The sequence below is a fragment of the Castor canadensis genome, chromosome 7, assembly GCF_047511655.1.
Source record: "Castor canadensis chromosome 7, mCasCan1.hap1v2, whole genome shotgun sequence".
In the NCBI taxonomy this organism is placed as follows: Eukaryota; Metazoa; Chordata; class Mammalia; order Rodentia; family Castoridae; genus Castor; species Castor canadensis.
In genome coordinates this window covers 8,586,155-8,658,019 of record NC_133392.1, presented here as the reverse complement: position 1 = coordinate 8,658,019, position 71,865 = coordinate 8,586,155, and the positions used below count along the sequence as shown (strand labels likewise).

The following is a 71,865-nucleotide window of genomic DNA, read 5'->3' as shown; positions in this document are numbered from 1 at the left end:
TTCCGGATGGGAAACATGTTATCTATTCCTGCAGAAATGTGTAGCCTGGGCTATCTTGGGACACCCTAGGGAGGATTGTAATCTGGCTAAACAAGCTACGAGTACTCTAAAATTAATTTAACTACAGAAATGTGTAGACTAGTCTATCAAGCATTGGGCAAAAAAATCCAAACAAACAAAAAATCCTTTTCTTCTGGAATTCCAGAAACAACTGACCAGTGTACTTGTGGCCACTTAGTTAATTCTTGCATGTTCTTGAGCTCTTAAATTTATGCATGCTTATATAGATAACTTAAAGGAATTTCAGCTTCTGTTCTCTTTCTACTCCCCTCATTCTGCTACTACTGTTTTAGTGAAACCAGTTTTTTGAGCATTTATGTCAACCAGGCCTAACTAAAATACAGGCACTATTTTATGGAGAGTAACCTTGATCTGTTTCATTTCTATAGGTTTTCTAGAATTAAAATCAGTGCCATTTAATTAAGAAGTGGACATTGGTCACTCCTAAAGTACATCTGTAATAAAAAAACATATTGGTGTAGTTTCTTTAAAAATTCATTTACTCTAAAGGCAAAATTAAAAGGGGAGGGGCTTATTCTATTAGTAAGATGTATATAACACTAAAATAGCAGTTTTAAAAATATACTTAAGAGATAAAAAGAGCTTAATGCTACTAACTAATGCTGTACATAGTTATTATACTAAAATGTTATATGCAATGAAAATTGTTTTGTCAATTGCTAAACATTTAAAGACATTCTAACTGACTGCTCTAAGTGTTTTGTTATCTATAGTTTGGATCCTTCTCTAAGGCACTTGTAATCAAGTTCCCAGAAAACATCTCTAGCAAGTATGTACTTCTCAAACAGTTGTCTATTTAAGTATTTCCTATCATTGGTTTTGCTTTGCATTTTCCTTGTAAAGCTTTAAGTGTTCTCTGTTGCTATTTTACAGAAGTGCAACATAAAAAAATGCCCTGTTACCTACAGAGCAAGAAAAATTAAGCTTACTTAAAAATGGGTGCCTTACAAGCCCAGCCTAAGGGATACTTCTTCTAAACCTCTCAATTTGCTTAAATTGGCCACTAAAAGGGTTTTATTGGCACTGACTCTCAATCTATCTGACATTTGTCCCCAGTGTGGGAGCATAGATCACATCAGACTATCTGGGGGACCCTGTCTATGAGGGACAGTTAAAGCCAGGCCAGAGTGACCGGTCAGTGGGTACCTTCAGGAGGAAACTGGTAAGAATCAAGGGGAAAGTTGTCAGAATAAAGACATTCTGGGCACGGTGGCACATGCCTGTAATCCCAGTGATTGGGAGGCTAAAACAGGAGGATCCTGAGTTAAGACTAGCCTGGGCGATATAGAGTTTCAGGACAACTTAAACAGAGACGCTGTATCTAAACTAAAAGCAAAATGGAGTCACTCCTGCCAGTCCTTCCAAAGTAAAATAAAGAGGTTAAAAAGAATGGGTCCTTACGTGTGGGTATTTTAAATAGGCAATTTAATTAGAGGACATAATCTGGCATATGGAGACCATGACTAAATATACTCCCAAAACATTAAATAATGCAGCACAGGGGATAGCTCTTCTCAACTCTGAAGTCAAAATGATGAGATGAGCTATTTGTGCAGTAATTAAAACAAAATGCTGTGTACATACTCCAGACAACTCAGCAAATGTATCAGAAGTCCTCAAGGACCTCCACACCCAAACAGATGCTGTGTCTGATCCTAAGATAAACTTTGCAGACCAACTTTCCTCTTGGGTTACAGGATTTACCTGATGGAAAAAGCATCAATGCTCATCACCATCAAAATAATGACAACGTGGACATTAGATCAAGGGCAAACACAACAAGGGGATTGGACTTTGAGCACATGATAAAAGCGAGAGCACACAAGGGAGGGATGAGGATAGGTAAGACACCTAAAGAATTAGCTAGCATTTGTTGCCCTTAACGCAGAGAAACTAAAGCAGATACCTTAAAGCAACTGAGGCCAATAGGAAAAGGGGACCAGGAACTAGAGAAAAGGTTAGATCAAAAAGAATTAACCTAGAAGGTAACACACACACACAGGAAATAAATGTGAGTCAACTCCCTGTATAGCTATCCTTATCTCAACCAGCAAAAACCCTTGTTCCTTCCTATTATTGCTTATACTCTCTCTTCAACAAAATTAGAGATAAGGGCAAAATAGTTTCTGCTGGGTATTGAGGGGGTGGGGGGAGAGGGAGGGGGCAGGGTGGGTGGTAAGGGAGGGGGTGGGGGCAGGGGGGAGAAATGACCCAAGCCTTGTATGCACATATGAATAATAATAATAAAAAATAATGACAAGCATCTCACTCTGCTGTTGGCTGTTTGCTGAGCTAACCTAATTCCTGTTGTGGAACTCTGTGTCTTCGCAGGCTGCCACCCCATCCTGATGGGTGATTCTCACTGGTTACTGTGCCCTGCGACAGCAGCTCCCTTATCTCAGACCGCTGTGCAGACCTGAATGCTGAAAGGCTACTTGTCTTCCTCCATGGCCGCCAACAGACAGCAAGGATCAGAGACTCCTGACTTATGACCACATCCCGTGCCAGCAGGAAGCAGCTAATGACAGATTACAACTCCCCCTTTCCCTGAAAGATTTCAGGGTCTCTGGTCCTTGAGTGGGGAATGATAGGTAGCAGTTAGACGTAAGCAGTGGCCATAAGAGGAGAACAGGGAAATTATGATTATTTTAATAAATATTTGAAGGGCCAAACCAACAAGGAGAGCCCCCGTCATCCCTTAGATGCTAAAGTTACAGGAACAGGGAGACAAAGAGGAGCTACCTACTTCTGCTTTCCTCTTTGAGATGTCAAGGAGCTGCAAGACCTTTGGATGGGTGGAGACATAATCCTGTCTAGGAGAGGAACGTTCTAAAGCATCCTGGTGGCTCTCTGACTTGGGCGGGTTGTGGGTGTGACTTGGTGGGTTCTGGGTGTGACTTGGTGGGTTCTGGGTGTGACTTGGGCGGGTTGTGGGTGTGACTTGGGCAGGTTGTGGGTGTGACTTGGGCGGGTTTGTGACTAGGGCGGGTTCTGGGTGTGACTTGGCAGGTTGTGGGTGTGACTTGGGCGGGTTTGTGACTAGGGCGGGTTCTGGGTGTGACTTGGCGGGTTGTGGGTGTGACTAGGGCGGGTTCTGGGTGTGACTTGGGCGGGTTGTGGGTGTGACTTGGTGGGTTGTGGGTGTGACTTGGGCGGGTTGTGGGTGTGACTAGGGCGGGTTCTGGGTGTGACTTGGTGGGTTCTGGGTGTGACTTGGTGGGTTGTGGGTGTGACTTAGTGGGTTGTGGGTGTGACTTGGGCGGGTTGTGGGTGTGACTTGGTGGGTTGTGGGTGTGACTTGGCGGGTTGTGGGTGTGACTTGGTGGGTTCTGGGTGTGACTTGGCGGGTTGTGGGTGTGACTTGGGTGGGTTGTGGGTGTGGCTTAGGCGGGTTGTGGGTGTGACTTGGGCGGGTTCTGGGTGTGACTTGGTGGGTTCTGGATGTGACTTGGGCGGGTTGTGGGTGTGACTTGGGCGGGTTGTGGGATTTGAGCTGCATATTTTCCCCAGCTCTCCAGTATAAAACCAGGAGTTGGAGACCAAAATTTTGAGTCTTTGCTCCCATTTCCTGCTGGGGGACAGGAAATGCTTTTATCTCACTCTTCTCCTCTCTGTTCCTCTCCTAGTAAACTTTACTATTACTTTTACTAAAAAAAAAAAAGTTAGAAAAGTAGAAAAGATACTTTGGTTAGAGGCACTTATTTGTAGTTTATATTTTTTTATTTCTGTGTTCTACAATAGAACATGTGTCCATAGAAATTAAGCCTTGTTTTCATACCTTTATTCCTTACTGGGTGCTGTTCTGGGATCATCTAAATTTTAGAGCGGTTGATGTTTTAAAGCCTGCTTTCCTGAGTGTGGAGAATTACTTTGGGGAAAGTATTGTGAAACCACACTGCTAATAAGAAAAGGAAAGTAGAAGGGCTTTTCCTTCACATCGCTGAGTTGCTGTGACTGAATGGAATGATTTAATGGGATTTCTGGAAGTTTTATTTAAAAAAAACTATTAAGAGTCTTCAGTGGGAAATAAAACATATTACCCAAAAAGTGAAAGAAATAGGATAGGGGAAAAGATATACCAGAAAATACTCATAAACAGAAGACTGCAGTAGCTCTATCAGTTTTAAACAAACTCACTTCAAGCCAAATAAAAGCATCAGGGATAAAGATGATCAATACATAATGGTAAAGAAAAGTTTCCCTGAGAAGAAATAATAATTCTTAATTGGTACCTAAACTGTCAAAAAGACTCAATATGTATACTAAAATAAAAACTGAACGAATAAGAAACCATCCATCAGTTTGGCAAAAGCTTTTATATATATATCTGGGGTATGATTGAAGGTAGTGTAAGTAGCAGTAACTCTGGAAAATGATTTGGTGTCAGAGAGAACAAACCCTTCGCCTTGAATTCCCACCCCTGGAGTCACTGCTGAGATCTTGCCTTCCTCTGAATAGGGCAAGGTCAAGGGTGTTCATTCATTGAAAACTTGTTTGAAGGTGAGAAAAATGGAAAAGCCTAAGTGCACCTTGGTGGAAGACCAGATAAGGTATAGGACATTCATGTGGCTGGATAACACAGAGCAGCTAAAATGCAGCATTGGGGCAAATCTCAAAAACACTATGTTGAACAAAACCAAATATCTGTAATTGTTTATTGCCTTAATATCCTAGATGATGTTTTCTCTGAGCAACAGCACAAAGATGCCGGGCTTCTTGGAGGTGTGACTCAAGGCACAGGTCTGATATAACTGGTATGTCCTTTGAAGACAGACATGGTCCTACCCAGCAGTGTGCCCACTGCCTTTGGAGTGAATTGAACTTGACAGCTTGGGAGAAACAGGCACTTTGGATGGAGAAATCCAAACAAGTTCATGGAAAAATTTCCTTTAAGAAACTTATGGAGAATCCTCTGCAAGAGGAATTTAAGTCATCTGATGTTGCCATGCAGGTGGAGAAATGAAGGCTTGGAGAGAAGAGTCTCCCTGGAGCCAAGAAGGGCATCAAGTCTGTGTGTCACCAGGCTTGTGAGTGCATGTGTGGATTCTCATTTCTGCATCTTGCAAAGAAGAGATGCTCCTTACTGTCTTTCCTTGAAAAAAAATCCTTACTATAACAAAGCAGAGCCATTATTGTGACAGTTGCCTTTACAAAGTAAGGAGAGGAGTGAGGTCCCCCCACTTCAGAGCTAGGGCATTCAGTCAAGAATACAAAAGACAGATCAGCTTGAGCTGAGAAAGTTATCTGGTGAAGATGGCGGAGGAAGGAGAGAAGGGAGCAGTGTGGCAGGTGGACAGAATTGAATGAACATGGCCCAGAGGCATGGACCTGTCTGCCATTGATCTAGTCACGAATGGGGTGTGAAGAGCCTGACACAGAAGATCAGTGAGTGAGGACCTCACCATCCCAGCACTGTCCCCCGGTCTGAGTAACAGCCAGTAGAGAGAATCCTGGGGTGTCTGCTTCCCTTATAGATCAGAGAAGGTGGGGAGTCTGATCCCTGACTGTCATTGGGACAGAGACATGTGTGACCTGGTGGCTTTCCATCACCCATTCTTTCTTTGATCCCAGGCCTGAGACCTTGACAAAATGGTGAAGGAGTTCAGCTGGGTGGGGCTGGGTCAGGCAAGCAAGCCAGAGGCAAGCCCAAGGCCAAGATTCTGTCACCAACTTCTGGTTAAGGGGGGGTTTCAACTCAGCTGAGCTGCAGCAGCTCCTTGAGTGGTCTTAGAGAGACACTAAGGCAGGGGACACCTGAAGAGGTATTGTTCTCATTTGTTGGTAGCATCTGAAAAAAGATGTCTGAGGACAGTCCCAGAGGAAGAAGGAGATATCCTGTGTGGTCTTCAAAGTGCCAGTTATTTCTCTTTAGGAATTCTGTGGGCCACTGACCATAAGGCTGGGACACAGCCCTCAGCTCAGCCATGATGACATTTCAGTGGACTCCACTCACGAAACTTGCCTGCCTGTTACCATCAGGCCTGGGTGCACGTGTGGCCTCACAGTGCACTGTCCGCCCTCCCACCAGGAGACTGCTTAGCTGGTCCCCACTGCTAATATTAACTGAGTCTTGGTGAGTTGATGGTTCTGATCTACCAAATCAACTAGGGTTTCCAAGAATAGGTATGTAACCATTGGGGCTTGTTGTTCATCTCCAGACCTTTGAGCAGCTCAGACCTGACAGCTCAGTCTGATGCTTCCCAAGTCGTGATGGCATTCCATAGTTTCTTCCTCAATCCATGGGTCTCAACTTGCAGTCTACCACTGGGTCCACCAGAACTCTCTCCAGTTAGGACACTAATGCCAGAGGCTCACAGTGATAGCCCCCTTTAAGAAGGAGATGGGAATGGAGAATAGGGGATATTGGAAAGTTGGGAGGGGAACACCCAGTAGGTAATCACTGCCCTAAAGTCCCACAAGTAACCTTACTTTTGGAAGTGAAGGTACTACAGAATGGAAACTTATTGTTCTTCAATTCTGGCTTTCTTTGTGTATCCTCTTTGAGACGAGACAACTATCTCCATTCTACAGGTGAATACACTGAAGTCCACAGAGGTGGTATGACTTGGCAAAGCTACACAGTAAGTGTATGATGGGGCTGCTTTCACATCTTGGATTGGGGTTCAGAGCCCTTTCTACCACAATGGCAGTGCCCACGTACAAAATGGATGTTGCATAAATCCAGGGATAAATGCAAGGACATGCAAGACCCCATCTCTCTTCAAGGAGTTTGCAACACAAAAGAAAGAGAAAGAGGTGGTAGTAAGTGCAGGTCACCATCTAACCAGGAGTCCACACTTAAGGCCAAGTGAATGAATATTAGACATCATGCCAACCTCAGAATATAGGAAGGGAAAGATAGCATTTGGGGAAGTTAGGCACTTCTCTTGTACCTGTCATACTAAGCTGGGACTCCCTTCAGGACAGAGACCAGGTCCTAGGTGTATCTGTGCTTTTGGCACCCATTGTATTGCCTGGCATAGAGTAAGTGCTTGAGGAATATGAGGTGAAATAAGGAAATGTCTTGGAGAAGGGGCACTCTTCTGTTTGGTTCACATAGGTGGCCTTTGCTGCAATTATTTGTGCCTTTGCAAAGTGAAAATAAAAACGCCAGTTCCCTGATCTTTGTGAGTCTCAAATGAGAGAAAAAAAAAAAAGGACAAAGTGCATGGTCACTGCTGAGGTTCTTTAGAAGAAAGACTCACCAGGCACAGCTGCTGGCCCAAAGGCCTTTGTAAGCAGCACAGTCCCCACAAAAGGAGACTCTAAATGTGGCACCAACACCTGCCAGGCAAATGGACTGGGCCGAGCATCACACATTTGCAGAGTTCCTCCACATTGGCTGAAATTATTCAAAAGGTATGCATGGCAGGGACCAGTCTTAGAAGAGACCAGCACCAGCTAAGTGCTGCTATCTTGTCTTCCCAACCAGACTTCTTGAAAGAAACAGCTATGTCCTGCTCCCTTGGTCTATTTGGACCAAGTTGCACCTACCATGGGTGTTGGTCATGAGTGGTATTCAATGACCTTGGCCTGGTGGCTTCATGCAGACACACACTCACTGACTCCATTTTCATTCATTCACTTATTCACCATTCAGGTACTGTACACTGATAACTGCTCTGTGCTAGGCACTGAGAACATAAAAATAAGCAAGGCATGGCAACCCTCGAGAAGCACATCTCAGAGGAGGATGTGGAATGCACACAACACCTCAGCGCAAGGGCAGGTGCTCCTAGAGCAGGATGCTCAGTGTGGTGTGGCCCAAAGAAGGGCCCAGGAAGGACAGCCCAGGGCTAAGCTCAAAGGGGTGAGAGCAGCATTAAAGAAAAGTAACATTTGAGTTGGATCTTGAAAGATCCCAGCGCAGGAAGGATTACACTTGTGGAATGGCAGGGAGGTAAGAATACTATATAGTGAGCCAGTGATTTCATGGGAGAGAACACGTGGGATGGTAGGGGCATGCTGGGTCTTTGGGTTGAAGACCAGTTGAAGTCACAGATACCATGAAGCAATTTGGGCTCCATGGTATGGACAACAGGAAGGTGTAGAGATTTACGGTGATGGAAGAGGAGGATTCAATCCAATGGTGGTGTGGGTAGTGGCCAGGAATAGGAGGCCCAGGGTCGGGGGAGGGAATCAGGAGACTACTGCACAGGCCCAAGAAGACAAAGTTCTGAACCAGGGCAGTGACAGCAAGCTGGAGAAGGAAACAGTGCTCCAGCCAGCTGTGGCCAGAAGAGGCACATTGAAGAACTGGTTCCTCAGATTTCCACCCTCTTCAGACTCAGGTGGCCATCTTGACTCCAAATGGTATTAACTGAAATGATCGAAACTACAATTCTTGATTTAGATGGATAAGTAGCTTTGGAAATGCACAAACGTAAACTGTGGGCAGGTTGGGTCCACGATGGGTAACTAATTTGGTAAGTTACTCATTGCTGGAAGTCATGGAGCAGTACTTGAGGGCCAGACAGTTGAGAGGGCTTGAGACCTTTCTACTTAGGTGATGTCCAGAAGATGGCTAAAGAAAAACCCTGCTTTCAGTGGGCTCCTGCTCCAAAGACTTTAGCTTATAGCTGTAGGGAAGAGTTGAGCTTCTGAATGCAATTTGGTGTCCATAACATGACTACATGCACAAGGCTGCCAAGGCTGCTACTGGTGATTCATCTTAGGGGAGATGGCTAAGCTGCAGGAATTCAAGAGTGAGATCCTCCGTCATGTCCCAGAAGGAGAAAGCACAGTGTCAGCTCTCTCTGTGCCACTTTTGACAGTCTTGCCCTGCATCAACTTCTCTCATGATTCATCCTCTTCTAAAATGAGGAAGAAAGTTCCAGTGGGGCCTGAGGAGCCTGGAATGTCACCAACTCCAAGTGGGTCAGGGCTGTTCCCCTAGATAAATTAGGCGATGCCTCTACCCATAGGAAAGGGGCTTGGGGTCATTTGAGGAGACTCACCTGGAAACCAGTGTCATCATTCCCTCCTCACTGGAGGCCATGCTGGCTTGAGGTTCCACGTTTTCTGGACCCCATAATCTATCCACAGATAGAGCAGAAATGTCATGATTTGTTCAAGTAATTATCAAAACTCACTTGTCGTCTCCTTAGTCCCCATCTGGAGGGTCAATGTGAATACAACTATCCCCCAATTTCTGGAAGTCCTGAGGCAGCTTGGTGTTTGTCCTGCCCTCAGTTGATGTTGACAGCCAGTGCCTCCTGACAGAGGCAGAGCAGGGCAGGGTTGCTGGACACCTGATCACACTCTCTAACTTGCCCTGCGTCCCTCCTGTTGTTATTTTAATAGGGGCTCAGCTTCCACCAAAGTGCAACACTTGCTCTCCCTTCACCCCAACCCTCCCAGCCTCAGACCTTTGATCCTCTGGCATCTCAGTTTCCCGGTGGCTCATTGAATAATTTCCCAGTTCAGTAATACAGTTACTTGGAAAAATCACCTTTCCCCTAACACACCCAGAACTTCATACTTAGATCTTCCCTTATTCTAGGCCCTGGTATTGCCCCTATTTCATGCCCTTCAACTCTTGGTCTTTCATTGAAGCCTGTATGAATGCCACCCCTCCATGAAGACTTTCCTTATCCTTAATTGGAATTAAGTTTTCTTCAGGGCTCTTATAACATGTCATGTCTATAATCATGTGTGAGAGCTCTCCGCCTACATGGTCATCCAGAGAAATGTCTCACTGTCCCACATCAATGCTACCAGCTCCTTGAGATCATGAACAGAATCTTAATCAACTTGATATCTGTAGCTCCAGGAAGAATGCCTAGTGTATAGAGGTGTATAGGGTGTAGCAGGTGTATAGGGTGCAGCAGGTGTGTAGGGTGTAGTAGGTTTATAGGTTATATATTATAGCAGGTGCTTCACTGAGGAATATGGAAATAGGTATTATCATATATGAACTCCCCACCAATAGGCACACCTCAGATCCCCCTAGACACTGGAACATGTGGCCAGCTCCCTCCAAAGCTACAGTGGGTTTCCCAATATGGTCACGTACACACTGCATGATTTATGTATAGGCATGGACCTTCAAATTCCTTTTAAAATACTATCAAGATAAGTATCTGTTCAATTTATTAAAAAATTCATTTTTGCATTTATGTTATGAAAATTCCACTTAAAGACCATAAACACTCAATGGAGAGAAAGAGAACACAAGGGTTACCTGACCATCTTTGGGAAGGAATATAAAAACTGCGTAATTTTCAGTCTACATGCTCCGACATTTCACCTCTAATGACAAAAACAAATGTTTCAATGAAAATGGAACCCATCTGTCAATTGTCCTCATGTTGATAATTTGTGTGTTTGAAAATATGATCGGCTAAATTTTTATAGGTCTAACCAAATATTTTCTGCCTTAAGTGCAATGGCATTATTGGGCACAGTTAAACATTTGAGGGGACCACAGTGCACAAAGTTGACATTTTCCCCGGTATTAAAATGGGTATTGATTAACAATCAGAAAAGAAGTATGTGACTGCATTTGGGCAAAGAATAAAACCAAGCAGCAGTCAGTCACAGAAAAAAAATGGAAGGTGAAGGATATTTGAAATAGCTTCCTGGACATCTCAGCCTTCAAATCCAATTGCTCCCCTTGCCTCAATCTTCTTTGCTTCTTCTCAGACCCAAATCTGGGTGCCTCCCAGAAGTCATAAGGGGCACCCACATGGGCATCTTCCCTGGCTGCAGGCAGGTACCTGGCACATGTGGTCAGCTTCCTGGTGCTGCTTGACTTACAGAAGGTCAGAATCCCAGATCTCACAGCTGTTCAAGGAGACTGGAGTTGGATATTGTCCTCAGCCCTGCAGAGGCTAGTGTCCTTGCATTTGCCTTTGTCATCAGGCTTTGCACCATCAGTAGGGCTTTGCCTGTCATTAGAGAGGAAGAGAGTGACATTTTCAGAATTCAAGGCAGTCCCTTTTCATTACCCCTGGCAGGCAGAAGTGAATGCCAAGCTACCATTCTCCTGGAAGACAGCTGGCCCACGCAGAACTCAGGGAGCAAGCCATTGGAGTTTTTTCCTCTAATGAGACAAGTTTTAGCTGCTTCAACAGCCAATTTCTACCAACATAATTGGGCTCACCATGTAGACCATCCAACTCATGTCCTCAAATTGCTAAGCATACATGGGCCCATGATAAACATTTCTGATGTGAGACTCTGCACCTGACTCTCTTTGAATAGGCCAGATACAGCATGTGTTTCTGCCATAGTCATGCAACTAGACACACAGAAAGCCCAAGGCTTGGAAGTGGGGACATTGAAAAGACCCTATACCCCTAGATCTTGTTAGAAAATCCCCTTTTTTCATTCTTTTTTAATTTAATGCTTTATTAGCATAAATTAATTGTACAAGGGAGGTCATTGTGTTGCCAGTGATTGAAGAAATCCTCTTCTTTCAAAAGAGCAGGACACAGAGAGTGTCTGATAAGCCCTCGTGATCTAGCCTGGCCTCCTTGACTCACTTAAGGCAAACTTGTAAATAATGTAGATGAACTAACAGAGCTCATTGCTAGGTAGAACAGCAAGACAAAGGGGAGACAGAATCCCAGTTGCAGAGTGACATGGGCAGTGGTTTCATCTCTCAGCCTTTGTTTCCTCACTGTGCTGTGGGGAGGATGAAGTGCACAGCACATGGAGTTCAGGAGCAGCTCACATAAGGTAAGTTTCTGCTCTTCCCTGGCAGATCTGGGTCAGAAATGGGGCCAGTTCTGTGGGGAATGGAATGTGCGTTCCCTACATAGCTAGAGACATAGGGACGGGCCAAGATATCATCTGAGTGTGGTGACATCTCCTCCAGAGGGCTCAGGCCATGGCTGAAATTAGGATATGCTTATCTATTCACTCAACTCTTATTTAGTGAGCACCTTTTATGTGTCAACTAGAGTGTGGTCAAGGAATGCAGATGGCAGCCAACCTCATGCAGTTTACAGGTTAGGGCACAGTTTGGACAATAAAGGAATACTAGACAGGGTGTGATGGCTCATACTTGTAATCCCAGCTATTTGGAAGGCAGAGATTGGGAGGACAAAGGTTCGAGGCAACCCAGGCAAAAAAGTATTTGTGATACTCCCTCTCAGTTAATAAGCTGGGCATAGTAGAGTGTATCTGTCATCCCAGCTATGCAGGAGACTGGAGGTAGGAGGTCTGAAGTCTGTCCCAGGCAGAAACTCAAGACTTTATCTGAAAAATAACTTAAAAAAAAAAAAAGAAAGAAAGTAAGAAGGGCTCAGAGTGTTGTTCAAGAGGTAGAGTGCATATCTAGCAAGTGTGAGGCCCTCAGTTCAAATTATAGTACCATTGCAAAAAAAAAAAGGCTACCTCTTAAAGCCATGATTTAAGTTATTATTATAATGTCATTTATTTATATTCAAATATTAAACTGTGATTAAATTCACAATCTGCAAGTAGCTTTTATACAACTATAGAAATAAAGCAAATTCACAGATAAAATATAAATAAAACTGTAAAATCAATAATATTTAAATTATTTTATTAGTTTGATGTAATGAAGATGCTGTTTTGTTGAAACTAAATGTCTAATTTGAGATTTAAAAGTAGAACAGAGTTGCCTAATGTCAAGTTACATATTTAACATAAATTTTCACTTTAATAAAATGAATTTACTCACTGAATGGGAGAAAATATTTACAAATTAAATATCCAGTAAAGAATTTGTATCCCAAATACATAAAGAACTTTCATTAAGTCAATAATAAAGTCCCAAATTTTTAGAAATGGGCAAAGAATTTAAATGGCTATTTCTCCAGGTAAGATGCATAAGTAGCTAAGGAGCACATGAAAAAACACCCAACACTCTTAGTCATCAAAGAAATACACGCGAAAACCACAATGATGCCACTTCCCACATACTGGGATGGCTGTGTCAACCTAAATAACAGGTGGAGAGACATTCTCCAGAGGCAATGCATTTATCTGGGAATGAACGCTGCAGTGGGAATGCATGTGGGCGTATCCAAGGGGTCACATCAACTTATAACAATTACCTCTAACTTCAAGGATCAATGACAAAGATGGCATCAGTCCAAGGCTGGTCAGGTAGTTATAGACAGTTGTCCTTGAAGAAGTGTGTTTGTGTGTGTGTGTGTGTGTGTGGTGTAAGGGTATAGTGGCCTTTGTGCAATGCTGTGTGTTCTGCCAGTCATTTGTGATAGTTCTTATTAAGCATGCATGCATGAGATGCCCCCTCATGCTCTTCTGGCTGTCTTTCTCTTTCCCTCCTTCCTTCCCTCCTTCCTTCCTTCCTTCCTTCCTTCCTTTCTTCTTCCCTCCTTCCCTTTCTTCCTCTACCCCTCTCCTTCTCTTCCTTCCTTCCCTTCTTCCCTCTCTTCCTTATTTGTTTCCCTTCTTTGCTTCCTTCCTTCCTTCCTTTCTCTCTCCCTCTGTCCTCTTCCTTCCTTCCCTTCTTCCCTACCTTCCTTTCCTTCTTTTCTTCCCTTCTTTCCTTACTTCCTCTTTCCATCCTTCCCTTCCTCTCTTCTTCTTTCCCTCCCTCCCTTCCTTCCTCCCTCCCTTTCTCTCGCTCTTCTTTCCTTCTTCTTCCTTTCTTTCTTATTGACCCCATTTTGATTCTGACAACTTTCACATTTATCATTTTTAAAATTCAGATAATACCAAGTGTTGACAAAAATGTGGAGAAATGGGAACCCTTGTACACTGCTGATGAGAATGTAAAGTGTTGCAGTCACTTTGGAAAACTGTTTGACATTTCCTAAGACATTAAACACAGTGATACCACATGAAACAGTATGGACCCAGCAATTCCACTCTTAGTGATGCGTACAGCATACATGTTCCCAGCAGCACATTCATAACAGCCAAAGTGGAAATGCCAAGCAGTTGAATGGGTGAGCAATACATAGTCCACTTTTACAATGGAATATTATTTGGTGATCAAAAAGAAAGAAGATGGTGATACCTGATATGAAGTAGATAAACCTTGAAAACTTTATTTTAAGGGGAAAAAGTCACAAACGATGGCATTTGGTCTGATTCCATTTGCATGATGTGTCCAGAATAGACAAATCCATACAGACAGGATTAGGCTGGGGGCGTCAGAGAGCTGGACAGGGATGAGAGCAACAGTTAATGAAAATGGAGTGTCTTAACTGTGGCGGGAGAAACACAAAGTTTGTAAAATCAGATGTTTGTACAGTTCAAACTACATTACAAAACATTGAACTGTATATTTTTAATGGGAAAACTGTACGACATGTTAATTTTATCTCAATAAAACTGTTAAAAAAAGAATAACATGTATGCCCAGAATACTTGGAAAAAAATCAGCCATGTGCCCTGGGTATTAGTTCTGCCACTTCTGCCAAGGCACTGTTTACAAACTCTGGTTATCCAGAGACTGCACGAATGGAAACTTTTCATGAACGATCTACAAATGCCAATTTGTAATGAGGTGTCCTGTCCCTCAAAAACTTACAGCATCGTAATCCACCTTACAACATGGATGATTGTTAGCCTTGGGGAATTACTTAAGTCTCAGTTAAATAGACATGCCTTTTGATTATTGCTAGAATTAGGAATGGGACATTTTTGCATGGTTTGTTTACTGGGGTAGTTGTAAGCTGGTGTGCATAGAGATGTATCCAGAGATGCATGTGGTTGACGGGCAAGATCCTCCCAAACCAGAGCTGGAAAAAGCCCATGTCTCAGCTAGTACCTTTCCTGAGTGCCATGCAATCCCAACTTTTTTCCTATCCACAAAGCCTTCTGTACAGCACACACTGACATCCTTCAGTATTCACTTGGACCAAATGTAAATGCATGTGCTAACATTGAAATTGTAGAATAGAAATAGGTTGTTCAGCAGGTGCTGGTGGCTCATGCCTGTAATCCTAGCTACTCAGGAGGCAGAGATCAGGAGGATCATGGTTCGAAGCCAGAAGGGCTGGTGGAGTAGCTCAAGGTGTAGGCCCTGAGTTCAAGCCCCAGTATTACAAAAAAAAAAAGAATTAGGTTGTTCAATGATCTTTCTAGAAATTGTGTGTGTGTTTGTTATGCACATACACATGTACAGTTATTGTAAAGAACTCGCAGATCTGAATTGAGGAACACAAACCAAGGAACTACAGAGCCAGGGCTTTGGAAAGGTTGCTATGAAAAGAAGCCAGGCATAGGAGAGAATGGGTCTGTTTGCTGGATGGAGGGCTGGGGTTGGCACAGAGCCCTGGATGATGAAAATAGCATTTGGATCTCGATGGGCCAGGGTGAGGCACCACAGGTGGGAAAGGTCAAAACTACTTGAAAAGGAGACTGGAAAAATAAAGGAGATGAACTAGTTTGAGTTATAATACATGTATACGTGGAAATGTCACAAGGAAACTCTTTGTGTGGTCATCTTTGACAAGCAAAATGTCGTTTTTTAAAATAAAAATGGAGAACAGGAGGGCAGAACAGGTCCTCTCTGGGGAGTTTGTACCAGTGGGAGGAGGGGGTGTGGGGAAAGTGTGTAGAAGGGTGAATATGGTGCAAATATTGTGTACACATGTATGTAAATGGAAGAATGAGACCTGCTGAAACTATCTCAGGAATGGTAGGAGGAGGGATAAAGGAGAATAATGGAGGGGGCGAATTCAAGTATGATGCATATAATATATTGTAAGAATGTTTGTAAATAATATAATCTACCCCCACCCACTAAAACAATAAAACAAAAAATATCGAGTGTCCCTTCTATTACTAGTAACTCTCACTTTACAGACCGTAGAGACAGCTCCAAGCCTTTTACTCTTCTACACAGGGATTTCCAAGTAAAAAGAAGAAAAACACAGGTACAAAGACCCTTTGGATAGTGCAGCCCATAGCTGGGCAGCTGAGTCATTCCCGAGCAGCCAGAAATAATTGGGATTTTGAGGGAAGGGAAATTCACTCAAATAACTGACCCCAGATTGCGGACGAGCGTTCTGGATAAGTAAGGACTGAGAAATCACTCCTTCTCCTACATACCCTAAATGAGTGGGTGGTGCTGGCATGTTTCCAGCTTTGTGTGGCCATGTTCCAACTCATAGACCCCTCTTGGCCTCCTGCCTTCCAGTATAGACACAAATCCTCCTTGCTGAGTACAAATCTCCCTTTCAGCAACCTGGGAAGCCTCACCCCTCTGCTGTAGTTGTTACATGTTAGGATCATGTTTTGCTAACTGCAGGCACAAGAGGGACAGGAGCCGAGGGTGAGTTTTCCCTGGGGCTTGGTGGGTAAGGACAGTTCCACACCAGCAAGACAATATTCTCTGCCTCAGCCTCTCGCTCAGCACCCAGCTCACAGTGGGGCCAGTGCAGAGGGCTGGCAATCCTGAGTGAAACAGAGACCCCTGTGCCAAACACCGTCTGTAGAGGCCCTCAGGGGGGACAACTCCTCAGGATGATGGTGTTCAGACACTGTCATTCTTCAACCTGCAAACAGGTGCTGAGCTCCACTGTGGATGCACAGGGAAGAGACATCCTGCACACACCAACTCTAGGTCACATCTGCTAGGTAGTAGCTGCATGACCTGGGGCAAGTTACTCCCTTAAAGCAGATAATAATATAATAATAACTAATAATGGGATGATGACAGCCAATAATGAGGTGCTAAGTGGCAATGAATAGACCCTTCCATCCTTATGCACACCCTCTCACCTTGTCCTGCTCAGGTTAAAATTCTCTTTTGACTTCATGGCAAGTGCGTGCATTTGCATACGTATTACCTCATTGGTCTTTTCCCATATTGGAGGCAGGTGGTTTATTATTTCTGCTCAGCTAATAAGGAAACTAAGATGTGGAGCTGTCCAGCCACTTGGCACAGGTGACAGAAAGAGCTGGGTCCCATAGTACTGGGACTTGATTCCAAGTCAGGTGTCCCACCCCCTGCTTCCCCCTGGTGGAAGTGGGAGGTGGAGGCACCAACTTGCATTGCACCCCCATCCCTCTCTTATCCCCTGTGGCCAAAGTGCTGAAAGCCCACCATTCCCTTCTCTCTTTTTTTCTTTTTCTTTTCATTTTTCTTTTATTATTCATATGTGCATACAAGGCTTGGTTCATTTCTCCCACCCCCTCCCTTACCACCCACTCCCCCCCCCCCTCTCCCCCCCCTCAATACCCAGCAGAAACTATTTTGCCCTTATCACCATTCCCTTCTCAATGGATGCCTTCAGCCTCGTGCATGAACTGTGCCTCACAGAGGTGACATCAGCAGGCTTGCTATAAAAGAAGCAAAGGACAGTATGTAGAGTAGGACAGAAAAGGCCATGCCAGCCCCAGCCCATGTCTTCCCCCAACTGTTGCTGCCTGGGAAGGTTTGGGGCCAGCCTCCAGCCCCTTTTAAGCAGTTATATGCACAGTCACACACATACATGTTTTAATGAATGCTGCCATATGATACATACCATTCTGAAAGTCGGTGTTAACAATGTGTGTTAAGGAGCCTTCCAAATCAACTATCTCATTTGTAAGACCTTCAGAGTGATCTGGTGTAAGGGTGAGCTCTATTTTACCAGAACCCCAGCAATGGATTTTTTAATTTTTTTTGTATTTTGAGCAGTGTCACAATGACCACCTGTAAACATCCATCTCCGTGCACATGTGTAAAGGTTTCTGCATTACACCCATTTTATGGATGAAGAAAATGAGGCAAGGTAAGGTGCAGGGATTTGCCAAAGATCACCTACTGACCTACATGGCCCAGGAATATGAGTGTCCAGAATCTTCCACCGAGGCTCAGTTCTTTGGAGCACAAATGAGGAATTCTAGTCATCCCCCGTATGCAGCCAGAGTGAGCTCCTGAGACACAGCTTTGACTATGCCATTCCTGGATTTAACCTGCTCGTGGTCCTACTGTCCTCAGTGTAGAGTCCATGCCTCCCAGCTATGTCTAGAGGCTTGTGTGGCCTGCCCGTGGCTCCTCCACCATGCTTCCCTGACCCTTGTCTATTCAGAAGTAGTCATACTATATTCTTCAACTTCCCCTCAGCTCTTTCCCTGCCCCTGCACACCCAAACTTCCTTTCTTGTGCCACTGCTTATCTGGACAACCCCACTCAGTTCAGGTCACCTCTGACTCATCACTCCATCCAGTAACCCTCCTGGGGTCCTCACTCTGGGGCTACTTTCACAGTTTTCCACCCAAGACTATGGTTTCCTGCGTACCTGCCTCTTTTTCTCCAGGCTGTGAGCCCCACATGTGTGAGGCTGCATCTGCTGAATTCACTAGGACACCACAGATGTTTCAGCCTGATAAAGACTGGGGACATGCAGAATGAATGAATGAGTGAATGAATGAATGAATGAATGCATGAATAAAGTAGCACCCTGCTCCACCCTTGGTGCTCTCTAATGCTGGAGATGCAGCAAACGCCACCCAGACCCCACCAGGGAGTGAAGAGAGCAGCACAAGGAACTGAGATGATGTAGTGGTCACATGAGGACCATCTTTCCTATAGTCTGGGTACTCGAGGTCCAGCTTCCTGGAGAGCTCACCACCTCATGTCACAGTCTCATCCCTCTTGCTGCTGGGCAGGTCTGCAAATACCAGCCCAGGCAAAACCATCCAAGGGGCTCTGCAAATACCAGCGCAGGCAGAATCATCAGAGAGGCTGCTGCTCGGGTGCTTGAAGCATCAGCAGCCTCCACATCACTACTCAGTAATGTATTCCTGCATGGAGTTATTATTATCCCCACTGCACATCTGAACAATGGAAATTGGGACTTGGAGATATAAGAATGCGTCCACAGGCCCAGAGTCACAGCCTGGCCGCTCTGTCTCCAGTGCTCTAGCCCTGCCTCCTGGGCACTGCCACTGGGTCTTCAAGGTACAGGAGTACAACCAGAGCCACACACAGAACCTAATTTTTCTTTCCCTCAGTTCTCATTGGCTTTCTCTGTCCTTTTCTGCTGTATTTTAGGCCAAGCTTCTTCTTCTGGAATAGACCCTATAACTTATAACTCCTAGGAACACACAGTCCCCAGGAAGAGACCCCGGTGGTCTTGCAGAAGGGTCTGCACAGCTAAAGCAGATTGAACACTTGGGGACTGGGATATTTTTGATTTTGAGGCAGGTGGCCAAGGCAGAGTAACCCTTAAAATAGAAGAATGTGTAAAATGCACACTTCAGATTCTCTTAGGAGGAAGACTTCCCAACCAAGGCTGGTCACCTCTCAGCCCCCAGCTTTCAGCCTGAGCTCAGCATCTCACTAGGGAATTTGCAGTGTGTTTCAGGACAGGAAAAGGCTCATGCCTCATGGGAAGCTTGAATGTTAGAGTCAAGAAAGGCTCCTCCAAATCCCAGAGAGGACCAAATGACAGCATCCAACTCATGTAGGAAGGAAACAGAAGATGCAGAGTAAGGCTGGTACAGCCCACAGGGGGAGACCTTTCAAGCCCAAAAGTAAGGGATGAAATCAGAGGAGACATCAGTGCATGCCTGCTGGTTAAAGGAAAAAAAAAAATTGGTTGCAGAAAATCCAGGGGTGAAATTAATGGCATCCCAAGGAGGCAGCTGGATAACTTCAGCTAGTGAGTGTACTGCAGGAAGACTGTCCTGCTCCCTTTAACAACTCTGTGACATTTAATTGGAACTTTACTGAGCTCAAAGGGACCTGGTATCATAATGCCATGATCCCAGTGGTCCTGCAGAGAGCACTGCTTTGGACAAATCAGCTCTGGAGGTTGTTGTTTGGCTAATCAAGGAAATTAGAGAGAGGTCTGGGTGTTAGGTAGCATTAAGATGTTCCAATCTGACAGGAAAGTGGAGATTGTTTACTGAAAAAAATCAGATTATAAAACATTATGTGCAGAATGATCTCATTTGGGTGAAGTAAAAAAGGAATGAGATGTACTAAGGTGTTAAAAGTGGAAATCTCTGGGTGGTAGGAATATGGTAATTTCTTTTTTTAATTGTTGCTTGACTGTATCTTCCATTTTCCCAGTGCACACTCAGAGCTTCTGGAACAATGAAAGATATTTAAAAACTAAAAACCCATCAATTTGGGCAATGTCAGTAAATGAGCATGGTGGAAAAGGGTTGTTAACCCAAGGAAAGCATTCCCATAGGCTAATAAGAAAGTGCCCAGGAAGAAATAGATCCTTGGGCATAGGGGGAAAGCAGAACACTCACAAACAAAGAAATGTAAATGACTAGAATATTCGGAAACATTCACCCTCATTAGTAACCAAGGAAATGCAAACTAGAACAAAGGAACAAATTTCTACCCATCAAATTAGCAAGCACTGAAAACAGAAGACCCAGAGCTGAAGTGTGTGTGAAAGTGATGGTGGGCATACCCACTGCTCACCATTGTGGGAGCAGTGAACAGCAAAACCCTGCAAGATGTCCACACTCCTCAATTCTGCTCTGGAATTCTTTCAAACAATAGCAACAACTACAGTTGGGGATGTAGCTCAGTGACAGAGCACTTGCTTAAGATGTGTGAGGTCCTGGTTTCAATACCCAGCACCACATAAAACAAACAACAACAAACTCTGTAATATGAAATATGTGGCACTCATTGCAACATCATTTATAATCCTGAAAAATTGTAACTCCTCCAACCATCCATCATGTAGAGGATGGTCACGTGCATCCTTGGACTGGTGCTCCAAGGAAGTTGAGGTGCGTGAAGATTGGTCTTGTTAGAACATTATGATCCCATCTGAGGAGAACAAACAGGCAAAAGGAAGCATGAGAAAAAGGCAATAAAGAAACACTGGAACGTTAGTACTTCTCCACCACCACTAAGGAGGTGGGACCATGTTAGCTCAGTCCACTTCACTTCTGTATTTCCAAACGTTGATGAATGTCTATTAACTTTGTAGTGAGGAGCTATGGGGAAAAAATCAGACTAGTCACAGTGGCCTTTGGGGTTTGGGAAAGTTGTAAAAGCCCTAGGTGAGTAGGAAGATCAACCACGCCAAGGACATGAACGGTAACCACCAATGTGCTAGTCATTCTCACTGAAGCTTGGGAGCCCAGTAGGAGCTCTTGTCTCCAGAAAAGGGCACAGAAGGCACCCAGGGAAGGAGACCATGCAGAGGAAAAACCTGGGCTGGAAGGTGGACTGTAGCTGAGGCATAGGGAGTAGTCTCAGGGAGGTAAAGATAATTCCCAATGGGCTGGCAGTCAGTCCAGGCCAGAAGCAAAGCCACCTGGGTGTAGGAGTGCCAAGGGGCTTCCAGAGAAGCTTCCAGGGCATCCCAGAACACAGAGCTGAATCACAAGGCTGTGCTCCCTCTTGCCTGCTCCAGACCCAAAGTCCCTACTCCTGTTTCCCTGACGTGCTCCACCTCTGCCACTTTTTGGGTGTATGGCTTCAGGCAAGGGGTTTCCACCTCTTGCTATTAATGTTTCTGTAGGAGACTGTGTTCATTTCCCAGAGCTATTGTTACAAATTACCACAACTGGGGGGATTAGAACATCAGAAATTTATGATCTCCTAACTCTGCAGGCTAGAAATTCAAATTCAAGGTATTGGCAGGCCATGCTTCCTCTGAAAGTTCTAGGGGAGAATCATTCCTTGCCTCTTCTGGTTTCTGGGGTTTGCTGGCAATCCTTGGTGTCCCTTGGCTTGTGGCAGCATCAGTCCACTACCTCTGTTTTGATATGACCTTCTTCCCTCTATGCCTCTTTATGGCAAAATTTCCCTTTCCATATAATGACACCAGGAACTGGATTAATCCAGAATGACCTCATCTTAACTGCATCTGCAAAGGCCCTATTTCCAAATATGATCATATTCTGAGGTTTCAGGGGAACAATTTGTGGGGGTGCAGACACTATTCAAACCAAGAATAGTTGAGGACAACAATCACACCTACCTTTCACAGTCTTTTGAGCATTAAATGAACTGTTTTATACAACACACTGAGAACCACTCTCTGTATATAGAAAGTGCCATCTAAGTGATGATGGTGATTTTTCTTCAGCTGCAGGCTGAAGCTCCTAGGAGCTTCCCCACTCATAGGTAGGTCTCCAAAGATGCAGACTACAGAGTCCACACATAGAATTACCAATTTCACTGTCAGTCAGTCTTCTAGGGCAGCTTCCATTCCTTTTTGGCTGACTTCTTATGCTCCATTATTTCTCACACCTCTTCTTAGCAGGAAATGAAAGGAAGGATGAGAGTGAATGAGGGAGTGATGGCCACCAGGGTGCCTCCTTGGTCCTCTGACTTGCATCTGACCACTCTTTCCTTTATGGGCCACCCTCTCTGCTTCTTAAATTACTATTGCTTCACATTGGCACCTGCTTCCTGCCAGCAGAGGTGTCTCCAGTCTTTGAGAAGCCCAACTTCACCCGGTACCCACAATAAATCAGAGTCATGAAGGTCCTGCACTCCAGAGAGGTGAACTTGGCTGCTTTCTCCCCTGCCATTGATATGCCCTGGGGCCTAGAGGGGATTTGATTTTAAAAATCACCCTTGACCTAACTGTTTCTAACTGAATTTTGGGCAAATATACCTTATACTCTGGATTTCCTTTCGATCCCTTAGGGGCTCACATTTACTATTTTTTCCACCATATATGCATACAGCACAAAGACAATAAACTAAGACAGATTTTTGAATTACACCTAATTTTTTTTCTTTAATAGCCATTCTGACATAAAGTGTAGTGTCCAGTGACTCAGGCAGGAACACTTGGCCCCAGCTCAGCCAGTGTCACAGCCTTCTCTGGAATTTGTTAATGTCGTTAATGTCTAATTAACAAAAGAATGTCTAATTTGTTAATGGAAGAAACCAGACCCCATTTGGAGGTAAACTGATAAGATGTTCACAAGTCTGTGGCTACCACATTATCTACCAGGCTGATGGCACAAACATGAGGAGAAAGGTGGCACTGCACGAAAAGTAGAATGGGCAGCAGGGAAAGAAGAAGTAAAGAGAGTGCCAAGTCCCAGATATCAGCAGGGAACATGAGCTTCCCAGCTCAAGGATACATGTAATACCCTAGTCTGCTTCTAAAAAATCTCTTTTGCTTGAACTAGTTAAAATTGAGTTTCTGTCTATTGCAAACACAAATGCCCCTTATTAAAATAACTAGCTGTATGTTAGTATAGTCCTTCAGTATATCCCTGACCTCTTGAACTACAGATTTTTAAGGCAAAGGAGAAAATTGAACAAATAACTGTAAATGTGACCAGAGTTACAAAAGAAGAGATTGGGCTGATGGGTTTTAATTTGCTTTCTTGGTCCTTGAGGGAAGACAACAATGGTGTGTGTGTGTGTGTGTGTGTGTGTGTGCGTGAAAAACAGCCAAACAATCTTCAAAACAAACAGCTGTGTGCTCAGGCATCCAGGTGTACTGCTCACGTGTTGGTTGATCTCAAGTGCTCTCTGTATCCAGCTCTCTGAGCAAGCCTTCAGTGCGCTTCACAGGGAAAAAGACTGGATGAAGGGCAGATGAGGGTGTTGCTTTCAGACTACAGATGGGTTTGTGCCTGTGGGGCACTGACACGTGACATGTTGCCCACACGGTTGCACATTGACCTGACGCGTGGTCTCCATTCCCACAGAGTAGACAGCGTCTATGGTGCATTCATTTGCAGATAGTGGTATCTATCACCTTGCAGGCACCTTTCAAAAATCTTCCTGGGGCTATTTCTTGCTCACACCCAAATGTGAAGCAAGGCTAATGAGTAAGAAAAAAACCTTCAGGTGTTCTCAATTTGCATAAAACCATTCCATCTCCAGATTCTCGTGTCCTTATAGGCCAAGTTCAGGTCTTCCATCAGACGTTCCCTCTTCCTGGTCAACCAGCATGTCTTTAGCAAGCATCCCTATGGAGAGAATGAATGGATGTTCCATAGCACCACGAATGTAGCTGTTTTATGACTTCTTAGAATTAGCTTGCATGTACAAAATTGAAGTTCTAAATCTTCAGTGAAACTACATTATGAGTTTCTCAGTGAAAATAACACACACACTTGAGAGGGCAAGCTTTCCCCCAGGCTTTCCTCCTTTCTTCTTGGTTATCCCCCAAACCTCACACCCTGAGGATCCCCACCTCAGCCTACATGGGCTTCCGGTAGGAGCTCCGCTCCTCCCACAAGCAAGAGAACATTGATTCCCACTTAGAATTTTACAGCAGCCTTACAAAGACACTATCCCAGTCCAGGGTAACCAAGGTGCTGGTCACGATTCAAGCACAGCTGTGGCTCAACACTAGGGATTTAGCCCTTTTGGGTTCTTGTAGCCAGAGTAGCAGAATGGGTGGGACCAATACAGAGAGTTTATGGGATCAGGTCGAGGTTTGCTGGTCCTTTGTCTGCTCTTGTGTTGTTGTGCTCTGCCCTCAAATCCTGAGGAACGGATGTCTGCAGAACAATTGTCAGGCAGTTTTGTCAACTTCCTTCAAGTCCACTTGGACACAACTGATCAGAACCTGGTATGAGGGAGCAGCCTTGCAAAAAGCCTGCACTCCCAAACTCCACATGTTATCAATTTCCATCCCCTTCTTGAACTGACATAAAGAAGGGCCAGCTCAAAAGTCACTTGGGATGATAAAAGGTGTGGGATTGGAACTAACTGACCCTGATCCAACTGGGCCTACCTTGTCCTCGTGTAGAAAACAGGCCAGTTGCTTGATTTCTCTGAAATTCCTCTCTAAAATGGGGTTGTCAGTGTGCCAGCCAAACAGGGCTCCTGTGACATGGAGTGATGAGCAATGCAGAGAACATCCTGTGTTGGCTGGCACAGAGTGGGACTCAGTAGATGGAAGCCCCCATCCTCCCCTTTTCTGCTTTCATGTTCTTATGGAGGAGAAATTGAGTGTGCTCTCCTGAGAGGACTCTGACTTCCTGAGCAAAGCTGGGAGATGGTTATCTGACTGCTGGGTCTCACAAAGACTTGACGGAGATGAGGACCTCATGAGGCCAGAAGACTGTCTGGGCAAGTCCACCCAGCTGCAGTGCAGGGAGCTCCTCCCCCAGTTGACAGCTTTTCTTCCTGGGTTCATCTAGGGGATCCATTGTGGAGACAGGCCCATCTGGCTTGCCTCTGTAGGTCATCCTGTAATGAATCCTTCACTGTGTCCCAGAGACCCTGAGGTGAACCTACCTGGGAGCAGGAGGTCTCAAAAGGCAGAGAACCTTGGTCACAACCCTGCCTACCTCACTGCTCCCTTGAATGATCAGTGTCAGCAGGAAAGCATCACTTACGGGACTTCTGGTTGACATCTGTGTACACACACATCTTGCTGGCTCAGCACCACTGAGGACTTCCTCTTCAAGAGCTAGACATTGCACCATCCATGTGGAAATGCAGCTCCTTTCCCACACAGCCCAAGGACCACAGGCTGGGGAGGGGATATTGATGTCCTCCACGTGTTATCTTTTCTTTTATATAGAATGAAGTAAGGAAAGATAGATCACTAGCTGGGAACCTGGAAGTGGGGGGTCTGGATTCAAGGTCTCAGGGCTGTGCGACCTTCCTCAGCCCTTAACCCCTACACTTTGGGGTTCTGATTGTCTATCTGTAAAACGTGCGTGCTACAATAGATTCTTCTTAGGGCTCTTTAAGCCTTCTATGACCATGACCCTGATACTATGGGCTTGACTCATTCATGGATTACAGTGGGGGATTGGAGGGGAGAAGGCTGAAGACATCTTGGAGACACTCAAAATCCAGCCTTGAGCCATCCCAGCAACTTTCATATGAAATTAAAGACATCATGTGTTCAAGAAAGGACAGAGTCGCCAACAATAGCCAAAAAGCTCTTGCTACATACAACCCCAACAAAGATGTTTTATGAAAGAAAGGAAAGATGGAAGGAAGAAGGGTGGAAGGAAGGAAGGAAAAAAGGAAAGAAAGAAAGAAAGAAAGAAAGAAAGAAGAAAGAGAGAAGGAAGGAAGGAAGGAAGAAAGGAAGAAAGAAAGAAAGAAAGAAAGAAAGATGTTATTGACAAAATAAACATCTCCCCAATGTTGGGGCTTTGTGCCGACTTGACCAATACCCAGTGTTGGCAAGAATGTAGTCGTCTGCCCTCAAAGCCTGTGATAGCTTTGGCAAAGACCTGGTTGTCTCTCCATCTGACTGCCCCATCTCATCCTCTCCCCAAACTTGGCAGTTGAACCTGCATTTCCCTACATCAAGTGCTGCGGCTCATACCTTGGACCAAACTCTCAGGAGGTGATGATGGGAAGAGCAGATGAGAGTTTAAATCCCAGCTCTGCCTGCAGAGCTGCTGTACCTGCAACACTTAGCCTCTCTGTTAGTTTCTTTATTCATAAAATAGGTGTCATAATATCAAACTGGCTACTTTTGCTGAGCAACTGAGGTAATAGCAATACTTGCAGTGGTCATAGTAATACTTAAAATATCTCATCTTATTGAAGGAATGCAAGACTGGAAGTCAGTATTTTAAATCTTCTGAGTGTTATGCTCTGCATGTGTGGCCTGCCTACTTCTTCATCCAGAAGGTATCCTCTGTCTCAAGTCACTCTTGGTGTCCAGGTGCTGCTCAGCAATAAAAAGTCTGGATTCTCCCAGCTGGGCTGCTGTGTTGGCCCTGAACTCTTCTTCTATACTGTCATTGTGTTCTCACTGGTCATATCAGCCCTTCAGCCAAACTCAACTCAGCTCCCCCACACTGTGGCCTCAGCACAGGGGACAGACATTAGCTCTATCATTTTCATAACAGCTTGGCCAAGAGAACAGTTTGTGTGCTAAGATACACAACCTTTCCACAAGTTCTAAAGACTTCAACCTTGCTGTCCCCCTGCCCTACACAGCCCCGCCCCGTCCCAGATGCCTCTCTCTCAACTCCCCCCCAGAGCACTTGGAGATCATGAAATGATGTATACAAGGCACCAAGGCACCTGAGTGATCTTGTGGCTGCTGAATAAATTCAATCAAAAGTTAAAACCTTCCAGCGAAGAAAAACTCCAGATATTGTCCTCTGTGAATTCTCCATACAATTAAAAATAAATCAGAAGGAGGAGGAACACTTCCCAACTGGTTTTCTCTTTTCTTTTTCTTTTTCTCAAGACAAGTTCTCACTGTGTGGCCCATGCAATCCTCCTGGACTGAAAGACTCAATATTGTTAAGACGACAAGGTTTCCCAAATTAACCTATGAATTCAGTGCCACCTAGTCAAATCCCAGCATGTTTTTTTAAAAAAATTATAACTTAGCAAGCCAACTTAAAATTTGTAGGAAAAATCACTCAGCCTCCCAGGTACTGGGATTACAGGCTGTGCCATCATGGCCAGCTTCTAACTGGTTTTCTGAGGCCAGCATTGTTACTAAAACCAGCTGCATATATTCCAAGGGGAAGTATAGATTACTATCCTGCATGAAGATAGATGCAAAAAGCCCCCTACAAAACATGAGAAAATAAAATATAGCAATGCATGTACAGGACAATATATGAAGACGAAGTGGAGTTTTTTTTCCAGGAAAACAAGGCTGGTTTGACACACAGATCTCCATGAAATTCATCATGTTAAGGTTGAAGAAGAAAATTCTGCATCTCCATAGATGCAGCTGTAAGATTTGACAAAATCATCATCCATTCAGGATGCAAACCACTGGTAAAGGAAAAATAAAAGGAACCTCCGTGGCCTCATACAAGATAGGTCTTGTACAAATCACCTGTAATGAGAAATTGTAATTAATGGTGAAAGACTAAGCATTTTCATCCAAGGCTGGGAATAGGGCAAGGATACCCACTGTCAGCATTCCTCTTATACTATGAGTCCAACCTATGAAATGGGACAACAAAAATGGATCAAAGGCATACATGACTGCTGACATAGAAAATTCCATGTAATCTACAGAAAAGTTCCTGGAAACAGCAAAGAAGTTTAGTAAGTTCTCAGAGTCAAGATCAATAGCAAAATCAATTATATATATATGACACAGATTGTGACAAAAATCAAGTGAACAATAATAGAATTACCCTTTCTTAATGTTATAAAAAGACATTTATGAAAAATCTATAACTAATACTGTAACAAATGCAGAACAACAGAATGCCTTTCCCTTAAAAAATGAGAACAAAGTATCTCTCTCCACCTTTGTTTGATATGGTACAAGAAGTCCTGGCCAGTGTAATGGACGAGAAACGTAAATCATGTAAGTTAGAAAGGTAGAAGTAAAATTGTTATACTCAAGACCAATATGATTATGTGTTCACAAAATCCAAGAAATCTGTGATAACATCCTAAACTCACATATAAAAATAGTAAGTCAATATCCAAATATCAACTGTATTCCTTATGTTGACAGTGAAAGAAGACAGTAAAGTTTACCAAATCATAGTGTATATGATAGCATCAAGAAGCATATTTAGACACAAAACAAAGAGATGGAAGACTAAAAATGGCAAATGTTGCTGAGAAGAATTAAAGAAGATCTCCCCAAACAGAAATATGTACCATGTTCATGGACTGAAAGATTCAATATAGTTAAGATGACAAGGTTTCCCAAGTGAATCTATGAATTCAACACTATTCTGTCAAACTTCCAGCACATTCTTAAAAAATTAGAAATTGGCAAGCCAATCATAAAATTTATAGAAAAAAATCAAAAGAGCTAGAATAATGAAAAAATTTTGAAAAAGAAGAATAAAATTGAGGAACTCATACGAGCTTATTTTGGTACTAGAGGTCTCACTAGGAGTTGTCATACTGCTGTTTATTTTAAAATTTACTATTAAGGGAAAGTAGTCAAGACAAAATAGACTGGTGTCAAGATATACAAAGAGTAAGAGTGTAATAAAGAGTACAGAAATAGAATCACCATAATATAGCCACTGGTTTTGACAAAGCCCTCAAAGTAATTTAATGTAGAAAGCAAATCATGCTCAACAAAGATGCTTAAACAACTATACCGAAGAAAAAAATAAACAAAAGCCATACCTCACACCACACATGAGAATTAATTTGAATGAATGCTTTGTCTAAATATAAAAGTTAAAGACACAAAACTTCTAGAAGAAAAGAAATCTTTGTTAACTTAACTAGGGATAGCAAAATATTTCTTAGCAGAACTCATAAAGTATTAATCACAAACAGGATAGGTTAGATTTTGTGGATATTAAGAAGTTCTGCTTATCAAAAATACTATTAAGAAAAAGAATAGACAAGTCACAGTTTAGAAGAGTATTTGAAACACACAGATCTAATAAATGTCTTGTATCCAAAATTTAACTAAAAACTCATATTACTCAATAAGAAAAATCTGCCTTACTTTAATGCTAGTTACATGGTAAAATTGTACAGATATTTTGGAAAATTGTCATTTTCTTGTAGAGTTAAATATATGTGTAGGAATTAACTGAAGAGAACTAAAATATATGTATATTTAAAAATTAGTACAAGAATGTCCATTGCAGCTTTATTCAGAATATTCCCAAATTGGATCTAACACAGATGTCTATCAACAGAGAATGGAAAAAAAAAAAAAACCACCACCAACAAAAACCCGTGGTCTACTCATACAATCAGTTTCTACTCAATAACAGAAAAAAATTACTGAAATACATGGCAGCATGGGTAAATCCAAAATACATTATGCTAATTGAAAAAAGCTTGATGTAACAGAGCACAGGATGTATATTCCATTCAAATGAAGTTCTAGAACTTGCAAAATTAATCTCTCATGATTAGAAAACAGAACAGTCAGTAGCTGGGGAAAGGGTGGGCATGGATTGACTGGAAAGAGCATGAAAGAACTTACTGGGGTTAAGAATGATGTCTTACTAAATGTGTGGATTACATGGATGGTGTGTTTATCAAATACCTACGACTTTCACATTTCATTATGCAAATCAAAACTTGGTAAGAGAAACTTCTTATAATAAAAAGAGAAAATTGAATCTGCACTGGGAAAGATGCTTCTATTATCAGAGCCACAGCACATGGAACAGAATGACTCAGGTGATCTGATGGCTACTGAAATGCCTCGCCAATGGAGGACGAGGCTGCCAGGAGCAGAGGGGACTGGCTGCAGGGCAAGGATCCCATTCCCATCTGGCTGAGCCACGTCATAATGGCACCCTTTGGTGGGGCCTCCAAGTGCCAAAACCACAGCATCTGGATGGGAGAGTGAGTGACCTGTGCTGACAAGAGGGGTTTGAGCATGTGGACAGGCCAGGATTAGAGAGGCAGTAGATGAGGTCAGCCCTCTTTCTCTTCCTTCCTTCCTTCCTTCCTTCCTTTCTTTTTATTTCAACAGGATCACACTATGTAGCCCAAGCTGGCCTTGGACTTGCTATCCTCCTGCCTTAACTTCCCAAGTAGCTGGAACTACAGGCACACACCACTATGGCCAGCTGTATTCTCCTTTCTGTAATAACTCCCCTTACCTCTGTGCCATAGGTAAATAGTTTAGTTTTTCAAATTATTTTGATTTTAAAGTGCCCCTTAGTACTCATGCAAAATAAAGAAATATTTTTTCCTGCTTTCTAAATCTTACCCTCAGTTTCCCTATGCTCCCAAACCAATTCTACAAGAAAGCATAATTTTCATATCATTAACTAGTTTGACTTTCTCCCCCTTCCCTACACACACACATACACACACAGCCTCTGTCCCAGCAGACCCGTAGGCAGGCTCTCTCCTGAATGCATATGTGGAGCAAGGCATAAAATGCACAAGCCCCTTAGATGTGAGGAGGACCATGAGCTGAGCTCAGGGATTGTTCCTACCAGCGCAGTCAGAGGAGCATGAATGCTCCCCCCCAACACACACCCCCACACAGGCCTTGAAAGCTAAAGTGGTGCATGGGCTCCAGCTGCCACTGCAGTAAAAGGGACTTAATTCCAACCATATGGGGAAAGAAGGCCTTAGGATGCCGGTTTCTGTTCCATTTTCCTGCTCCCCTTACCCAAGTCCCTTGTGCGGCATCCTCAAGCAACCTAAAGTCCCAAGTGAGATCACCTCATCCACCCGCATCATTGCATAGACTGGGGATCTGAGTGTTGAGAAGGGAAGGAATTGCCCAAGGTCATAAGGACAGATAGGGTCAGAAGCTAGACCAGAGCCTCGAACTCATGGCTTCCAGACTAAGGTTCTGTCTGTATCATGGTGCTGCCAGCCCAAGGTCTCATTCCCATTAAAAGTGGAACTCAGGTTAGGGGCTCTTCCAATGACCTGCTGCCCTTATCCTGGGATGGGGCACAACCAGGGTGACTTCAGAATCACCAGTAAAAGGAGGGGTTCTTGCCTTCTGTTGTTCACTAGAAGCATCCTGGGAACAGCTCCCAGGAAGCCCAGTGCAGTCAGATAAAGTCAGGCCCACTGGGAGCAGCCTGCCAGGTGCTCTGATATGCAGATTACAGGAGCTGCGGGATAGACAGAGGAAGTGGGAGGTGTAATTAAAATATTCCATTTTTCATAAAGATAGGGCAGTACAGTTCAGTGATTCAAAGCATGGGCTTTGGGATCCAGCAGACCTAGATGTGTGGTCATGAGCCACAGTTTCTGAACCTGCTATATGGGGGGCTAAGTTAGCCATGAGTCGGTTCAATATATGGTAATTGAGTCTGGCTGTTTGTGAAAATTTAATTTTAGAAGACAATACGCACAATATCCAGAGGACAGTTATGTTTCTGGTTCTGCATCCCTGTGCCTTGAAGGGATTAGAGGGCAGAAGGATGAGAAGGAGGCAGGAGCTGTCCACTGTCTTGGTGCTGATCTCCCTCAAGGGCACAGGTTTCCAAGACTCAGGCTACCTGGCAACTTCCAAGCAGTTATTGTAGGTGAGTGGGGAGGGAAGTAGGACAAGGACAAGCAATAAATGGCTATTCCTAAAAGCTCTAGTCCTGGAGGTACAAGGCAAGTTCCACTGCCCCATGCCAGCTCACAGGCAGGACATGAATAAGGCTAGACATCTTTAAGCCAGAGAAAACCACTGCTTGTGGATGGGTTCCATGTCTCCCACTCTCACACTCATGAAGATCAATCACACACTTCCCTGTTCGGTAGCTTGTTCCAGTTGTAAGTAAAGAAAGAAGTTTCTCTGCCACTGGCAGGTTTAATGAAGTTCTAAGACAAGGTGAAACCTCACTGGCTGGGTGCCTACATATGAGTTCAGTGGACAGAATAGCTCCCTACCTCCACTAAGCAGACCCTAGTAACTCTCCCTCCAATTAACTGTGGGGCAATTGTGGTGTAGGAAATAGAGCCCTAGCCTGGGGGAGGATCTGCATTCTCATCTCACATCTTCCCTAGGCCATTTGAGACCTTGGTCAAGATGCTTCTCTCAAACCTTGACACCAATCCATAAGTGGAGTGATAACTCCCATTCTAGGAAACATAAGTGGAAAATGAACCAATTTGCCTAGCAGAAGGCTGGCCCACAGTGAACTCTCAGACACTGTATTCCTATACTACCCAGCAGCTGGCATCCAGCCCAAGCATCTATTTGGGCAGAGTGGTAGAAGAGGGAAAAGCAGGAGTGGCTGTTAATTGGGCATCATTAGGGGAGCCTGGGGGGACCAAATATGACATCAGAACAGAGTTAGAAAAATTATACATGTAGACCAGGACCACCTCACTTCCTAATCAGCTCTGGGGCCTAGGAACTCTGATTCACTTCTTTGAACCCGTTTCCACATCTGTATGGTGGGGCAAATTCAGTATCTCTTGTATAGAACTGAGTGAGGTAAAGCAGGCAGTGTGTCTGTATCAGAGCAAGCCGTGGATAAGTTTTGTCTCACATTCTGAGTCCGTCAGACAGTGAGGCCTCAGCTTTTCTCAAGAGGTTGCCATCTGAGACCATCTGGCAATATAGTTCCTCTTTCCTCTGACTGGCCCATTACCTTCCATAGATGACCTGTGGGGCCTGGGGCAGCCATGGTCAGGAGTAGCAAATGAGCTGAACAGCAAGCCAATTCTTCTCTCTGATAAAGGGCAAGTGAGCTAGAGGCCTATGACCTATTGGAAGGACTGTTCTGTTAATTCTGCTTACCCAGCATGAGGGATGGGCAGGGTGTCATAAACTGCCTGCCTAGGGAAGGACCACCAGTCTGACCTGATAATGAGAGCAGAGAGAACACTAGACAGCAAGTCAGGTCCTGGTCAACATTCCAGGTCCTAGTTTGTGGCTCCCAGCCAATGTCCTTGGGCAAAGAATGAAAGAATGTCTCCAATGGGGTCTTAGTGTCCTTATCTATACCATGAAAGCATCTGTGGTTTGCTTCTGGAATTCCCAAGTTCTATAAGATCACATGAAGTAGCAGTTGTGTAAATGCTTTGAAAATGGAAACCAGCTGGTGGGCCCAGGTGGAGAAGCTGGCAGTTGTACCCTCAGAATGACTGGCTCCAGGTCATGGAAGCCATCATCTCAATGGGCCTGGCTTTCTGTGTTTCAGTCTGGCACTGGGCTGGCATCCAGGATTTGTGGCCACCCCTTCCCTCCTGCCTTGCTTCAGTTCCACCTGCTCCAGAACCACAACCATGTGGAGTTGCCAAGTCCAAAGGCATTTGCTCAGACACTTTTCCTCATGGAATATTAGGTTCTTGGTCCTCTTCCCTCATCTTGCTCAGATAAAACTCATTTGATTCCCCCAGAGTATGTGTTCTCTGTATCCACAGCACTTGACAGGGCCCATTGAGTTTATATCTGTGTTTCATCTCTCTCTAAAGACAGTGATGGAAGGCCCACTGCAGTTACCAACCTGTCATTGGGAGTGTGTGTGTGTGTGTGTGTGTGTGCACGCGTGCTCAAGAATGTACATAGTAAAGATAGTAGCTTAGTGGAAAGAATGTGGGATTTGTGTCCAAGAGATGTGAATTTATAGCCAATACACTTTATCCTATCTATTGATGCCCACTTGAAAGAACCTTGAACAAACTATTGACCTTTCTGGACCTCTGCTCCTCCACTTAGCAGCACAGACTCATGGTATCCATGCTGAAGAGCTCCTGCAAAGGCTGGAATGACGTGTGCATCCGGCTGCCTCTGTGCAGTCCTGCTGCTGAGCCTCCCTAGGGGCCCAGTTACAGCATTTAATGACTCATGTTAATGCTGTCATCTGCATTCCATCGCTGCTGACTTTTCTCTGGCAGGAAGAAGCTGCTGTGCGACAGTGTGGCTCCCTGGCAGGCACATTTTAGGTCTTGCTGCCCCTGGCCAAGTGGGCTGAATGCTTCTCATGAAGGATCAGGGAAATCTATGTCATCGCCTGGACAGGGCTACCAATGCCTCTCCATTACCCAACGACTGTGACCTCACTGACAAGGTCTAAGTCCATGTTGGACCCGTGTTCAGGGAGGACTGGCCTGGCAGAAGCCAAGGAAGCTGGGGACCTGGTCACTTTAGAGACCAGCCCTCCAACAACCGCACTAAGAGCAGGAAATTTTGTTCAAAGCCAGAAGAAAATGAGCTTCAGTTCCTTAGCAAACTGAGTTGAAATGTTCTGAGTGTTCTGGCATTTTAACCTTTCAATGTTATCTTTAGGAATTCAGAAAGAAATTATCTTCAAAATGATTGTGTGTGTGTGTGTTCACTGTTTTTTTTCTGTTAGACCTTGTTATCTGGTTACCTACATCATTTTGAAGTTACAAAATTGAGGTTCTTTCCAGTTATAGACCAAGGAACCCTCTTGAGAAGGTGACGGAGCACCTTTGGAGTGTGCAGAAGGAGCCAATGTGTGAAGCTGAGTGTCTTGGCTCCATCTTTTACCAACTCTGTCACTGAACCACTTTGGGCTTCAGTGTCTTCATCTCTAAAATATGGACACCACTTAGCTCTTCTTCCTACCGTTCTTACAAGGGTTAAATAAAGGTGCGATCAGACATGTTCTGAAAACCCTAAAGTGCTATAAGTATATTCACTGACATTTGGCATTCTGCTTTTCCTACAAACGCTGGCAGTCCTTCAGTAAGGGTCTCCAGGCCAGAACACCAGCCCAGTGTTAAGAGGATGTGCCTAGGTGACACTTAGGATTCAGCTGCCTCTCTTGACCATTTCCCATCCTAATCACTTGTGGAGCTAATGAAAAAATCAGAATCCCAATCCTTCTGACTTGGAAACCTTAGGTGAGGAGCCCAGGAATTCAAACCTCTAACCAGTATCTAAGGTATATCAGATGTCTCTGATAAACACCAAAATGTGAAAGTTATGGATGCAACTGTTTGAGAAGTATACCAAAAATACAAAACACTATTGTGAATTTCAGAAGTGATGCTTGAGCACCTCATTCCAGGGGCTATTGGTGGGGGCACAGTCTTTGGGAGCAAGAGAAACATATAGGTGAGTATCTCACTGATGTCACATACCAAGAGTCTAATGGAGACACATAGCCAATGCTGAACTCTGTAGGCCATATTGAGGGAACCAAGCAATGAGGAGATTGCTGACATTCTGCTGTCCCCTTCTCTGGGAAGGAAAGCTACAAACACATTATCTTGACTCTTGCTCACCACAGCTCTGAAAGGTAGACAAGGAAACTGAGGCTCGGGGAGATAAGGTAACCCATCCTGGTGACATCACCACTCTGTGATGTCAGTGAGTGGTATACCAATAAATGTCAAACCACAGGCTTAGAGGGTGGGGAGCCCCAAGTTATGGCATTTGCTGGTTTCTATGGTGTAAACACCCCCAGCATAGCCGATTCCAACTACCAGTGTGCTGTGTCTGAAGGTAGGCTGGAGAGAGATACTCACAAGGCACCCCTGGGAACTGCTACGAGCTCTGCTCTATACACTTGTCATTCACTAGAATAGCTGTTAATGGGTTTCACATGTAGAAGTGCAGTGGCCAGAGGACATCTTTTCTCCTGCCCTCCTGCTGCCTCATTGCAAGAGCATTTACAGTGTGCACGGTGCTCTGTAAGGGGAGATAATTAAGAGTGACGAGGAAAACTCAACAGTTTCCTTAGAAAAAATGCCCTTGCTTGGTTTATTTTACCCTGTGAGTTGAACCTTGGCCATGTCAAGTCACCACTGGCCACACCATGGGGCTCCAGGTTAGGATTGTCTGTGCTCAGGACAGGGGCCTTGGGTTGTGCTCATTAGAGGAGGTGGCATCTCACAGAGGGAAAGGAGACTGCAGAAGTTCTGAGAATTGCCACTGGTCTGTCTACCACACACCTCCCTAGAGTGAGGACAAGAAGGCCACAGTACTCTGTACAATTTCCCAAGGGGAGGCTGAGACTCTACGTATCCAGAGTTCCCATGGCCTGGACCAAGTCACGCCAGCCACTGTCCTTCCCCATTTTCTAAAGAGTTCATTAAGTCATTCATGTCCCCTCATAAATTTGAACTTGCTGCCTCACCAGACCCAGAGCAAACAAGTATGAGCACTTTAGGACTAACAGAAGGCAGCTGAGGGAACTTGGTGCAGGCCAGGGCTGCTGCTGGGGCTGGCTGTGGACAGACAGGCCTGCCCAGCAGGGAGAACTCAGATACAGGTCAGATACAGATCTCTCCTGGCTAAGGGCATGTCCAGCGGTGTCCCAGAGAGCCTTGGTGTCCCTCCAGCAGGTCTGAGGATGCTGCTGCAGCTCTGGGTGCAGGGTGATGAGAAGAGGCACTAAGGACTGAGTGCCCAGCAGTGCAGCAGCTGCTGTGGAGACAAACGGGAGAGGACTTGGGAGATATACAGGCTGGTGGCCGTGCAAGACAGAGATGTGGGCTCTTTCCACTCTTAGCAAAAGAAGCCTCCCTGAGCTCCCCAGCTCAGCAAAGAGAGGGAGCAGCAGCCACCCCGGAAGTATGGTTGTGGGACAAGTAGCCTGGGACTCCCCTGGTCAAGATCTAGCCAGACTGGCATTCAGACTGGTGACTGGTGCAGGTGGCACAGAGGTGTGAAGGTACCCAGGCATTCCTCTCTTTTCCCAGACTTTCTTGATTCAGCCTGTCTTTGGCACACACAGGGGACGATGGGAGGATGGAAGGCGGAGAGGGGGAGGGGAGCCACAGGGAGCCAATCGCCCTGCATGGGCAGCCTGCAGGGCTCCTTTCCTCCAAGTGTGTCAGTGTTAGTGTGTGCGCATCAGTGGGGATTTCCATAACAGAAGCAGGCAGATGAGAGAGAGAGAGAGAGAGAGAGAGAGAGAGAGAGAGAGAGAGAGAGAGAGAGAGAGAGAGAGAGAGAGAAGGGAAGGGAAGGAAAGAGCGCATTGGGAAGAACAAGAGGAGAGCAGAAAATTGGGGGCAGGAGAAACAGACGGAGAGCACCGGAGACAGGGAGAAAGGGAGGGGGGGAGAGGCGGAGAAGGGGGAGGGGGGAGCGCTGAAAGGGAGAGCAAGGGAGAACGAATGAGCAGAGAGGGAGGCAGAGAGCAGGAGGGTGTGCGGAGCAGAGACAGAGCTTAGAGGGGTCTGGTGAGGCGGGAACCAGCAGAGACAGAGCTGGTACCACAAGCGCCTGCAATCAAGGATCCCAGGACACTAAAGGCTCGGAGTTCAGCGGCGCACCTGGGCGTTTGGCCGAGAGGTGGTGCGGGGGCCCGGGAATCGGTTGCTTGCCCAGGTGTTCACCCGGGAGGTGGCACGGGCTCCGGGGTGGCTGCGTGTCCAGGTTCCTGCTCCAGGGTGGCTGCACGCCGGGACGCCTGCCCGGGAGGTGGCGCGGGGTTCTGGGGTGGCTGCACGCCCTCCAGGGAGCCATGGTGATAGGGGCTGGGGGTCGCGGGGCGGCGGCGCCGCGGAAGAGCTGAGCCGGTGGCCGTGGGCTGCGCCATGGCGGCGCGGGGTTGCTGGCCCTGAGCGCCGGTGGCGGGCGCGCACCATGAACTCTTGGGACGCGGGCCTGGCGGGGCTGCTGGTGGGCACGATGGGCGTCTCGCTGCTGTCCAACGCGCTGGTGCTGCTCTGCCTCCTGCACAGCGCCGACATCCGCCGCCAGGCGCCGGCGCTCTTCACCCTCAACCTCACGTGCGGCAACCTGCTGTGCACCGTGGTCAACATGCCCCTCACGCTGGCCGGCGTCGTGGCGCAGCGGCAGCCCGCGGGTGACCGCCTGTGCCGCCTGGCAGCGTTCCTCGACACCTTCCTGGCTGCCAACTCCATGCTCAGCATGGCCGCGCTCAGCATCGACCGCTGGGTGGCCGTGGTCTTTCCGCTGAGCTACCGTGCCAAGATGCGCCTCCGCGACGCCGCGCTCATGGTGGCCTACACGTGGCTGCACGCGCTCACCTTCCCCGCCACGGCGCTCGCCCTGTCCTGGCTGGGCTTCCACCAGCTCTACGCGTCCTGCACGCTGTGCAGCCGGCGACCCGACGAGCGCCTGCGCTTCGCGGTCTTCACTGGCGCCTTCCACGCGCTCAGCTTCCTGCTCTCCTTCGTCGTGCTCTGCTTCACGTACCTCAAGGTGCTCAAGGTGGCCCGCTTCCACTGCAAGCGCATCGACGTGATCACCATGCAGACGCTTGTGCTGCTGGTGGACATCCACCCCAGGTGAGAAGCCAAAGTCAGGGTCCCCGGGGAACAGGGCAGGGAGTCGGTGGGAGTAGGAGGTCCCAGCGGCCAAGGTGGGGCAGTAGGAGAACCCCCTTTCCACTGAGTTGCATTTCCTCCTCGGGACAAGGATGAGCCAGATCTTAAGCAGGTGCTTAGACTCTCAGCAAAGCAAGGCCACGGGAAATGTGGGAGAGGTGACCATAAGTCACTTTAAGAAGCACCAGGGCAGAAATCAGTCAGAACTTCCCTGCCTTCCTTCCTTATGCTCATCACCTTTAGCTTTCCCTTGAAATGATGCATGCATGGGAAGACAGCGGCTTTGTTCACTGTTTAAAAGGTTTGACTCCCTCCCTGAGGGGTGCTTAGAAGCTTAGGAAGCCCTTAAGAGCTTGTCATAATGAAGGTGCTAATCTGAGTCTTTCCTCTCCCATGTTTGGCTCTGTCTCTGTCTCCCCATCCTGTGTGTGGTGGTCCTCATCAGATGAAATCGGGCTACACCTTCCCCTGTGCTGGGCTTGGAGAAATGCCTCCCCATAGAGCACTGTCACGTGTCTCTGAAGCCCAGAGACCCTTGCAGAATGAGCTGCCACCTCCCAGGCTCCTGGGACTAAACCTGCTCATCCACCCCCATCCCCACCTGCCTGTGGTTTCTCAGGATGGCAGAGGAGGGCAGGCAAGCATAAATACCTGCTAGGAACCCCTGCTATTCCAGGATTCCCTTAGGGAGAGAAGGAGAAAATCCTTAGCTGAGCTGTCCTGAGCTTACCTCCACTTTCCTCATGAGAATGGAGAGTGGGGTGGCAGTGTTTCTGTGGACTCTACTGGTTTACATCTTGGAAAGCAGGCAACCCCCCTGCAGCCTGGGGCTCTAGATAAGGGCTTTGGTGTCCAGGCAGGCAGAGAGCCCTGGAAGGCTTTAACCTTCTATCACCATCCATGTGAGCAGAGCCCTGGAGCCCAGGGAACCTTGGCGTGGGGGACAGAGCACAGTAGCTGAGTGTGATGTCTATCTCCAGAGTTGAGAGCAGATTGGAGGTATCAGCCTGAGCAAGGGCTCCTTGCTGGGCTTTCCAGCTATGAAGAATAACAAGCAGCTCTTGAACTCCACTGTGCCTGCACACGGAAGGGCACAGACATGTGTGTCCATTGTTCCCCTCCCAGCAGCCACCCCTGATTGCACGGTGGACAGCCTTCTCACCACACAATCGTCTTCTGCACAGAATCTCATACAAAATGTGCACACATCAGCTCCAGCTGCCTGTGTCTGTACACAGATCAGTGTCATTTCAGGAAACATTCTGTAGTCACACTTGTAAAATTATTCCCCCTTCCCATTACCCTTCACTTTAGAAGTGGCATCCCCGGGGCTTGGCACTGCTGGCCAGGACTGCTTGTGGAAGATGCAGGAATATATTGTTTAACTCCAGGACTTGAATCCTAGAAAGGTCCCTCTCTCCGCAGTCTCTCAGTGGAGGAGGGTGAACTGGGAGAGAGACCCATTTTTATTCAGACCAATACAAAACCCATCCTTGCTCTTGACTTGCAGAGAAGCAGGCGGTGGCTCCTTTGCAGCCCATTTTAGCATGTGAGTCTGGTTCCACTCTTGCAACTCTCTCTCCCTAACTCTCGGCCAGACACTGCAGAATCCCTAAGGGGCTCAGGAACAGAGGCAACGGCAATGCTAGCAGAGACCCTTCCTCTATGTCCCCAGGCTATTTTGAGGAACCCCTGCTCCCAGCACCCAGGGTCTTTCAGGGCCACAGAACAGAGTCAGCCTCGTTGGAGAAAGGCAGGGCTGCAGGCAGAGATCCCCATCAGCCAGTTCCAACAGGTCCCACCTCAGCTCTCTGGGGGTATGGAATGGTGGGCTCCTCAGTGAACACAAACTTGTCCCAGGGAGCCTGGTCCCCAGTGAAGGAGAGTGTGGGGGTGGGCTCCACAGAAGGGGATAGCCAGTTCACAGGGGACTCCCTGACAGCCAAGCCACACTCTTCCTCCATACAAACGAAAGGCTGCAGAGCCAGCTCTGTGGGCTGTACCTGATCTCAGGCACTAGGTCTCCTGGTGCCAAGAGTTTGTATAATCTTAGGGTGCTGGTCCCAGGTCAGTGGAAGCCAGGCTTCTTCCTCTGGACACTAGTGGCAGCAGGCAGTGTCTGTGTTCACTGGAAGGTTTTCTTAGATACCACACTGATGGCTTTCTGGAACTTTCCCTGAGGCCCAGCATGGCACTTGCCCAGAAGCTCCTGTTCTTCCTGCAGGATGTTTAATGGGATGAGTAGCAGACTTCCCCCATTTGCTTCAACCATCCCAAAACAGCAGGGACCCTGGGCAGCACCCCGTGCTCCTGACTTCCTATAGTCGCTTCTTGAGTTAAATTTATGAAGCAGGTTGGAGTTTCCAAAATCTGGCACACAATTGGCCCTCCACCTGCCCAGTACCCATGGGCAGTTCTCCCCAGCCACAGATGCAGACCAGCTACAGCCAGACCTCTCCCTGGTGCTCCCAGGTGTGGTGGAGCAGGTGGGGCTGGGCCCTGGCTGCAGGTGCCCTGCTCTTCTCAGTCTGGCTTATCAGCTTAGGTAGACGATTTCAAAGATGCAGGATGCTGATGAAGAGGAATCATCTAGATCTTCCTTCAAGTGTCCGTGAGGTTGGCTGGGCCTCCCTGTGTCCTGTTGACATCCTTTGAACATGGCCACAGAGAAAGGCCCTGTGCTGGCTCTGCAGGGTGTCAGACAGTGGCTCAGTAGACAGAACCTCACTGTACCCTGACTTTACAGAGGAGGAAATTGGGAGAGTCCGGGAATGGAGGCACCTGCCTAACTTAGTGGGTCTAGAAAATGGCTTAAGCTCAGCTCCACACCCTGGCCTGTCCCTGAGATTATAGATGGAGAACCAGGCAGACAACACTTCACAAACTGTACATGTGGATGTTTAGAAGTTCAAAGTTAAGTTTACAAACTGTTAAATGAAATCATTTGTCCTCCTACCTTGGCAAATACACTTTTATAATTACCTACAAGGCAGAGTTCAGGTTTAGAATGCTCAGTCTCCTTGGAGACCAGCCTCATACATGCTGGGGAGAACCGAGCAGCTCACCTGCCTCACCTCCCCACCCTGGATCTACCCAGCCCTGCAGGGGCCTCCCTTGCTCCAGCCCCACATTGCATGTTGCACAGCCACGTGCCGTGTACATGTGTTGCTCACAAACACCCCGCCTTAGGCCTTGAGCCTAGCACATAGCAGCACAGCCCACCCTCAAGGCCAGGGGAGATGCCTGGGTATATTTCTGAAAGCAGGATCCAGGCATTTTGGGGGGAGGGGGACAAAGAATTCTCTGTTGCAGGCAGTTAGAATTTGGCCTGATGGGCTCCAGGCAGGCAGTCCCTCAGCCCCACGGAGTGTTCATTATGCAGGGAGAGATGTGACTCTCCCCACATGTGGAGTCAGGTAGGGACCACTCTTGCTAGATCTGAGGCCAGGCCTCTCACACCAGCATGCTGACCCAAAACTGGGGCTCTTTCCCACTAACAGTGAGTTTAAAGCCAGAAAAACCAATGCAGGTCACTCTGTGAGCACACAAGATGGGTTCTGGATGGACAGTGGGTCGTCCGGGATCACTCAGGACCCAGTCCCTTTTCAGAGGACAGGGAGGTGTCTGCAGCTAGAAGGTTTCAGCTGAGATCACCTCATCTACTGACTTTTCAAACATCTCAGAATCAACCCTCCTTTTGCCCTGCTACTGACGCCTCCTGGTGAGCCTCACTTCAACCCATGATGCTGCAGACCCTGTCTCCTTCCATCTCAGGGAACTTTGTCCTGCACAGCCTTGGGACCCCCCAGTCCAGGCAAACATGCATAACCACACTGTGGCCCAGTTGCCCTGGGGGAGCTTCAGGACTCTTGCCCTCCGCTCACAGGTTTCACCTGAGAGGTCGAGAATTCTGGGCGCCACAATCAGGCCTGAGGGTGTGTGAGAATGCTCAGCTCTCAGGGATGTCATGGGTGGCAGTGGGATTGGGGAAACACCCCAGAACCTGGGGTTAGGAGTCAAGGGATGAGGACTGGTTCTGTCCCAAATTTCCCTGGTGACCTTGAGCATGTCCTGAGTCTCTCTGCTCCCCAGCATCCTCATCTACAAAGGAGTGCAGAAACTACTCACAGGGCTGCAAGGTTTCCAGGAGCTGAGAAACAGCAGCAAGTGGCAGGTGCTCTCCTGATGCCATGCTGTCATTCTGGAAGTGGCTAGCTGTCTCACACCATGGTTTAATGATGGTAATAATAAGCCGGGTTTTGCTGTTTCTTAGGAGCCTGGGACCACCCTGCCTTACTCACCTGCCACCTCCCTGTTCTCATCTGGAAAGCAGGACAGCCCAAGTGGGGAAGATGGGGCTGACCTTCTCCTTTATGAGGATTCAGGGGAGAAAGGAGTGGTGTGGTTCCCAACTATGAGTGCTAGACGGGGTCCTACTTGCACCCCATTCTCAGGGTGGGCAAGTCTCCTCTCCTTCAAGCCTCAGTTTCCCTGTCTGTGAGCTGAGGTGGGTGGATGGGGGGCCCCCTCACACAGAACATACTATAGAGTCTGGTGCTCTGTTCCAGCAGAGACGTAGTTCCGGGCGTAGTATACACTTTACAGACACCTCTGCACCTCACAGCACGCCTGGTCAAGACCACCAGGTCCCCACTGGCCCAGAGAGGGTTCCAGAGCCCTCCCGAGAGTCAGGACTCAATGTCAGGCTGCCAGACGCGGGCTCACACTTTCCGCACCCTGTTATATTCCCTGGCTGTAGCCGCTTTGTTCTTAATACCTGGAGCAGGAGAACTTACGCAGTGGAAGGGAACCTCGTGGTTTGTGGGTTCAAGGCAGAGCTGGAACATAGAATGTAATTGTTTAACAAGAATAATCATGGTTAGCACTTGGTAGTAGTCAGGCACTGTCCTCAGTACTTTTCATATGTTAGCTCAGTTACTCTTGGTTTAAAGCTATGAGGTAGGTGTTCTTATGACCTTCCTTTCAGATATAGGAAGCTAATGCACAGAGAGGCTATGTAACTTGCCTAAGAGCACACAGTATTACATGAATCCATCGACAAACTACACTTTGTCTGATAGGCTCAAGGACTTTAAAACTTGCTTTTGAAAGTACTTTGTAGCTTGCAATCATCTCTTTCCAATAGGTCACTCTAAAAAAATGATTGAGTCTCAATTTTCTTAAGACATTGTAAGGGGTGTGTTTTACGTCAAACAACACACACTTAAGTGTTTCCTGGGAGTTAGATGTTGAGCTTAGACCCTCGGACACCACGGAAGTGATGCAAGGCTAATTCCCCTTCAGGGACAAACACAGCTGAGCAGTCCCCAAGCTTGGAGCAGCCTGGGGGACTGACATGGTCATTCCGGCCTGTGCAGTGACTTTCCTTCCTTCAGAGTCACTGAAGTGTCTGTCTGTCCTTCTGAAGGCCCCAGTGTCTTCACTGACATCTGTTTCTAAACGCTCCCTGTGTTTTCAGACAAGATAGCCTTAGCACCACTGTAGGACCCCAGTCACACTTGGGGGGCCTGAGGAGGTGCCTCACTCCTCACAGGCATGGTGGCTGGTGAGTCATGTCTGCCCCTGATGCATGTCTCTGCAATGGGTGCTAGCTGCAGTTTTAGTTACTGTGAAATCCCTAAGGAGAAATGAGGGGGAACTGGACTCAGAGAGGTTGAATGACTTCCCTGAGGGTACAGACCCCCCATGAGGGCAGAGCCTTGATATCTGAGCCAGAGCTCTTCCACTCACCATGAAAGCCCCTGAGAACCCCAGTCTGTTATGGTCCAGACTGGAGGAGGGCCATGCCCCCATTGCTTTGGGTCCCCCCTTGTTGAGTCCACTGTGTATGAATTGGGGCTCCTGTTTAAGGGATGCCCAGAATGCTGTGCTCATGTCAGCAGGAGAGCGTCCTGTGATGCCTCAGGGTCCTGGCCCTTGTACCATGTCTCCAGCGCCTCTCTCATCAATTGCACTGAAAGTTTTGGGGAAATATATTCATATTTAAACAACAAGCCTCTGCAGAGAGAATGATGCCCACGGTGCTCACTAGGTCATTCTCTTCCTGATTTGCCCAAGACTGAGGGGACTTCCAGACCATGGGACTTTGAGTTTTAAGCCAGGACAGTAGACCTGGTCATCTCACTGCACCTCTAGGAGGGGACTTAGGCCTTCCTCCTCTGCCCCCACATCTGCAGCTGGACAGCTTTGGTAGAAAGCTTCGCGGACACCCATGTGTCATTGGAAAGTTAGGAGATGTAAGTCCAGCTTTCTGCTGTGCCCCTGGCTGTGCTCTTCAAATTTTCTGGGTTTCATTTTGTTTCGGTAGTACTGGGGCTTGAACTCAGGACCTTGTGCTTACTGCTTGAGCCACACGTCAGCTCTGCAAGCTCTTCAAGCTTTCTGGGATGACATTGAGGCCCTAAGGCCTCCTGGGTGTTATGACAACAGGGACTGGTTGAGAGGCGGTACACATTTGGCTGTGGCCTGGATTCAAATCCTGCCTCCACCCAGGGCCACCAGATGTCCTGGTTTGTCCAGGATAGAGAAGGGTTCTCCGACATGGGACTTTCCCTTTTGAAACAAGGACAGTTTCCTGCATACCATTTGGGATGCTAGACTTCGTGCTAAAATGGATAGTTCAGAATAAATGGGGACAAATTGCTTCCCCTGCTGCCACCCTATTGCCATTACTTACCAACTGTGTGATCTTACTGTGTGATCTTTGGAAAATGACCTAACTCCTCTGTGCCTCAATTCCTTATCTCAAATATGGGGACCATAATATTATCAGTCCCTGGCTCATAGAGACACTATAAGTGTGAAATGAACGAATGCTCATGGAGCCCCTTCACAGGATCCTACATGGCACAGATTACAGGCTCAAGAAATATGGGGTGTTATTATCAGTTATTGGAAATTAATTAGCAATATTAGTCTTGAGCAATTCATTTTTTTAGCCAAGTTCAACTCTGGTTCCCAACTGTATAAATTCCTGGAAAGGCCAAAGTCAAGGGAAAAGAAATCCTGTGAGAATTTCAGCATTCTTCAATCCAGACTAACATGGACTTGCCTCTGTGATAGGAAATCTGGGCAAGAAGAGTGTTGACTGAGTATTAAAATGTTGGCTCTCCTGGGAGGAAGAGGAGGCCTGGCATTAATGGTGTTCTTGGATCTGGCTCCCAGTTTTCTCTCCTGGCCTTGGTTTTGTCAAGCAGACCAGCCTATTTTCAGAGGCAAGTCACCGCAGGCTGAGCCAGGCTCTGCCAAGTGTCTTCATTTCCTGGGCAGCAATGCCTGCATTCTTCTCCCCTGCTCTCTTTTACAGTCATGTGAATTACTTGGAACATAAACAGTAAAAACACATGCCTGTGCTGGGTGTCATGAGCCAGAGCACGTGAAACCTGGAGCCAAGGTTGGCTTTCTGGGCCTGCTTTTCTGTGCTTGGTGCTGTGACACTGTTGCACATGCATCCCCAGCGGGATGCATGGCACAGATTGCAAGAGCACTGCTCTCAGCTGTCATGGAGATGTCAGATCCTGAAATGTCCCAGAGCGGAGTGCAGGAGAAACTAGTGGTGGGTCCTGAGTCCGTTCTCCAAGTTGTGTCCCCATTCCATGAGGACTTGGTAGTGCTTAGCTTCTCCAAGCGTGGTATCTGGTAGAATCAAGTGACCCCTCCTTCAGTGATCCCAGTGTGGCATCTCTAGCTCCAGGCAGGCTTGAGGCTCTAGGAGGGAAGAGACAGGGATGATGATGTGGAGGAAGGGACACCCTATGTCACCCTGTGAGCACACAGCCCAGGCTGCCCCGTGAAAAAGACCAGCCTTGAGTGACAGGGACGCAGCTCAGTCCTGCCTCCACTTGCCAGCTGAGCGTATCATTTGGCTCCACAGAGCTCAGTCTTCCTTGTAAAACAGGGCAGGTAAAACCCTCCAGACAGGGAAAAGACACCTGGCTGGACAGGTGGTGAAGATAAGAATCAGAGACACTGCTTAAAAGCTGGCGCAGAGCAGCACTCAGTGAACAGGGCAAGTAGTAACAGTAAGTTCATATGAATTATGAACAATTAGCACAGTTGCTAATTGTTTTATGTGCTTTATACACTGGACATACTCTGTGCATTTTTGTGTATTATGCATTTAATTCTCCAAACAGCCTGCCTTTTAACATTTTACCATATTATGCAGAAGAAAACATACAGATAAAATGTGCAATGTATATTATTACATTATAGATGGTGACCTTGAGGCTTAGCCACGTCACACAGCTTGCCCATCATGTATTACAGCCAAAACTTGACCCCAGGTCTCTCTGGCCTAGGCTAGCCCCACTGTCTGTGTTTCTCAGCAGTACGCATTGTGACCTGGCAAGGCCATCCAGAGTTACCTTCTCCCCTCTCTCACGTGCAGTGTGCGGGAGCGCTGTCTGGAGGAACAGAAGCGTAGACGACAGCGTGCCACCAAGAAGATCAGCACCTTCATTGGGACCTTCCTCGTGTGCTTTGCACCCTACGTGATCACCAGGTAAGCTAACTGTGGGTGTGGGGGGCTGGCATTTAGCAGTCATGGCCTTATGTTCTGTCCAGCAGGCAACGATGAACTTTCCAGTTTCCACGAAAAGGAGCGTGGATGCTTCTCATTGGCCTCGAGTTTTTTTTTTTGTTTTTTTTTGTTTTTTTTGGTGGTACTGGAGTTTGAACTCAGGGCCTCATGCTTGCTAGGCAGGTGCTCTACCAGCCCTGTTTTGCACTGGGTTTTTTCAAGATAGGGTCTTGGGAATTATTTGCCTGGGTTGGCTTCAAACCATAACCCTCTTGATCTCTGCCTCCTGAGTAGCTAGGATTACAGATGTGAGCCACTGTTGCCTGGCTAGCCTTGAGTTCTTTGTCATTGTTACTGATTAGTATTTTAAGGTTTCCTGTTGTATCCTCATATTTCATTTCCTTTAGACATATGCCGGAAGTGGACAGCTGGATCATATGGCAGATCTGTGTTCAGTTTTTAAAGAAGCTGCACACTCTTCTCCATAGTCATTCTTACATAAATTAGACTCAGAACGGAAAGGTGTGAAAGGCTCTCTACCACTCAATTTCAGATCATGTCGTTCTAACCCTCTGCCCCAGGCCCAGCGCTCAGGAGACCCAACGGAAAAGAAACGGGGAGAAAAGACTGAGGGTAGCATCGTGTAGTTCCTGGTCCCCCTGTCCACTGTGTGCTGCTCAGCCCAGCTCTGAGGGTCCCAGCCTGGACACCTGGTCCACTGCAGGAGTGTGCTCTATGCTAAGCTCTCCTGTGGCTGGGGGGTCTTGTAACATGGGCCAGGTGCTGCGTGCTTTCATCCAATCGGCTGGGACTGTGCCTGCCTCAGGCCAGCGTGGTCTAGCTAGGACATTCACCCCAGACCTGTTTCAGACAGTTTTGTGAACTGGAGGGACAAGAAGATCGCTACAGCTTTGTACCCAAAGTGGCTTCACTGTCTGGGTTGTTGTCCATAACGGAAGGACTTTGGTGGTCTATTAGGAGATGCTGTGGGAGCTTTTGTGGAGTCTGGGAAGTGGGGAAGTGGCAGGGTGTTCTGTGTGTGTGTGTGTGTGTGTGTGAGAGAGAGAGAGAGAGAGAGAGAAGGATTTTGAAAAGGAGTACAGCCCAGCATTCCCAGCTGCAGGGGACTGGAAGGTCACCAGCATCGTGACGCCCGGGTGAGGCGGGTTCTTACTTGTCATCACACTAAGCTAAGCCCAGCTCACTATAGTGTCAGCCACTGCTCCCAGTTCTGTTTCCGAGGCCCAGGAGAAAGAATGTCCTCTGCTCCCCAGGCTGCTGCGGACATGCAGATAGTGAACCTGGCCTCATGTGCCAGTTCCTCCTCTCTTCTTCAGACAGCCCAGCTTCGGGTAATTTCCACCATCTTCCATGGCATGCTGTACCTTGTAAGGAGACCTAATCGGCCTGTCTTTTGAACACAGGACCCAAAGCTGTCTGCAGGTCTCTGGATGGTCTGCCCAGGGCAGAGCAGAACCATCCATTCTTCCTTCTAGAACTATCAGCTAGACCTCAGCTCTATTGACATTTTCTACACAGATGGTTCTTTACAGCAAGGGTCTGCTCTATACATTATAGGACGTTTAGTGGCTTCCCTGGTCCACTAGATGCCAGGAGCACCTCTCCCCTTCTTAACCCTCTACCCTCCCTCCCACCCCTGTTTTGCTAACTAAAAATGTCTCTGCACAGTGCCAAATGTTCCCTAGGGACCAGAGTTGCCCTCGGTTAAGAAGCACTGGTCTATACTCACTACATCCAGCCAGGAAGCCAGAATTTGCATAGATTGGGGCTTTTCATGGGACACCAAGCCCACACACAGCAACAGAGGAGAACAGTGCCATTGCTCTGAGAGGGAGGTGTAGCTCAGTGGTTAGCAGCTCAGTTGTGACATGTGCCTTCCTGGCACCAAACCCCAAATCCACCTTCAAGCTATGCAATGTCCTCACCTCTCTGAGCCTCCAGAAGGGAATATGGTGCTGTGAAGGTTAAAGAATGCTGAGTGCTGAAGCGTGTGGCACAAGCATGGCTTGGGTGACATCTCTGGCCATCACCCCTCCTCCCTCTAATACTTACAGTGGCATCCATGGTGCCACCCAGGACTGAAGGGACTTCAATTCAGTGAGGGAAAGTGCATCAGACAGGGGCCCCCAAGTCTTAGACCCCAGAGCAAGGGGAGCCATGCGCTGATGAGGCAAACTCAGTTTCTCAGAGGAGAATAGGTAATATGGCTCCAGCTTTAATGATTGGGTTTTCCTCTGGCTTAATCTCATTTCCCAGCAAAATTCTCCTTTATTTCTTCTTTTCTTAGTAGAGCTTGGTTCCCCCTAATAGTACCCAGGAAACAATGTTTCAGTAAAATTGATGATAAATTCACAGCTCAATATGTTCCCTCTGTGTGGATTAGGTGCTGTTTGACAAAACTGTTCACCTTTTATAGGAATTAGTGGCACCTTTAGGGAGCAGTGACACCCAGGAAATCTCACTAATACAAAATATGGCCCCGTGCCACCAGCCCCACTTCCACCACGACTTTCTCTTGTGTATGAAGGAGCCATACCAAGCAAACCTCCTAAAATATGCAAATGTGCCTCATGGCACTTCAGTACCCATTTATCCACCAGAGCATAAAAGGGTCCCTGAAGATGGGGCATACATTGGTGAGATCCCAGGAATCCCCGGATGGGGACACTGGCCTTGTTGATACAGCCTGTAACACAGGCTCTATATACGCCATGTCATCAGACAGAGCCAGGGTCCAGGACTCTGAAGTGGGGAAATGGGTAAGACCTATAAAGTGGGCCTAACCATGCCAGGTGGGTTGGGGGACAACCCAGATAGCAAGGACAGTATAAGCAAGGTCTAGAGCAGCATTGTCCAGCATGGGAGCCACCAGCCAATGTGACCTATCCAAATTGAGATGTGCTGTCAGTTTAAAACTCACTGTATTTCCAAGACTTAGCACCATTAAAAAATCCATACAGTTAATAATTTTCGTATCAACTCCCAAGTAAAATAAGTTAAAGCAAACATAATAAAAATTAATTTCATCTGTTCATTTCACTAGTAGGACATGTCAGATCACATCTATGCTTCACCCCCTTCTCCTGGCTGGGACTCTCTGCAGCCAGAGAGGTCTGGGCTGAGTGAGGGGTGCTATGACCTGCCCCTCTCCATTTTCCTGGACCTCTAGCTACTCACCTGATCCTTCAGCACCTGGAGCCTGCAGGAGGTCCATGCCAGCCACTCTGAAAGCGTGTCAGAACTTCCTCCCCACCTTCCTTCCCTGTGCAGCATTCTACTCCATGATAGAGTTTATCTAGAATGTGTCCCAAGGAGCCAAATCATGCCCTCCGGCACAAATGGAGGGGACCAGTGAGGACAGCAGGGAAGACAGTATGAGGCAGGCCTCAGGTCCTCCTGAGACCTCCCCATCTTTCCAAAGCTCCTACCCCATACCTCTTCCATGACTGAGGGTACAAGACGCTCAATCTTGAGGGTTGCTGAAAGTCCAGGCCTGCCCCAGAGAGGTTGGCACCTGTGAACTTGCTCATCCCAAATCAGGATCCCTGTGGACTCCAGGTGTGGGCCTACACAGCAAGGATGGCAGCAGAGCTACCTCCACTGCCAGGAACTGCCACATCCAGTTGTGAGGCTGGGGGAGGGCAGGACTTCATCCAACACCTACCTCCAGGGAGCCTGGCAGGAACTCTCCCATCTTCCTCTGCGTCAGGCTGAGAAGCAAGTACACATGAATTTCAGGAGAAGTCACCCTTCTCCTGAAGCAATGGATAACGTCACCCAGGCAGAGCACTCAGTACAACATGGTTCTTAGCATCAAGCACAATGGAAGTGAGTCATTCACGCTTCTGGTAGTGACGTTTGATTCTTCTGCTGTTCTTCTCAAGCTTTTGCCTGTAGTCAGGACCAGTCTCAGAAGATGCTGAAGATGCTGAAATAGCTCGTTATGCACAATCTAGAGCCATGGGTTTTGCAGGCGGAAGGTCCCTTGATGATAGAGTCAGCTAGAGAGGTGCCTGACGTACCTTGCAGACCAAATTAGAGTCACTGCTGGTGGCTGCACACTGTGAGTGACTGATGCTGCCTGGGGTGGGGTTAGTAGGAACCACTGTCAATGCTGGGTATGCCTCCTGCCAAGGAAGAGGCACGTGTGCTTGTGGCTGTTGTCTTTCTACTCTACTGTTGTGGTTTGCCATCTTGGCTTCCCATTAGAACCGTATGAAAGACAAACGCAAACCCATACTGGGCCAGTGAGAGTGAACTCCCCTCGCGAGCCTGGGCTGTGGTGGTCTTAAATCCCACAGTGATTCCAATGGCCAGTGGTATTTTGAGCCACAGCTCTCAAGCAACCACTTCCACTTTACTGATGAATTAACTCGGGGCTGGGACCAGGGGACCCACTGAATAATGGCTCAGAGGCATGCATTCAGGCGTGAGTGGTAGAGCTGGATCCCACATTGAAAACTCTTAGAAAGGTCTGGGGGAGGGGGTTGTAGATGTCCCTTCCCTTACTCTTTGCTCAGGTCTGTGGCTGTGACATTAAAGCCCTTGGGAGAATTTAGTTTTTTAAGTTCCCTGTATATTCTGGTTATCAGTCCTTTGTCTGATGTATAGTTGGCAAATATTTTCTCCCACTCTGTGGGTGTTCTCTTCAGTTTAGAGACCATTTCTTTTGATGAACAGAAGCTTTTTAGTTTTATGAGGTCCCATTTATCTATGCTATCTCTTAGTTGCTGTGCTGCTGGGGTTTCATTGAGAAAGTTCTTACCTATACCTACTAACTCCAGAGTATTTCCTACTCTTTCCTGTATCAACTTAAGAGTTTGGGGTCTGATATTAAGATCCTTGATCCATTTTGAGTTAATCTTGGTATAGGGTGATATACATGGATCTAGTTTCAGTTTTTTGCAGACTGCTAACCAATTTTCCCAGCAGTTTTTGTGGAAGAGGCTGCTATTTCTCCATCGTATATTTTTAGCTCCTTTGTCAAAGATAAGTTGGTTATAGTTGTGTGGCTTCATATCTGGGTCCTCTATTCTGTTCCACTGGTCTTCATGTCTGTTTTTGTGCCAGTACCATGCTGTTTTTATTGTTATTGCTTTGTAATATAGTTTCAAGTCAGGTATTGTGGTACCTCCTGCATTGTTCTTTTGACTGAGTATTGCCTTGGCCATTCGTGGCCTCTTGTGTTTCCTTATAAATTTAACAGTAGATTTTTCAATCTCTTTAATGAATGTCATTGGAATTTTGATGGGAACTGCATTAAACATGTAGATTACTTTTGGGAGTATCGACATTTTTACTATGTTGATTCTACCAATCCATGAGCATGGGAGATCTCTCCACTTTCTATAGTCTTCCTTAATCTCTTTCTTCAGAAGTGTATAGTTTTAAGAAATGGGCAAGTGAACTAAACAGAACTTTCTCAAAAGAAGAAATTCAAATGGCCAGAAAACACATGAAAAACTGCTCACCATCTCTAGCAATAAAGGAAATGCAAATTAAAACCATGCTAAGATTCCACCTCACCCCTGTTAGAATAGCCATCATCAGCAACACCACCAACAACAGGTGTTGGTGAGGATGCAGGGGAAAAAGGAACCCTCTTACACTGTTGGTGGGAATGTAGACTAGTACAACCACTCTGGAAAAAAATTTGGAAGCTACTTAAAAAGCTAGACATTGATCTACCATATGATCCAGCAATACCACTCTTGGGGGTACACCCAAAAGACTGTGACACAGGTTACTCCAGAGGCACCTGCACACCATGTTTATTGCGGCACTATTCACAATAGCCAAGTTATGGAAACAGCCAAGATGCCCCACCACTGACGAATGGATTAAGAAAATGTGGTATCTATACACAATGGAATTCTATGCAGCCATGAAGAAGAACGAAATGTTATCATTCGCTGGTAAATGGATGGAATTGGAGAACATCATTCTGAGTGAGGTTAGCCTGGCCCAAAAGACCAAAAATCGTATGTTCTCCCTCATATGTGGACATTAGATCAAGGGCAAACACAACAAGGGGATTGGACTATGAGCACATGATAAAAGCGAGAGCACACAAGGGAGGGGTGAGGATAGGTAAGACACCTAAAAAACTAGCTAGCATTTGTTGCCCTTAACGCAGAGAAACTAAAGCAGATACCTTAAAAGCAACTGAGGCCAATAGGAAAAGGGGACCAGGTACTAGAGAAAAGGTTAGATCAAAAAGAATTAACCTAGAAGGTAACACACATGCACAGGAAATCAATGTGAGTCAATGCCCTGTATAGCTATCCTTATCTCAACCAGCAAAAACCCTTGTTCCTTCCTATTATTGCTTATACTCTCTCTACAACAAAATTGGAAATAAAGGCAAAAGAGTTTCTGCTGAGTATTGAGGGGGTGGGGGGAAGAGGGAGGGGGCGGAGTGGGTGGTAAGGGAGGGGGTGGGGGCAGGGGGGAGAAATGACCCAAGCCTTGTATGCACATATGAATAATAAAAGAAAAATGAAAAAAAAAATAAAGCCCTTGGCATACAGAGTGCTCCCTGGTTCCTCCCAGGAGCCTCCACCCACTGTGTCCCAGGTGTGCAAAGTGAGCAGCAGGTTCTGCCCTCATGGAGGAGGGTCTGGGACAGGTAGAGCCTAGGGAACAGGGCAGAGCTGGGCCCTGCATATCTCAGAAGTTCAGGATCAAGGAGATCACTTCATTGACTGCACCACCCAGACTGTCCAGAGAACAGTAGGCACTGCCTGTGTCCTTCCAACCTGCCGGGTGCTAGGTGAAAATGTTGCGGGTTAATTAATCTCAGCTGCAAGCTGGGCCCTAAAGAGGAGTCACAGAAGGTATGGCAGGTGTGGACCCTGTCATGGGTCAGGTCCCTGAGGTATGGGGGTGCTGGGCTCAATGGGGTACATGAGCACCTAGAGGTGGCACCATAAGACGTACATTCTGACAACAGTTCAGCTGGACCTGACATGGCTGTGCCTTCCCTAGCACTTCACGGTTGATCTTACCCTCAGTGCTCCCAAAAGATGGACTAGGTGAGCTCCATTCTGTAGGAGAAACAAGGCCCAGTGAGGGAAGGACTTCTGGGGTCACTCAGTACTGAGGCTTGGGGATTAGGAAGCCTGAGTTCAGCCTTGGATGCTACTGGTAGCACTGGGTGGAAGGAGGACGCCTAAATGCAACACCTGCTCGTTGTTCTCTGCCTCCTTCCTGTACAAAGAAATGAGAATCAGATGCAGTAGGGCAGCAACAGGAGGAGCCTGGAAAATCCAAAAAGGACAAGTTCAGAACCAGCTCTAGCTCTTAAACTCACCCAGGACTAGGTGCCTGCAGCTGTTCAAGTGCCTTGGTATCTCATGTGCCCAGTGTAGAGTTGAGAAAACTGAGGTTCGGTCAGGGTCCAGCCTTGCCCAAACCAGTGAATAACTCACCCCAGGTTTCAGCCAGCCCTGCCTAGAATGAGTGTCCACACATGGCCTGCTACCTTTTTGCTCTGCTTCTCTGAGTAGAGATCCAAAGGCTCTGCTTTGTTCCTGAGGGCTGGGAGGTTGCTTGGAGCCAGACCCTCTCAGAATCAGAAGGCTGGAGTTTCTGGGGTGATGGAGGCTGAGTTCTTCCTGTGTCATTCACAGCCTTTATTGAGCTCAGCACAGAAACTAATATTCCCCACAAGCCGCCATGCCTGTGCTTCCAGGCAGTCAGCTTCACCTATCTTGTGCCTTAATAAGGAGATGTGCCAAGAGTGTGGCTAATGTCAGATGGCTGGGGGGTGCCAGGAGATGTCAGGATGAGAATACTGAGGCAGAGGGGCTTCTGCTGTCATATATGCCTCCTTTGAGTTGATCAAGAAGATCCTGCAGCCAGGTGCTGGTAGCTCACACCTATAATCCTAGCTACTCAGGAGGCAGAGATCAGGAGGATTGCAGTTTGAAACCAGCCCAGGAAAATAGTTTGCAAGGCCCTATCTCAAAAAACCCAACAGAAAAAAAAAGGACTGGTGGAGTATCTCAAAGCGTAGGTCCTGAGTACAAACCCCAGTACCACAAAAAAAAAAAAAAAAAATTACAAAAAAAATAACCTCACTGTCTGGGAAAGGGATACCTTCTCTTTTTTCCCCATCTGTTCACATCTGCTTGATATTTTGGGGATATGGAAGCATTGTCAGTCTTGGGTCAAGTGTTTAAAAGAACCATAAGGTAATCCTCCACCTTGGGAGGCCGATATTGGGAGGATTGAGGTTCAAAGCCAATCCAGGCAAAAAGTGAGACACATCTCAACAGACGTGGTGGTACGTGCTTATCACCCCAGCTATGTGGGAGGCATAAATAAGAAGATCTCGGTCCAGGCCAGCCCAGGCAAAAACACAGACCATATTCAAAAATGAAAGCATAAAGGGCTGGGGGCATGGCTCAAGGTAGAGTGCCTGCCTAGCAACTTCCAGGCCCTGAGTTCAAAGCTAGGTACTGTCAAGTAAATAAATAAACATAATAAAATAGCCCTTAAGGTCTTCAAATATGCTCAGGCTTCCTAGTGGAAAACATGAAGTCTTATAGCCACACCTGTTCCTTAGTGAACACCTGTCCTACACCTGCAGCCATCAGTGTATACCACGTTGCACATACTACAGCTTTCTTACAGGGTCACGACTAGGGTCCTCACCAGGTTCAAAGGGGTGAGTTGAGTTTTCCAGGGTCACATGAGTATTGAGCCGCTGAATCAAGGGCTGAAGGTCAGCCTCAGGTCAACTGACTATAATTTTAGCTTTGGGCCATGGTGTATCTCCAAATCCTGGGGGGGGCCAGGCTCTGGCAACACAGACATGCTCCAGGTATGGGATTTTGGATCCACTTCAGGTCCAAACATAAGTACCTTGTTGTAACTCCAGCCCCTCCCCGACCCCCCAGGTAAAGCAGGCCTGTGATTTCTCTAGCAAAAATGGTGGGGTCATGTGGACTCACCCCTCCCTCCCACCTGCCTGTCAGTAGGTTGTCTAGATGCAGCGGGGACTAAGAGGCCAATGGCACTGGTGACTAGAGCCACTAGAGAATGTGGCTGGCACATGCTAACCATGTGGCAAAGGTCTCAGAAAGACAACTCATCCAACTGTACTAACCAAGGGCCACCTGCCCCTGGGCACTGGGGCCTGGAGGACAACAGGGGAAGACACTTGTAGAGTTCTTAGTAAGAGTCTGACACCTCCACTTCACAGTCACACCAGCTCCTGTGTCCTCAAAGCCCTGGGTCAATAGGGCTCTCCCTGGAGCGAGTAAGCAGGGCCTGCACATTCTCACCCAGAGGCTCTGGGTAAATAGCTTCTGAATTAAAGTTCACAGGTCTGGAAGCAGTGGTGAGGCTATTGTCTCTGCAGCCATACACGCTTCACAAATAATTAGGCTGGTATGAACTCATCAGGATCAGGCTCCAAGGCATTTGTGGATCTGACAGCCCCATTATTGTGCCTTTCCACTGTAATAGGATCATACAGATGGAAGGGGGGTTAATCTTCAGGTGGATCTTGAATGTTAATATCATATTAATGAAACAACTTTGCCATTCTAACATCTTCTGCAAATTTAAAGCATCAGCTTTTGACTCACAGGTCTTCAGATACGCAGACCAAGTTCTCCAGAAGTCTTGGGAACAATGAGGCAATCAGGCTGGTTTTCCAAGGAATGTTCTGTGACCTTAGTTGTGTGTGTGTGTGTGTGTGTGTGTGTGTGTGTGTGTGAGAGAGAGAGAGAGAATGAGGGTGTGAGGGTATATGGATGGAGAGGAGATGTGACAGGCACAGAGAGTACAAAGAGAGGATTAATTTACCACTTTCATTTCTGTATTTTCTGGCTCCATTGCACTGTGGATCCAGAAATCAAGTCTGGTGGGGCAGCTTGGCCCTGGGAAGGTACCAATCACTGGTGCCCACAGTCCAGGGTTCAGATCTTGCTTCTTCCATGTCCAGTCCATGTGGCCTTGACACATCACTGCCTTGGTTTCTTCTGTACACCAGGAAGAATGATGGGGGGTGTGGGGCTGGAGATGATGTTTGTGAAGGCTCCAGCTGAGCCCCTGGAGCCCAGAGCAGGTGCTGGCCAATGGCTGCTCTTCTCATCCCCAACTTCCTTTCCCTGGGGCTTCCCGCTGTGGATCAGGGTCAGGATGCTGATCCCTCCAGGGTTCAGAGGATGCCTCAGTGTTCTGGCAAAAATGCGCCTACCTACTGGGCAGGCTGCTGGATTGGGTGAGAGGCCCCTGTGGGTGAGGAGCAGGACATGCTTTGGGCGTGGTGGAATGTTTGCCAAATGGTTCTCAGCCCTCCATCCCATACAGGAGTTGAAGGCTTGAAGGCTTGAAGCAAAGGCTAACCAGACTCCTCCAGTTGCAAAGATCATGGAGACGATCCCACTCAACCATCTTGCTAGTCAATATGACATATGGGTCCAAGGAGCGCAAAGACTTGCCCCAGATCATCTGCCAGGTCAGGGCAGGAGCTAAGCCAGTGATAGCTAGCCTGGGTATTAGCTACTGGCCCATTTAGTAGTTAAGGCTGGGGTGCAGAGTCAAACAGAGATGGCTTCAAATCCTGCCTTTTTAAAACCTTTTAATGATTTTGTTATTGTTGTACTGGGAATACATTGTGACATTTACCAAAGTTCTTATAGTATATCATAGTTGAATTCACCCCCTCCATCACTCTCCCTTATCCCCCCACTCCCCAAATCCTACCTTTCTAATGACTGGCCACATGACCTTAGGCAAATTATGTAATCGACTGGAATGTATACATCCCCAGTAACATGGAGATAGTTATAGCTCCCAGGTTGAGTTCAGTCACGATGTGAAACACTCAGCACAGTGTTAGAACGCATGCCTGAGTGCTCACTGTCCTTCTCGGCATCGGTGTAAATTGTTATTGCTGTCCATACTACCTGAGGAGGTGAAATGGAACATGGCCTGGATGCAGGGTGCAGATGGAGCTCCGGCCCATGGCTGCTCCAGCGTCCACCAGGTGCACCTCACGATGCCTTATCCCTCTTTCCACAGGCTGGTGGAGCTCTTCTCCTCGGCGCCCATCGGCTCCCACTGGGGGGTGCTGTCCAAGTGCTTGACCTACAGCAAGGCTGCGTCTGACCCCTTCGTGTACTCCTTACTGCGACACCAGTACCGCAAAAGCTGCAAAGACATTCTGAACAGGATCTTCAACAGACGCACAATCCGCTCTGCGGGCCTCGCAGGTGACTCTCACAGCCAGAACATTCTGCCGGTGTCTGAGTGAAGGATCACACTTCTGCTGGGGAGTTCAGAATGAGATGGCTGGGGAGCACAGGAAGGGTGGGCAGGGGACTCCTGGGAGGACACCACCAATCACTATCCCCTAAGCCCAGCGATGCTGGTCCTGGGTAAGATCTGGGACCTGTTTTCTGGCTCCTCCAAGACGGATGTTGGACTGTCCCTATTTGTCACCAAAGGATGGCCATAGGTTGTGTGCTGGCCTTTCTCTCAGAGTGTCATTTGAGCCCCTAGACTTGCCAGAGGCTCCCCAGGGGATGACAGGCCAGTTCCTGTCAAGAATTCAGAGTGCCAGCGTCTGTTGGGGAGGCATGGCATTCACCTAACTGCTAAATACTGCACTCTAAAGAAAAGAGGAGGTCTCCATGGGACATTTTAGTCATGCCAAAAGTGATGTTAGCAGTGGTCATTTGGCCCCAAATCTAACATGGTGACTCTTCTGCACTTGGTAGTAGTGGCTGCTTTAACCCAAATATTATCCAGCTAGGACCACATAAATTGTGCTCAGCTAGGACCCTTGGGTTCTGCACCCAAAGGAAACATGGTCAACAACTGTGGCTACCTGATTACCACCCACCAGTTGTCTTAGAAATGGAAAATTGGATTCAACTCTTGTCTCTCCCCTCACCAAAAAACAACCCCTAATATTTGTGTGTGTAGACAATCTTAGCATGAAAATGGTTTAAGTAGGCAGGTGATACATGTTTTAGGTTAAGTCTGACCAGGAAGTCACCTTCTCCTGTGTGTCATTACCATTGGAGCCAAGCAAAAGCAGAAAGGAGGTAACTGGTCAGTCTCCCCTCTCCACTTATGACCTGACTTGACAGGAAGCATCTCACCTTGTCTTAGGCGTCTTAGCCAGCGTGCCCTGTGAAATGGACAGGCAAGGGCTGACCTGAGCAGGAATCCAGCCCTGGTTTTCAGGCACTGGGCTCCATTTTCCTGGTTGCTCAATATACTAGTTTCTGTGCATCTACCCATGGAAGGCAGGGGCTGTTCAAAGTCACCAAGAAAGCGACCTGTGCCACTAATGCAAAAGTAAAGTTATTCTAAAATATTGCAACTGTGACACCCATGCCAGTCCATTAGCAGCCACTGTCTTGATTTCCAAAAAACCAAGATGAATGGCCATGCTCTCTGCCCATCCCATTGTTATTTTCCATTTCAAATTGACTTGTGAATGCTCAGAACAGTCATTTCTCAGTCCTGTAAGCAATTCTTTTGATGGAAAAGATGGGAAGGCACACTATCAGCGGGCTCGTCGTCTCCTTATAGCTCCACACATCCTAACTTAAGAGGGGCCTAGGGAAGGACACTGGCCACCACGGACCAACCAGGAGAGCCTGCTCGTTTTTCACTGTTTCAGGCAGCCCCGGTACAGAAAGGCAGAGAACTGTCTGCCTATCTCTTTGAGGAGATTTTGTCACATTAACTCTTAGCTTTTCGTTTAGAAAACAGCTCAGCCAGGCCTAGTGTTGTCTGGTTTCAGAGTTTCCATGGAGACCAGAATAGAGACAGATGTAGTGTCTGAGGAAGCTTTGACATTTTCCCATTGCTGGCAGAGATATGCTTATACCTGAGAGTCTGGACACTCAGAGGGGCTCCCTAGGAAATGTGTGTGGGCCTTGGATCAAGCTTTCCCCAGTCAATCTTCTGGGGGAGGCTGTGGGTCACATCTCTTCCCCCTTGTGTGATTTGGGACATCATGTTGGTAGCTTGAAATCAGCCACGGTGGAAGTTTCTGTACTATGAAAATCAGCAAATACCACAGATAAGGCCTTTCCCCCAGAGCGCTGGTGTTAACCACCTCCCAGCATACCACTGCCAGGCCTGACTTTGTTACTGAGACAAAATTGCTCTGGTTCAGAGCCCATTTGGCCCCTCAGGTTCAAATCACAACAGACACTCACTTTTGTAGTTTCCTTTTGACAAGCAACTGTCCACCCTCCATTGTCCCAACACCAAAAAGTGCCACTGGGGTTGAAATCAACCAGGTAATAAAGACAACACGCACAACCGAAATCTGTCAAGAGAATCCCCCTTTACTCACAAGTAACTCCTAAAGTTGGGGGGGAATAAAAGACATGTTTCCCCAGTGGATAAGGTTGGGCCAATGCAAGCTTCAAAACAAGTTTGGAGGAATGACTGTCGCAACCCCTCTGTCTCTCTTGCTGTGTATGGGCAGCCTGTTGTACTCCTGGCACCAGCTAGAGGCTAGAGCTCTTCTTCCTCTTCTTTTGCTAAGAAGCAAGACGTGTCACCCACATCACAACATATCCTGTCGTATATCTCACTAGATCTCTAAAACAGCCAGTTGTACTGGCACCATGTAGACAAAAACCCCAGCTGCTAAGTCCATTGATGGGAGTTTTCATTATTATTTAGACATAGACATTAAAACCCAAGGGAGAAGCTAGAAGAAAATTGTGGCCCTAGCAATCAGCACCAACCAACTCTACAGTCAATAACTTTTCATAAATGTTTATATTCATCCACATAGTATCTAAAATTGGCCCCGGCTTCATTATTTCCAGTTGAATTATCTACCTCATTTTGGTAATTTAATTTATCAGACACCATCTGGTTTTCTCAGGTACAACACATAGAGACACCAAGACTTTGACTGTAAGTGCAAGGGCCTGCATTCACTCTCTTGGCTTTGCTAGCATAAGGCTCGACAATTAAGGCCAGTGCTGAGGAGAGCTGGGCAGTGCGTAAATGTTTTATGGTGCACAACAACAAAACTATAAAGGAAAGGCTTTCTGTTCCTAAGTCCACACAGAGGACTCAGCTCAAGGTCAGATTTTGCCTGTCATAACCACTCTGCTGCTCTTCTAGCTTTTCCCTAGGCCTCTTCTTGAAGGAGGGGTCGTCTGAGCCCTGGGACCCCTGAGGGGCCATTGATGGGTGCCATGACATTTATGCTTGGGTTTCTTGTGGCCAGCTCACCTCCCACGGACACCTGCCTGTGTTCCCTTAGAAGTCAGGCAGGGCAGGAGGGCTCCAGGGCCTGAGTCATCTCATTCCAACTGTGTGTTTTTCCAGAACTAGGTTCAGGCTCCTGTCACCCTGAGCAATAAACCTCTCTCCTTTTCATGTTTGTGAAATTCGTTTTCTTTCTCATGTGCCTTTCTCCCTGAGAGAAGATGGAAAGAATGGGGTCAAACTCATGTCCTGGTTGTCACCCTTTTAAATGCTTGGATGCAGGTGGATGTCTTTGTCTAGCTGGGATATGATTCTTCAAGAACTGAAGGTTGTTAAATCCTGTGTTTCCCAGAACACAGGGTAAAGTAATCTGTCTGCTTTTACTGAGGACATTTTATCAGGTCCCACAAATCCCATGGTTCAGCTTATGTCCTTTGGCCTAGGAACACCAGGGAGAGGGGTCTGGCTGTGATGGGGCTTCCACTGCTTCCGGAAAGCCTGAGTATCTGAACAGAGCCATTGACTCTTAAATTCCTCCATCCCAAGGGAGGTGTCACCGTCCTTGAGGGAGGCATGGCTTGGGGGCTGGCAGAGCGGCTCAAGTGGCAGAGCACCTGCCTAGCAAGCATGAGGCCCTGAGTTCGAATCCCAGTACCAAAAAAATGTTGACTTGGGCATCCCCTCCTCAGAGGTCAACCCAAGCAGGAGGGGCAGAATTTAGGATTCTGTGTATCTAACCATGAGTGCCCTGATGACTGGCACAAGTGGTCTTCATACTACTTCCTTAGGAAAAATAAGCTTAACTGTCTGGATAAATTGTATGGGAAGTCAGGTATTTCTAAATATCTAAGTTTCCCTGTCTTATCTTTTTTCCTATTTCTTCAAAGAGTTTCACTAAAGGGCTGGTCATTTTGTTCTCAGGTCAAAGTAGGTCTCCATAAAATGTAGAAAGCTTGTTTTTGGAATTCTCTGGCATGGTTGGACTGCCCCTTCTTGCCTCTGCAAAGCAGCCCTGCTCCTTCCTGGGGAGGGGCAGGGGTAAGAACAAGAGGTTTGCAGGGGTGTTGGTGGAGGATACTGGGGCAGAGCTCCTTGTTAGAAAATGGCTCCCAGTATTCAGAGGGGCCCCTTCCCAACACTTGTTTGGGTCTCAGATCAAGTTCTCTCAAGCTCAAGACAGCCTGGCTGTGGGGCAGTGGTGACATCTGCTAGCTTGTCCTACCCAGATAAAAGTTTGTTGTACTGATCAGAGATTGTCTCTCTTCCCATCCAAATGCATAACTAGAAGTGGACCATTTCCATTGATCTTCATGGTGACACAGGATGTAGGTACTGTTGTCATCTCCACTTTACAGACTTGAGAAGATTTGTGGGTCCTGGGGACATAGAAATTTGAGGCAGAATGCCAAGTAGGGCTATCGTCTCCAGAAAGGCAGGTTACTCACGTGGCAAAAGTCCCCCAACTTCACCCATGATTAAGCAGATCTAGGCTTGGGGGCTGTCTTTCCTGTTAGCATGCACGCTCACCTCGCCTCTCCAGGAGCCTTCCTCTCTCTATGTGTGTCTGAGGAATCCTAAGGGAAGGTGTTTAGCCATACCTCTGCACCCAATGTGATAGCTCACAAGCCCTTGTCACCTGCAGGAACTCTGTCTGTCTAATGTTTTAGGGGTTGAGACCCATTGTCTACTTGGATTTTCCTAAAATTCTGGGGCAGCAGCTCCATGAGTGGCAGTAGGGCAAAGCATTTCCTCTGGACCCAAGTGACCCTTCTCCTGCCATGGGGACCCTGGGCTGAGCTGGATGTAGGGAGAAGGCAGGTGGAGCTTAGCTTCTAAAGTTTGCTCTTGAGGTTCCGGGAGACATTTGTGCAAGGGCAATTCTCGTTCTCTCAACACCAAGCAGCCTGCTGCCCCCAGGATGCTCATCTGCTTCCTGCCATTGCTCCTGGCCTTGTCAAAGAAGTGGCAGAAACTAGGTGTGCTCCTGGCTCTCCCGTTTAGATGCAGCCACGAGGTCACAGGCCTCCTCAGCTCCTTTCCCAAACACAGGGCAAGGAGCAGGAGCTCCTCTAGGAGGGTCACCTTCCTAGAGGGGAGGAGTCATAGGTTCCAAGAAATGGAATGTCTAACTTCTTAGGGAACCCACACAGAGAGAAGGAAATGGCTAGGACCTGTGGTGGCCTTACTCAACCTGACCCAGACCTCACAGTGCAGATGCCACTATCTGCCTGGGGTCCAGAGCAAAGACTTGGAGAGGCAGATGGGTGGCATCAACTGGCTCCAACCCAAAGCTCTGTGAAAGTACTCACCAGTCACTCCTTAGTTCTGTGCATCAGGCACCCAGGTTGTGCTTGCTTGGAGCTTGGGTAAGATGAGTGCTTACTCTAGGGTGTTAGGGGCAGGTGCCCCAGGGTGTGTGCTCAGTGCTGTGGGGGTACAGAGAGGCCTGGATAATTTGGCTTGAGGGTGAGGAGGGTTCTGGAAGGCTTCACAGGGGCAGTAAGGTTGGGTAGGAACTGATACTAGGGAAGAGTGTATGGTGAGAAACAGCAGAGATGAGGGCCTGCCTGGTGAGGGGCTATTGGCGTGGGAGCTTAGTAGTGTGGTATTCAGTGGAGCTTAGATGTGAAAGCATCTTCTGAGATGGAACGAACATCATCTGTGACCAAATCCACAGTAGCCACCCCTCTTCCCAAACACACCTGGCCAGGGGCAGGCATGTCTTGAAGTTGGGACTGTCAAAATTAGAAGATAAGGTACAGGGAAAATCTGTAAGTATTTAGCTACCCAATAAGAGAAAGAAGAAAGAAAAGAAAGGGAGGAAGAGAAGGGAGCGGCAGGGAAGGGAAGGAGTGGGGAGCAATGATATTCATTCTTATAGGCACTACTCATTCATTCATTCTTAAGAAACCAACCACAATCAGGTATGGTTGCACACAGCTATATTCCCAGCCCTTCAGAAGCAAGGCAGAAAACCCTAAAGTTTGAGGCCAGCATGGGCTACATAGAGAGGCCTTGTCTAAAAAAACAAAACCAAACCAACAACACCAACAAATAAAAACCCCACAACCACCTTCATATTGTTCCCCTAACCCCCACAAGTCCCCAAATCTCCTGAATGGAAACAAACACTGTCTTCATGTTCCTTACGAATGTTACATATCTAATACCAATGTGGGGGGCTGAAGAGCAAATGGAAGAGCTCACAGAGACAGCCATGTTGCAAAAGTTGTTCCCACACTACTTACCGATTCAACACCCCCACCTCCCTCTGGGTGCTGCAGAATACAGCGTATCAGGTAAATATGTATCTAGTTTTTAAAGGTCAAGTATGAATTGCATCAATCTTAGCAGTGTTTCATTTTATCAAGTACACCCATATGTAAGGATTTTAAAAATAATTGGGATTTTTGAGATACTGTGTGTGACCTTTGAACATGCATATTCTCTTAGGATCACAGACGGATGCACACACAGCTGGTGTTTCCTTGTGCCCAAGACTCTGGGCAATCAGCATCCTACTTACTCCCAGGACAGAAGCTGTGGCCAGTGTTTAATAGCTGCATCCATTATTTCATGGTTTCAAAGAGGCTAAAAACTGTGTTTGGAGACAGGAAGTCTGCTTCAAATTGTGAGATTCAGAGTACCATCATCAGTTCCCAGGCCTCGGCCATGCCCCCTACCATTCAAAGTGATTAGGTTTGGGTCAAGGAGCATCAGAGGCCATGACAATGACCTCAGTTAGCTGTGTGATGGGAAGTTCCATTTCCTAAGTATCAGATCACAGTCATTGCTCAGGCTTGCTTCCCCCCGCCCCCAACAGCTCCACCTGCCATTGCCTTCATCCAGCTCATCCATTGCCAAATCTTTGCTTGAATTATTAATAGTAACCAAACCCCCTGCTTGAAAAAGCTTTGAATGCCAAGTTTTCTTGCAAACTGAAATCGTTCCAAACCTCAACAATCCTGTTTTACAACAAATGTGTAAATACAACCACTTCTGGAGTGCAGGGACATTTATAGGTTCTGGTGTCCTGCCAACCAGGGTGTCCCCATGGGAAACCTGGCTTGCTCTGGGTTGCAAGCAAACATGGAAGTCCAGTGACAAATCAAAAAGTTGCCTTTGCCCTCATCGCCACCTCAGTGGTTTTCTGGATGTCAGAATAGGTGAATCTTAATTCTCTTAGGCTCATCTGGGAGAAGGGATTGAAAACCTTGCCATGTAGATAGGCAATTCTCATTTGGTGAACAAGCTCCTGGAAAAACTCACATTTGTCCCTTTGGTGTGGTGCCTATGCAGTGGATGACAGCAGACACTGTCCACTATACCTGTCCTTGCCTCCTGGAGGAAGCTCAGAGGCTCTGCTTTACCCTGCCCAGTGCCCAGTGGAAGAATCTTCACCTCCTGTGAGAAGAGAGTTGGTTGCTAAGGATACCCTTAGCACTCCCTCCGGGAGGCTATAAGTCATATGAGCACCAGCATCTGGGGCTTTGTATTCCTTGAGTTTATCATTTTTTGGTGTCTGTGCAAAGTGAGCCTCACTGCCCATAGCTTGGGGCATCCAGGAGTGTCTGGTAGATGACAGAATGGGACCCACATTAAGGAAGCGTAAAGTGTGCGCCAGCTAAGTTTAGATTCCACAGGCAAATACTCTATTTGTACTCTTCAAGAATACTTTTGGAAACCAGAATTTAGAAAAATAAAAGATATTTATTTTATTCCCAGGACAAAGCGACCTGCCAGTGACTGGTTTCTGTGCAGTTCTGCAATTCCTTAATATCAGATTCATAGGGCAATGTCGGGGCAGGGGGGGGCGTGTCTGTGTGTTTGTTTTGGAGCAATGTACCCATCAACATGTGCACCGTGTATACATCCAATGAGCGTTCATAAACACCACAACTGCCCGCTGCGTCTGAAGCAAAAGTTTAGACCTTCTCATGTCTCTTATTATTGAATTTTAACTTTGCTCTCTTCCAGTTTGTGAAACAGAAGTACAGCTGCACTCATTTAAAAAGCATATTACTAGTAACCCCCCCGCCACCAATGTGGCAATATTACCTTTCATGTAATCCACCTGCCGACAGCTGTTTTCTATTGAAATAGAACTCAAGAATTTTGAATTCAAGGCCAATGCTGCCTGCTCTGTTTACAATGGCTTGTGTTTTGTGAATACATATCAAATGTTGTAATATATTTTTATGATAGAATTGATGGTTAATACAGGGGAAATATATACATATATATTGTGATTTTGTCCAATAAAGACTCCTGTTACAGAATCTCACCACACATGGATGATCTGGTATGAGCACATTTTTACCTATAAGTTAATTGTCAGAACTGTTGACTTCACATAATTTCTCAGTGGCACTAAAGTTTGTATTTCTTTTCCTTCCTGTCTTCTGATATGCATATCTACTACATCAGGTACTCCTGGCCTCACACAGTCTCTGCGTGGGAGGTATTTTTCCTGTGGGACATCTCTTAAGTTGCCCAAACCCACAGCAGCCACCTCTCTTCCCAACACACCTGCCCAAGCAGAGGCATGTCCACATCCCTCCTAAACACCATCTGTCTTAGTCTGCTCTGTGCTGCTGTAACAAAATTCTTGAGACTGGGTAATTTATAAAGAACAGAGGTTTAATTCTTACAGTTCTGAAAGTTGGAAGTCCAGGTCAAGGGGTTTGCATGCGTTGAGGACCTTCTTGCCGTATCATCACAGGGAAGAAGGCTCACATGGCAAAAGAGAGAGACAGCACAAGAGATTGAACTTTGGACTTGGGGCCTCAAACCCTTTTTTAATTGCTTTAACCCATGCATGAAGATTCCACCTTGGTTGGCCCCACCTCCCAACGTACTGCACTGGAGACTAAGTTTCCATCTCGTGCTTTTGAGAGACGTATTCAAACCATGGCTCTGCGCAACTCTTACCACTTTGGTCTGCTCCCCTCAGCCTTGTGGTGGCTGATCAGATCCCAGAGAGAGTGAGAGCTGTGGAAGGGGAGGGAGCAGAACAGCTGTGGATTGCCTGCCCTGTGCTTGGCACTGTGCCAGCATCTCAGCCACGATCCTCACTGAGAGCTCGGAGGTGGGATTTTCTTCTTTCATGCTGCAAGGACTGAGCTCAGAGAGGTGAAGTGACTTGCCCAAGATCACACAGCTAGTAAGTGGGCTTTGAGACTTGAGCCCAGGTGTGACTGATTTTAAACTCTTAACTTTCACCAGAACCATAAAGATGCCTTCCAGCCCCCTAGAGATGATTCAGCAAAGTTCCCTCTGTCTACAGTTGGGGAAACTGAGGCATAAAGAACTGGCTTCCTAATATCAGACATTAAAACTCAGGTGGCCTGGCTCTTGAGCAAGTCACTTTGAAATCATTACTATTTTCTGGTTCAGACATCAGATTTGCTGCTTCGTGTCTGTACCTCTGAGCACACTCACCTGTCTGTAGCTCTCACTCCTCCAGAAACTGGGCAGGGAATACCCTGGCATCCATTTGGAACCACTGCAGCCAGTCCTGGATTAAGGAAGCAGGGAAGCAGCTGTGCCTGGGAATGGATGCCCCATTGCCACCCTGGCCACTAGGGATCAACTGTGGCGCAACTCCAGGAACAAGGTACTGAGTGAGTGTGTGGGTATCTACAGCCCCCAGCACCTGCTATGTCCTGGATGTCACACAACACACTTCAAAGGCATCCTCTCATTTAATTCTTCCATGCTCCCACAAAAATGTCATTATTCTCACCCTCATCTTTCAGTTTAGGAACCTGTAGGGATGGAGCAGCTTGTACAAGGTGGCAGGGCTGCAGCGTGAAGAGCAGCTCCACCTCCCTGACTCCTGCTGGCCTCTCCCTTCTGCAGGACCCTCAAGCAGGCTGCTGGACTCCCAGAAGCATCGTCCCCAGCATCACTGTGCACACTGTTTATTAAAGCAGCCCCTTTCCCCCATCCTCAGGTTTACTTTTCAGAGATTCAGTTGACCCCAGTCAACCATGACCCAAAAATATTAAATGGAAAATTCCAGCGGTAAACAATACATAAGCTTTAAATTGCATGCTGTTCTGAGCAGAGTGATGAAATCTCATGCCACCCTCCTCTGTCCTGCCCACGTGTGACTCATCCATTTGCCTACAGGTTATCCATGCTGTCCACCCCACTGGCTCATCAGGCACTTAGACTCCTCAGTTATCAGACCTCTGCCACTATGTGGTGGTACTTGTGTTCAGGTCACCCTCACTTTGCTTAACACGAGCCCCAAAGCACAAGGGCAGGTGTGACGGGCTTCCTTTAAGAGAAAAGATGAATGTCCTCAACTTAAGGCAATAACAAAAATCACATGGTGAGGTTACTAAGATTTGGTAACTCTGTCTGAGGAATCAGCCTTCTACCCATGAAATTGTGAAGGAAAAAGAAATTCTAGCCTGCGTTAGTTTTTGAAGTTCTTTCCAGCTGGTTTGTGCTATCATGGGTGAAAATGCAAAAGTTACAGCCACGGTGTGTGCTAAGTGCTTGGTCGAGATGAGAAGGCCTGAGCTCACATGGTTCAATACCAGCTGAAGTTTCAGGCATCCACAGGGGTTCTTGGAACAGTCTTCCCAAGAATAAGGGGGACTGCTGTGTTGCCCTCTTTTCTGGCTTCCAGTAAGTTTAAGGTATACCTTATAAGAGTCACATTCCAGCCTGGCTTCTAACTTATCCTGTCTCTCAGCCCCAGCTTTCTCATTTTTAAAAATAAAGCTGTGGTATAAGTTTAGACATAGAAATCAATGTAAAAGAATAGAGTCCAGAATAGACCGACACGTGTGGTCAATTGGTCCCACAAAGGCATCAGGACAATTCGACAGAGGAAGAAGAGTGTTTCATCAAATGGGGCTGGAGTAGCTGGATATCCACAGACAAAACAGTGCTCTACACTTCACGTGCAATGTCTCTCAGACCCAAATGCAAAGACTAAAAAGATAAATAAAACTCCCAGGAGAAAATCCTTGCAACTTTGGGGTATGCACAATGTGTCTTTGATAGAATGCCAAAAACATGATCGTAAAATTAAAATGTGATGAATGAGACTTCATCACAAGTAAGAATTTCTCCTTTGAGCTGGGTACAGTGGCTCCAGCCTGTAATCCTAGCTACTTGGGTGGCAGAGATAGAGAGGATTTCAGTTCCAGTTCATCCCAGGTAAATTTTTTGTGAGACTCCTTCTCAACCAATGGACGAGCATGATAGTATGTCCCTGTCATTCACAGCTATGTCAGAAAGCACAAACAGGAGAATCCCACTCCACGCTGGCCAGGGCACAAATGCAAAACCCTATCTCAAAAATAACCAAAGCAAAAAGAGACTGGCATAGTAGCTCAAGTGGTAGAGTGCCTGCCTAGCAAACATGATGCCCTGAGTTCAGCCCCCAGTACTGCCCACCCCCCAAAAGAACCTCTGCTCTTGAAACACCATTATGAAAATGAAAAGACAAGTTGCAGAATGGGAACAATAGTTGTAATTCATGTACCTGGCAAAAGAATTGTGCTCACAATACTTAAGACCAATAACCCAGTAGAAATGGGTCAAAGATTTAGACACTGCTAAAAGAAAATTAGCAAATGGCCACAAGCACACAGATAGGTCTCACCGTCTTGTGTCACAGGCAAGTGGAAGTGAAGAAAGCCACAGTGGCTGCCACTGCAGACCACTGGGACAGCAAAAGGGAAAGACTGGGGAGGACATGGTGCAAGTGAAACTCTCACACGTTGTAGGTGGGAATGCAAAATGATGCAATTGTTTTGGAAAACTGTCTGGAAGTTTCTTAGGTAAATAGTCACTTAGCATAATTACCCAACAATTCTGTTCCTAAGTTTTCCTCCAGGAAAAATGAAAACATATCCACAGAAAGACCTGTATCTCAATGTTCATTGCACCTTTATCTGTTATGACTGAAAAGTAGACACCTTTAACTATTCATCACAGGTGAATAAACAATTCTCTTTTATTCCGTTTACATGGAATGGTAAAAAAAAAAAAAAAAAAAGACAAAAGCAATTTATAATAACAAAAAGTGTGTCAGTGGTTTTCTGACAGGGCAAGGTGGCTCGTGCCTGAAATCCCAACTACTTAGAGATAGGAGGATTGAGCAAAGAGGGCAAAACCCTATCTGAAAAATAACTAAAGCAAAAAAGGACTGGAGGCGTGGCTCAAGTGGTAGAGTGCTTGTGAAGCAAGCACAAGGCCCTGAGTTCAAAACCCAGTACCACAAAAAAATAGTATTTGCATGTGGGGTGGTAGATTTTATAAAGAGCTAGAAAGCAATATTTGGTGAGTGGCAGAAGTGTGGTGTTTTTAAATCCTACTGTTGGTACCCAGGCTGATTCATTTGTTAGAGTTCTCTAACTGCATACATAAAATGGGTGTGCTGTGTTATACACAGATTCATTATGGCCAAATGAAGTTGATTTAACATCTGTGTACCTAAGATTTCTTCTAGCTCCTAGAAATCTTGATGAATACTCAGAATTACCTTCCCTACGATATCAAAAATGCTTCACTTTCTCACACTGCAGACATTCTCCTAAGAAGTTGAAATTTGTCCAAGATAACAAGTCTTCCTTTAGAGCAGGGGTCTTTCACCATTATGGGCCATGGGCTGCTAGCAGTCCGTAAAACCTTTGGATAGCATTTTTTAAAGGAAAGTTGAATGCAATTTAGGTACCTCACACGGAACCAATTATATTAAAATCTAGTTACTGAAATTTTTTAAATTTGCAATAAAGTGATATTTGTTCTTTGCTGTTAACACACTAAATGACACAATTTGGTGGCAGTCAAAAGACTGCCATCATAGTAAAAGACGAGCTTCAACAATGTTTCAATATGTACAATGGTAGTAAAGTAACAGGAAGATACCTGTGATTTGTATTGGTAACAAAGTCACACACTCTAGTCTATTCTTCCTTTATAACTTAAGGGAATGCTAAATTTCTATTAAGGGCTGGTGAAAATGAAGACATCCCAATTTTCCACGTGATTTCATAGACTGAGCTCTCTCTATCCAACCCAGTGTGGAACCACTAGTTGGTTGTGTGATTTTTGTCATTTACACCTTTGTGTGAAATTTTTAATGAGATTTCTTTCAGTTAATCCTGATATTTGGCCCTCACCCATTTGCAGGTGGAAAAGGGGGCTTAGAGTATGAGGTACTGAGGACAAGGAGGTAGAGCTGGTCCAGCTGGAAAACAGATGCCTCATGGGGGCGGGGTGGTTCCACCTCAAAGTTTCATGAGGGCTGGTGAGGATTTTCTCCTTCTCCATGCAACTGTATGACTAAAGTTCACAGAAGCATGTTTCCTGGGTCCCCTGGGTATGAGGGCTCAGCTCAGGGGCTCTGACAGAGATACTAGAGAAAGGAGGGCTGCTTAGGCTGGGTGCAAGCTCTGGACAGTCTCCTGGGCTGAGGCCAGGCACAGAGCAGACCCTCCCTCCACAACCACCACAGCCCTGGCACCCTGAGCAGGCTGTGTGGGGATGGCAGGGCAGGCCCAGCCTCCAGAGACCCAGGCAGAGCCTCCTTGCTGCCAAGAAGGTGAACTTCCATGTAGACCATTGGCTCCAC

At 46.7% G+C, this 71,865-nt stretch overlaps 1 protein-coding gene across 1 annotated transcript; it reads left to right on the top strand.

Moving 5' to 3' along the window:
* The first annotated feature begins 37,285 nt into the window (after window positions 1–37,285).
* On the top strand, window positions 37,286–66,544 carry Gpr26 (G protein-coupled receptor 26). Its single transcript, XM_020171809.2, has 3 exons — window positions 37,286–38,455; window positions 46,905–47,018; window positions 58,095–66,544. The coding sequence occupies exons 1-3, from the start codon at window positions 37,788–37,790 to the stop codon at window positions 58,324–58,326; spliced, it is 1,014 nt and encodes a 337-aa protein (XP_020027398.1). The 5' UTR covers window positions 37,286–37,787; the 3' UTR covers window positions 58,327–66,544.
* Window positions 66,545–71,865: the final 5,321 nt, after the last annotated feature.

Coding starts and splice junctions, on each gene's coding strand:
- Gpr26 (XM_020171809.2), top strand. CDS start 37,788: ATGAACTCTTGGGACGCGGGCCTGGCGGGGCTGCTGGTGGGCACGATG. Junction 38,456..46,904: donor CTGGTGGACATCCACCCCAG/GTGAGAAGCCAA, acceptor TCTCACGTGCAG/TGTGCGGGAGCGCTGTCTGG. Junction 47,019..58,094: donor GCACCCTACGTGATCACCAG/GTAAGCTAACTG, acceptor CTCTTTCCACAG/GCTGGTGGAGCTCTTCTCCT.